The following is a 69,982-nucleotide window of genomic DNA, read 5'->3' on the forward strand; positions in this document are numbered from 1 at the left end:
CTGCTGGGCAAATCCTGTGGCCTGAATTATTGATGGATGAATTCATCAGGCGCACTGCCTTCACCCATCCACTCAGGTCATGTCCAGTTCATTGAAAAACAGAGCCTGAAACTGTACACCATCTGCCCAGAACTAAGTCACTCTGGTCCAAACTCCTTAGCCCTCTTTGTAGCTGGAATATTATAAAGAGCAGAGGCTTCAGAGCCCCACAGACCTGAGTTCAAGTTGCTCCTCTTCCTCTGCTGGACTGTGTGACCTGGCTGGCTAGTTTACCTCTGTGAGCCTGTTTCCTTATCTGCAAAATGGGACTAATCATATCTTACCAGTGTTATTGAGATCAAAGAAGACACCTATAAAGTTACCAGTACAGTGCCTGGCATGAACTAGGCAAACTCCATTATGCAAACTTTTATAGTCTGACTCCTTGGCTTTGTCTCCTCTCACTGTGAACCCTATACTCCAACCCCACCTCACCACCTGTCCAGCTTGGACCAGGCCATGTGATTTTACAGTATCAGTGTCACTTATCAACTTATTGCCTCTCTGCTCTAAAACCACTCTTTTTGCCAGCTCTGTGATAATGGAGCCAGACCTCGTAAATATTTCTTCCTTGCCAGCTGACATACTTTAAGCCTTTTCAGCAGAGTGTACTAGAGGAACACTGGAGGAGAATGGACCTTCCCTTCCTGGTTCGAGGTTGGCTCACTTCCTGGGTTCCTGGAGAACATGCTTTTTTCCCACTGCTTGGCGCAGGGTTTCTCCAGTGCTAGGTGCCTGCAGGGTACAGCTTTCCTCAATTTGTCTGCTACATACTTTCTCCAGCTCTTAACTAGAGCACCATTAGCATAGCCAGGAGCCCCAGACAGCTTGGGCCTGCACCCAAGTTCAGGTCACTCCTACCTATACCCTCTCCTCACTCCTGGACACACATACACTGGGAACCCGACAGAGCTGGCCATCTGCAGAGCAAGCCACCTGACTTTTGTCCTCTGGAACTGGCTGGAACCACCCTGGCCCAAGCCATATACAAAAGTTCACTAGGTTCCTAGAGAGGAAGGTCTCTCTAAATTACTAATCTCCCTTAAATTACTTAATTTAATTTAATTTACTTAAATTACTAATCTCCCTCTAAATTACTTAATCTGCAGTGGTTAAGAATCTGCCCGCCCATGCAAGGGACACGGGTTCGAGCCCTGGTCCGGGAAGATCACACATGCCGCGGAGCAACTAAGCCCATGCGCCACAACTACTGAGCCTGCACTCTACAGCCCATGAACCACAACTACTGAGCCGGCGTGCCACAACTACTGAAGCCCGAGCCCATGCTACGCAACAAAAGAAGCCACCGCAATGAGAGAGCCCACGCACCTCAACAAAGAATAGCCCCCGCTCGCCGCTACTAGAGAAAGCCTGCACACAGCAACGAAGACCCAATGCAGCCTAAAATAAATATTTTTTTTAGAAAAACATGCTATGTAACATATAACTACACACTAACATCCTATAGACTGATTTATTTATTTTATTCATTTTATTTATCATCCTCCCAACAACCCCCCCGCCACACTAAAAGTGCAAGCTTCATGAGGGCAGGGACGGACTTTTGCCTATATTGTTCCCTTCTGTGTCCCCAGAGCCTAGGACAGTGCCTGGATATGATGGGATACTCAAATACTTAAGGAGTGAGGGAATGATTAAATATTGGATGAATGTCTGCATGAGTAAACAAATTCTTAGTTATTAGTATCCTGGAGTTAAGGAGGTTGACTGGGACTAGAGAATGGGGCCCTCAGGTCTCCCTAGGGATGGTTATCCACCGCAGTGGTCCAGTGTTCCTCTCCCTGCTGCCAGCAAGTTGCTTAGCAACCGGCCGCCTGTCCCTCCGCCACCGCTAGAGGGCGCGCGGGCGGGGAGACGTGAACGCGCACGCGTGCGCGGCGCAGGCCGGCGAGGGAAGCGCGTCACTTCCTGTTTCTTTAGGGGAACGTGGCTTTCCACGCATAGCCCGTCTTCCCTTCTGCGTCTCTGCTGCAGCTGCCGGACCTGGAGTCGGACCGCGAGTGCAGCCTTGCCATGGACTCGGCCCTCAGCGACCCGCATAACGGCAGTGTCGAGGCAGGCGGCCCAACCAACGGCACGACGCGGCCGCCTTCCACGCCCGAGGGCATCGCGCTGGCCTATGGCAGCCTCCTGCTCATGGCGCTGCTGCCCATCTTCTTCGGCGCCCTGCGCTCCGTGCGCTGCGCCCGCGGCAAGGTAGGGTCAGCGGCAAAGCCGGGCGCTGTCCACCTCCCACCCTGACACGGCTGGCACGGACCCTTCCCCCGCCCGCCCTGGACGGGACAGACACCTCCTCTGCCCGGACACTGACCCGTCCCAGCATTGCTCACCACCGCATCCCCAACCCGGGCCCACATCCCGGGGTTGACCTTAGGTGCCCCAGGATCTGGGCACCGATCCGCGAACCAGGTACTGACACCTTTCTCAAATAGGGAGCGGTTTCCACCCCCGTTCGGACCTTGACACATCCCTCCCTCTGTGCACCATGCTGGAAGCACTGTTGGCCGACCCTGACACTGTGATTCGGATACTAATTGTTTTCAGTCTGCTGGACCCAGCCAGACCAGCCTCACGCTCTGCTCTGGCTGTTCATCCCATCTGGGACAGTCACCCCATCCCAGGCTCTGGTTCAACATCCATCTGTATCTGATGGGGCACTGGTTCTGACACCTCCTGAATAGTACAGCCTCTTGTCATTCCTCACCCTAACCCAGGGCAAATTCTGGCACCCAGGCTCATCCCTAGACTCTGACACCTGTCCAGCTGGAATCTGTGACCCGTAGAGTGCTCTCCTAGAACCCCCAGATCAAGCCTTTGCCCCACCTAAAAAAAAAAAAAAAAAAAAAAAACTAACACAGGAATATTAGCTCCTGGAACCCCCAGCTCAGCTTCTAGTTTTTTGCATCACTTTCTGGAACCAATTCCGGTCACACAACTCCTCAGGACCTGGCACTTTGGTGCCTCTCTTTTTAACCAGCCATAGACCCTTGGTTTGCTGGTTTTCTCTCCCTGACTACACCCAAGCTCGGACCTGTCTGAGCCTGAGCCCAGACCCTATTCCTAACCCCTAACCCTGACCCTCTTCCCACCCCAGACCCTACCTCAAAGTAGCTCTTCTCATGCCCCTTAAGACAGTCTTTCCACCAAACTGGGCTTACCTGCTGAGTAACTGAGCTGCTGTAGGCCTCTCTTGTGAGACTGGGCCAGAGCTCATCCCTGTCCTTCAACATCTGTCCCATTGGATACCTAAGAGGACCCCAGGGCCTTCCACCTTCTGACTTCCTCTCTGTCACCCTTCTTCCTGATATTAAGACCTCTCTAGCCCGTTGCACCAGTGACTTCTCATTTCCTGGCAGCCTCTCCCATCATCCTCCACCACCTCCTGATCTGCAGCTCCCTGCTGCTCCTCCCCCACCCAGACCTGAAGTTGAACCTTAGCGGAAGCCGTCGTACCCAAAGAGGGCAGACCCATAGAGGAGCTGCCACTTTTGAAACTGCTCAAGCCCAGGTTCTCAAAACATTACCCAACTTGAGCAGTGGCCGAGGCCTGCCACCTTCCTTTCTCAAGATCAGAGAACTTGAGGCTGGTTCCCTCTGTGGTCAGATGCAAAGGCGATTGGTCATGCTTAGGTGGCCCCATTTTCCGTACAATTCTGCCTCTTCTAAGCAGAGTTCTGGTGGCTTTCATCCTCCCTACCTTTGCTTCGGGTGAACACTTGGTACAGGGGGATGTTCTGAAATAGATCAGGACAAAGAAGGTGAAGGGCAGCAAGGAGTGAGCTGGGCACTTGATGTGAGGGGCTCCCTATACTGAGTAATTCTCCTTGGCACCATCTACACATGGATTAGTAATCTCTTCAGAAAACACCTTCCAGACAACAGAATTTCCTGAACCTCCACTGTTGTCCAGGGCAGACGGATGCTGCAAAGATGAGTGGGTCAGAGCCCTGTCACCAAGGAGTTGAGGTGTCTGGACGAGAGAGGAATAACTAGATCTGTGATTGTAGTACAGGTAGTGCCGCAGGCTTTAGGGAGAAAGATTGAACACACCTGGGGCAGGGCAGGGCGGCTTTGTGCTGGAGGTGGGCTGGAGCCTTGACATAGAGGTCGAATTTCCCCCAGAAGACATTCGAGGCAGAGGAAACCAGGAAAGCAGCTGTACGAGGCAGTTTAGGTGATGGTGGACGGTCTGGAGTGGCTGGAGCAGAGGGTAGGGATAGAAGAGAGCTTTCGATCTACTGAAGCATCTAAATACCTCTCCCCAGCATCTCCGGCAAGACAGGGGTGCTGGAAGACTGTGCATGGAATTGCAAACAGCCTGACCCTTAGTAGCCTCCCACCACCAGTAACCAGGGTATTCTAAAGTTTACAAGCCTTCGCCCTCTGATTCTCCCAGCAACTGAGTGAGACAGGCAGAGCCAGTTTTATTAACACCATTGCACAGAGAAACTAAGAGTCAAAGAAATGACTTCTCTGCCAATTAGGGGCGGAACCAGGTGTCCCTGGTCCTAGTCCGGGGCTCTCTCTTTGATGCAGGTGCCTCTAAAGACCCATACAAGTGGCATTTTGGCCTAGGGAGAGGACAGGCCAAACGACTCCCCTTTTTCTACCCTGAGTTGTTTCTCTAATCATTTGGCAAGGAGAGAAAAGTTAGCTTGGGGGCCCAGGAGTTTTGATTTCCCACTAGTGTTAGACCCCCCACAGCCAGCTGAGAGGGCATGTGAGGACAGAATTCTCCCTGGGGGCAAGTTGTCCATGACAGGCAGGGCGAGTTGTGAAATCATGGGAGGAGAAGTCCGGGAGTGTGTTGGGAAGAAGTAGCCATGGGCAGAGCCATCTGAGAGCAGTGCCCATTCCTGTCAGAGACCTCTGTTCCCAGAAGGGAGCAAATCGCAGCAACAACTACTCATCATCGCTTCAAAGGCCTTTGGCCTGTAACTCAGAGGAGCCCCTCAGCCAGCTGGACTGGGTTCCTGCTCTGGGCTGGGTACCAGGGGTGCCAAGACAAAGAAGGCCAAGCCCTCCCCTCACAGAACGCAGTCACCAAGGAGAAACAGCTGTGTGACCAGCCGACTGCTAGAGGTGGCAGCAGTGATCTTTGGCAGGGTGGATAGCTCAGCAGGCAGGACAGGAGGAGAGGGAGGCGTGGGCCCACAGGTGTTTTCCAGGAGGCAGTGAGCAGTTTGATGTGAGCCCAGTACAGGTACTCGGGTGATGTAACAGGAAGATGCTGTGGGATCCTGCGGCCATTCTGAGGTACAGAATCCTGAGGGCAACACACCAGTTAATCTTCGTAGTTACTACATGTTTGCATTTGTAAAAATTCAAGCAACGCAGAAGTATAAAGGAAAAGCCCCCCCCCAGTACCACTTCTGTGGAAGTAACCCAGTTAGCTGTTTGGTGTGCCATCTTCCAGACCTTTTTCTGTATATATACAAACAAGTATGTGCCTGTGTGTATATACATATGTAAATTTATTTTTATAGAAGTGGGATTTTGCGGTACATAATTGCCCTGAAACTTGATTCTTTTTTTTTTCCTTAACAGTATGTCTTGGTCATTTTCTTATGTCAGTACATGTAGATGTACCTTGTTTTATGGCGGGGAGGGTAGGTCACGCACGCCCAAGGTGTAGAATTCCAAAGGTACAGGGGGACAAAGTGAAATCTCCCTCCCACCCCAGCTTCCCAGTTTCCCTCCCCCGAGGCAGCCCCTGTTACATGTTTCTTGGCTATCCATCCAGAGCCTCTGTGCCTTTACAAATAAATAAGCATATGCTTCCCCCCATTTTTTGCTACATAACTGTTACATTTTGTTATAGATAAACTCTTTTTTACACCTTGCTGTTTTCACCACTTACATGTTGGAGATCTAATATGTCAGTACACATGGCACGGTTGTGTTCTTTAACAGCTGTGTGGTGTCCACCTGTACCCCCCCAGCCATGATTCTCAAAATGTAATCCCAGGACCAGCAGCATCAGTTATCACCCGGGAACTTGTTAGAAACGCAGATCTGTTCACAAGCCCTCCTGGCGATTCTGATGCGAGCCCAAGTGTGAGGGCCCCTGATTTGGAGTCCTCCACTGGTCAGTTAGGTGTGTCAATATTCTGCTATCGCAAACCATGCTGAAATTAATCTCCTTATACATTTGTTACTTTACACTTTTCTGTGTATTTGTAGGATAAATTCCTTAAAATCGATTTGCAGGGTCAAAGGCTCTGTGCATGTTTGATTTAGACGGATTTTATCCCATTATCCACCATAGAGGTTGTACCAGTTTATACTCCCACCCGCAGTGACCTCAGTTCTTGTTTGATGGCTTCTTGGTAGTCCATTCTCCAGAGGTTTCTGAGCTGTTGTGGGGTGCGATCAGGTCCTTCAGAAAGAGCTCCTGATAGGGGAGGTGACAGGCAGGAAGGGGGCTGGTGAGGTGGTGCTAGTGGAGACTGCAGTAGGGGCAAAGGGCTGGGGTGGGGGGGTAGTTCAGGAGATGCACAGGTGAGTGAGTGCACGTGGCAGTGAGGAGAGGAGACCCTGGGGTAACAGAATGGCCCACGAATTCCAGATCCTTTCTAGGGCATGGCCTGGAAGCAGAACTCCCAGAGCTCCAGCTGAGCCAACGACTTGAGTGAGCCATCTTCCCTCGCTGCTTTTGCTTCCGCCCTGATAACTGAGCATGCAGAATGTCACTGGAAGCTGAATTTATTTCTGCTCTTTGTGTCAGTTCCCAACCCCCCAGCCACCGCCCCCAAGTATGTTTTGCATTTCAGGAGCCATTGCATTTGCATAAGAACGTCTAGTTTAAAAATCCAAATTGAATCAGTGGAGAATCCTGACAACTTTTTGTATTTTTCCAACTACAAAGATTCTGTTGCCTTCAGGATTCTGTTCCTCAGAAAGGTCGCAGGCTCCCTGAGCATCTTGTCACAACTTTCCAGCAGAAATTTCCAGATAGAAAAGGTAGAGGACGTCTAGGGGGTAATAGCCAAGAGTTTGGGCTCTGGAACCAGACTGCCTCAGTGTGAATACTGGCTCTGCCACTCGTCAGCTGTGTGACCTTAAAGCAAGTTATGTCACCTCTCTGAGCCTCAGTCTCTTCATCTGTAAAGTGGAGCTATTAAAAGTACCTGCTTCCTGGGGTTACTGTGAGGATGAAATCATGTAAAGCACCTAGAACAATGCTTGGCACCTAGAAAGCTCTCAGTAAGTGTTATCCGTGTTACTGTCATCATTGGTCAGATTTCAAGTCTCCTGTTCTGACTCAACATTGCACGTGGGATATTTCCAATAGTCACCCACAGAGGAGACCAGATTCCTTGTGTGATGGAGCATCTGTCCAGCCTGGTTTGTCATCGAATAATATTAAGCCTCTTCCCGCCCAGGATCCTGGGCTGAATTGAAATGACTGTGGAAATGAGCGGTAACACTGGTTTGTAGGTGAAGCCAGAGTCCGTGAATGTTTTCATACCATGTGCCCTGCCTGCATCTACAGGTCCCTCTGCCTGGTAAGCGCTTCCCTTCCTCGTACACAAAGCAAACTCCTCAACTTAGTCAGCGTTTATCTGGCTTCGACTACATACCAGACCCTGTGGTTGGCCTTCAAGGCCTTGCTTAAGTGATATCTGCTCTAACCACCTCTGACACTCCCCTGCTTCCTTGTGAAAGTAGTGTCCTGTCTGCTTTCTCATGATTCCCTTCTACATAAGAATAATACAAGTAGTTTATACAACTTGTGGGAAGCTCAAGGCACAACACAAGTACTTCCAGTGCTGTGGGGGAAAAAAAAAAATCATCAAATCCTGGCACCCCATTTTACAGCTGAGGAAATTGAGGCTCTGAGAAGGAAGTTAACTTCCCCAAGGTCCCAAACCTGGAAAGAAGCAGAGCTGGGAGTGCAGCTGGGCCTGCTGACATCAGAGCCCTCCCTCCACCACTGGGCACTCATGCCACGTACCACCGCAGTATGCGTGTCTCTGTTCTGTCACATGTCACAGTATGCGGTGATATTCTGTTTACATGTCAAGGTCTTGGCCTACCTGCCTGTGAACTCTTTATGGTCAGGAGCTCCTGTATTTTTGTGCCCACCCTGCTGCTACACAGGAAATATAATGATTTTATGGAGGTACACAGAGAGGGCGATGAATTTGCCCAGACCCCCCAGCACAGTGCTGCCAAAAGCAGAAACCAAGGGCTGGGAGAGAAGAGGGAAGGAAGATGACCCTGCCTCTCCATGTCACTGTTGCTCACCCACCGCCACCCCACTCCCAGCAAAGCTGCCAGAGAGTGACTCACACAGAGCTACCTGGTCCCTCCACAAGGGCGGGTCTCCCTTCAGCCCTGTGCCTGGGCCGCCTCAGCCATGCATATGTTGGGGTTTGGTTAAGGGCCTCCCCACTTGACTAAAAAACATTTTTAATATAAATTTAAACCAGAATTATACTACTATGATGGATTTTCATTCGAAGGTCTTCTGTCATGAGTTCTATGGAGCTGACTTAATTTTCTATGTTGCACTGTTACTGTTTGCGATTTTTTTCCATTTTGATAATACTGAAATGACTTTGATTGCCTTCAGTTGTTTTCCATGTAAATATTTATCCTCCGTCAGCTCATTACCTAGATCACATTCTTGCCAACTATTGCATCTGCCATTGTGAATTTAAAGGTGGCTTTTACTCTGACCAGATTCAGTTTTCGCAGTCACACTTCTTGAGTTTGAGTTTTGTCCAGATTTGCTTCTCCTTGCAGTTGGTGTCTTCCCATACTCGGTTTTAGCCATTGTTAAGTTTTGTGTGTTGTTGGTTTATTTCCACTGATAATATTCACTGCCTACTGGATAAAAGACCGATCATATTTACATCTCAGCTAATCCATAAGAAAACTGGAGGTAGTCCTCGCGAGGCCCAGAAATGCTGTCTTGTCACCAGTGTCCAGGGTTTTCTCTTTCAGTTATTATGTACCCATCGACTCTGCCGCATGTGCCCTGGGTCCTCCCAGGAACTGTCCCTGTTGGAGTGCAGGTCTCCTCAATAGCAAGACGATGGGATCAGAGCGTCCTGCCCCAGGTTGGGGGGTCCGCAGCCCGGGCAGAGGGAACAGCACTTGCAAAGCCCTGAGTCAGGAGAACGTGGGGACCCCTGAGGCAACTCAGTGATGGCAGAAGGGGAAGGAGATGAACGAGCTGTTGGGGCACCAAATTCCTGCCAGCATCCAACCCTCAGAGGCCAGAAGCACTCCCAGCACTCAGCAGGGCCTTTCTTCTCTCGTCTAGAATGCCTCGGACATGCCCGAGACCATCACCAGCCGGGACGCTGCCCGGTTCCCCATCATCGCCAGCTGCACGCTCTTGGGGCTCTACCTCTTTTTCAAAGTAAGTCCTTTGTCACCTGTTGTAGCATTCGGTTTGAATAACTTCAAATATTTGATTTTGTTTTATTTTTCCCATCACAGGAGACATGCATGTTCATTTATAGAAAATAAAGAGCAGGAAAAATAACAATTTACCCTTAGGCCCACTACCCAGAGACCCCACTGTGATATCGGGGGCCCCTTCCCACCAGTCTTTATTTCCCTTCTTAGAGGAGCTTTCTGTTTTGTTTTCCTGATACCGGTTTGGTTTCATTGTACTCTTCATATTGGGGTGGGGTATAGCTATGTCTCGGACATACCTCTACCATACTAATTGCTTTTTTTTTTTTTTTTTTTTTAATTTATCGAGGTTTATTTTCCCAATAAAAGTTACACAGGCTCAGTGTTGAAAACCTGGAAAACACAGAAAAGTAAAAAGGGGAAAACAGCAGCCATCCAAAACCCCCCTGCCAGAGACAGTCACAGAGTCCCTTTGGAGGTGTGTCCTTCCTCTGCTTTTCCCTGTGCATGGTTCCTCCATAGCTGTGAACATGTGGTGTATTCAGTCCTGTAGCTGCTTTTCTCACTTCACATTAATTACATCGTGAGCATTTTCTCATGTTACTGCAAACTCTCAAACTTTTTTTTTTTAATATAACATGTACTGTTTTCTGATTATAAAAGTAACATATGCAGAAAACTTAAAGAGAGGGAAAAATACACAGAGGTAATCACTATTAACGTTTTGGCATATCTCCTTTCAGGCTTTTCATATTCGTATTTTTAACCTAATGATAATCATTTTATAACTATTTTTTTAAAATAATACATTACAAGCACTTTTTTCCTGGTCATTGAAAACTCCTCAAGGATAACTTTTCCCCCACCCCGCCCCCGGCCACGCTGCTCGGCACATGGGATCTGAGTTCCCCGACCAGGGATCGAACCCATGCCCCTTGCAGTGGAAGCTCAGAGTCCTAACCACTGGACCACCAGGGAAATCCCTCCTCAAGGATAACTTTTAATTCACATTTTAAAAATACATAAACATAGTTTAAGAAAATTTTTTTCAATCTAAGGGAAGGTGCAAATGAGCCATAATCCTCTCCCCAACGTAGTTTCTTGTGACTCATTCTGTTATGCATAGATCTACATTTATGTAACAGTTTTAAGACAAATATATGTATCGAACACATGGTTCTTATATCAGCACAGTCAGAGCTACCTCAGTTCTTGTAACAGCTGCTTGTGGTTGTGTTTCGTGGGTGTGCCCCGAGGGGCATTCAGTCCCAGCACTGCCGCCATGAGCCTCCTCATGTAAGTATCTGGCAGGTATATCTGCAGTAGCATTACCAGATCAAACAGCATCCGGAATAGTTGGTGCCAAATCCCTCCGATTGTACCAATTTACATTTCCACCAACAGTTACAAGTGTGCTGGCTTCACCGTACCCCCACCTATACTGACTCGCCTCAAAATTCTTTATTTTTACCAGTCTGTGAGTGAGTCAGAAACATAATTTTTAACGCCTGCTTCCTGTTCCATCACTCCCTCATTATTGGATCAGAACTGCTCTTCTCAATGATTTCAGGATACCCCCACAAGCAGATACACCACGACTGACTTACAGCATCCCCCTCACTTTAAACAGAAAATATCGTTCTGATTTTTACTCTTATAAGTAAGAGTGCATCAAATAACGTTAGGTATTCACTGATTTTTTTTTTTTCCTGGACCTTGGGAGAAGAGGTGAATTTATCATATGCTTTGGTTCACAGCACACTGGCATCGGCCCACGCCAGGGCCCCCTCCTTGTTTCCTTCACCACCTTCACCCTGATGCCCATCTCCATTTGCCGCCTTCATTTCCCTTCACCAGAGGCACCTGCCCTAATGCATTTGAGTTGTGTCCTTGGATGTGTGTCTTTTTATAAAATATATGGTGTTAATGTATCTGTGTGTATTTAGTGAGAGTGTGGTTTCCGTAAGTAGAACTGTGTTCCTTCTCTCCCCTGTGCTCCTGAGATCTCTCTGTGGCTCTGTACACATCTAGCTCATTGCCTGTGACTTGGCTTTTGGCAGATATTTCTCGAGTCTCTGCTGTGCTAAGCGCTAGGAATATACACCCAGGCCTTTGCCTCAGGACCATCTAACATTTTTAGTATTTAGGATTCTCCCCTTAGGCCAGAGTCCCCAGAAAGGACTTTCTGGCAGCAGAGGGCGTGAACATTTTTATTTAAGGCTCCGGACACCTGTTGCTCAGCCTGTCCTCCTCTCCAGGCAGGTAAGCGCCAGCCTGCCTTGTGCCAGAGGACACAGCATACCTCCTCCCAAGTCACCAGAGTGTCCTTGTTGAGATGTCTGAAAGGCAGCTGCCTGGATAGCACGGCCACCAGATCCCTTCCAAACTCCAGACTGACCGCTGGTTGTGGTTTGCTTAACAGTGGCTCTCACTCTGCCCCTTTCCTCCTCCTTTCCTGGTTGGGGCACTGGAGTTGGTTGCATTTCTCAAAATCATAAAATTTACCTTATCCCACCTCATTTAAACCTGATTGCTTTGAGGCAACTTATAAAAATTAAATCCAACAGCATAAGAAAAATAATAAAGGAAGAAACTGGGGTAAAGGAGAAAAAATAAAATAGGAAAAGACAGTGAAGCTCTGGGTGAGGACCATACCCAGACCCCATGCTCTAAAGTCTAAAGACTTGTACTCTTGCCAGAAGTGCCTCTGACACAGGCGTGACTCTGATTTTCTAGCAGCCAAAGCACAAAGAAAGTGAGACTTGGTGCACAATTCATAGTCCACACAGTCAAGCCGACCAGAAGCTCAAAGGTGTGGCCAGAGAGAAATTTCTCCCCAGGACCCACATTGAAAGAACACTGTGTGAGAGGACACCGTGTCTTCATGGGTAAACACGGTCCACACGCCTGTGTGGATAGGAGCATTCACACTGTAGCCACTGATGTGCTCGTCCATTCGGTCATTCTACAAACACACACCAGATCCTGTGCTGGGTGCTGGGGACGCTGCAGTGAGGAAAACAGCTGGCCCACCCCTGCCCTCGAGGAGCTTCTTGTTAAGTGGTGGAGACAGACACCGGTCAAGCAGTCACACAGATAAATGCGAAGTGACGGTCCTAGAAAGTGGTGTGAAGGCGGGGTCTGTAGCACCAGAAGAGCACGGAAGAATCTGCTCCTGCCCACGCCCCCGTCTCAGACAGCAGCACCTCACCCACCTCACTGCTCGGCCGAACTAGGAGGGTTCCTCCCTCCTCTCAGCACGCAGCCCTGGGCACAACCCACTTCGCTAGTCCAGAGCTGATCGGGGATCCGACCCCGGCTCATCACATCCCTCCTGCCCCCCAGCCCAGGGCACCATCCTCCTGGATGCAGCTCGCTCGCTGGGCTGTCGGCCTTGACTTTTGCCCTGTGGAATCTGCCTTCCACACAGCAGCAGAGGGATCCTCTCAGGCTGTCAGATCAGATCACAGCCTTGCCCTCAGCCCTGCAGTACCGGCCTGTCTTACCCAGACGAAGCTAAAGCCTTTTTCACGGTCCATCTCCCTCCTACCTTCCCAGCCTCGTCTCCTGACACTCTCCTTCCTACCTTGGCTCCTGGCCACAAGCCCTCACCGTCCCCTGCACACGTGAACGCATGCCCACCTCAGGACCTTTGCACTCACCCTTCCCTCCACCTCAAAGGCTCTTCCCCCAGGTATCCTCACAGCCGCTCCCTTACTTGGTTAAGGGCTCTACTCCTAAATGAAGTCAGTGGAGCCTTTCCCAGGCCACCTGTGTGATGCCCCACCCCCACCCCCGGCCTCCTTGCCCTGCTTTGCTTTTCTTCTCAGCGCCCGTCTCCACCGGACAGTGTATTACATTTTCATCTTGTGAGATTCTCCCTCACTGGCACATGAACTCCATGAGAGCAGGGACTTCTCTGCCTATTCCAGTGCTGAGCACGACGTACTGCACGTAGCAGACAGTTGGTAAACATGAGCTGAATTAACGGAGGTCACGTCAAGGAAAACTGCTTGGAAACCTGGGTGAGGAGAGGAGAGCGTCCTGGGCAGCAGAGAGGCATGTGCGTGGGCTACCCGCGGGTGGGAATGTGCACAACAAGGCCAGTGTGGCCGCAGCACGGAGAACGAGAAGGAGCGGCTGAGGAGGCCTGTGGTGGTCACCACGAGAGCATGAGAGGGCAGGGGGAGGATGTGGGCCTTGAGCTCGGAGCAGAGGGAAGCTGCTGAGAGGCATTAAGCAGCGGATCGGGGGGCTCAGACAGAGGTTTAAACAGGTCCCTACTTGAGAGTGGCCAGTGGCCCCAGACCCCACACCACAGCACATTATTCCCTCCCAGTTAGAAAGCCTCACGGTAACAAATTAGAAGACGATGCAGGGCTTCCCTGGTGGCGCAGCGGTTAAGAATCTGCCTGCCAATGTAGGGGACACAGGTTTGAGCCCTGGTCCAGGAAGATCCCACATGCTGTGGAGCAACTAAGCCCGTGCGCCACAACTACCGAGCCTGCGCTCTAGAGCCCGTGAGCCACAACTGCTGAGCCCGTGTGCCACAACTACTGAAGCCCACGTGCCTAGAGCCCGTCTCCGCAACAAGAGAAGCCACTGCAGTGAGAAGCCCGCGCGCCACAATGCAATGAAGAGTAGCCACCACTCGCCGCAACTAGAGAAAGCCCACATGCAGCAACAAAGACCCAACGCGGCCAAAAATAAAAATAAATTTATGAAGAAAAAGACAGTGCAGCAACCATGGAGCCATATGGCACAGCCTGCCTGAAGTCCAGAATTAACAACGTGTGGCCACTGGCTTTAGCCCTGCGAGAGACAACATTCCTTGGGTTCACCTAACAATAACAGGACCAAGAAGCAGCTGTGAGGGCCTGCCATCAGAGCTTCAGAATCACTGGGGGAGGGGTCGTCCAGAAGAGCATGGAGAATGGAACCGGGTGCAGATGACTCAACTGTGTGGCCGCTGTAGGGGGCTCCCTAGATTTTTGAGCAGAGAGAAGGAAGCTTGGAAGAGTGCATTCTGAGGTTCAGACGGCTCTCTTGGGACTCTGAACTTCAGACTCCCCTCCCCCATGCAGGACCCTCGACACGCACACAATATTGCCTGTCTGCAAATAATGGAGCCACCAAGCGCAAACCTACAGACTCCTTTGGGAGGTGCATCTGAGGGCTTGAAGTTCCTTCCCTTTTTCCTGTTGCCATAGAAACTAGAAGGCCCCTAGTACCATTTGAGAGTCTTTCTGACACCGTTCCCCAACTCCAGAAGAGAAGTGTGGACTCTGGTTTCCTCATAGCCACCGGCAACCCTGACTTCCTGTTTCTCTTTGTATTTCTGCCTCAGATATTCTCCCAGGAGTACATCAACCTCTTGCTGTCCATGTATTTCTTCGTGCTGGGAATCCTGGCCCTGTCCCACACCATCAGGTCAGAAGGCATCTCTGCGACATTTGAAGCAGCTTTCTCAAGAGCAAGTACAGGGTCTCGGATGAGAACATGACCTTTGGCGTCATTCAGAGCCAGGTTTGAATCCTGGCTGTAAAATCCAAGGGAATCTTTCCCCTGTGTTATACCGTGGGTGACGTAGAACAAGAACCATAACCTCTCTGGGCCACAGTTTCTTTACAAGGAATGGTAAGAATATCCAGTGGGTATTTCCCACCACGGTTGTTGGGAAAGTTATTTGTGAACAGTGATGTCATGGTAGTTGTCACAGTACTGAGAAGAGTGATGCCATCGCCACCAGCGAGGTGTCATAGTTGCTGTACACGCACTAAGCTGGCCTCTCACACGTGGTCTCAGCTTAGAAGAGAGCGAGGCAGTATCGAGAGAAGTTAGGAGCACAGGCTCTGGAATTTCACTATCTGACTTTGAATCCAGACTCTGCCACTTAATAGCCCTGTGACTTTGGGCAGTTTACTTAATCTCTCTGGGCTCAATTTCCTCACCTGAACGTGAAGAAACCTGATAGTACCTTCCTTATGGGTCATGTGGAAAGCTTTTAGCACAGTGTCTGGCACTCAGTGTGTTCAGTAAATGTTAGCCGTTATTATTATTATTATTATCTGTTACATTCAGAAACTGAAGCTCAGAGAGGTTAAGAAATTTGCTAGGGCAACACAGCTGATAAGCAGCAGAGCCAGGATTCAAACCTAAGTTTCTGTGGCCCCAGAGCCCATCCTCTTCACTGCCACCCTGCTCAGACTGCCACGCGTTGTGTCAGTTCAGTGGGGATGAAGGGTCTAAGCCCCTGGTCCTCGGGTGGGGCTGCTTACCAAATGGGAGTTGTGCCCCCAGCACACCCCCTCACTGTGACTACAAAAGCATCCCAGTCTATTTCCCTCTGGTCTCTTGAGGAGGTACAGCCTCGGGCTGAGAACCACAGAGGTGGTCAGCAGACCAGGAAGAGTTTCCAGAAGGCAGGAACACAACTTGGACTCAACTCCGAAGGGTAGGAAACCCGGAAGAGGGTGTAGGAGGGAGATGCCAGGCCAGGAGCTGGAAGGCCTGTGCACGTTGACAGTGCAGGCGGGATCTCCCAGAACAGGGAGAAAGAGCAGGATCCTCGCGGAAGCGTGCAGAGCCAGGGGGGGTTTAGCCTCGTTCCTCTAAGCAGGACCCTGGAAGTCAGGAGCATAGGCTCAAAAGGCACATGGCCCTGGAACCAAGGCTCTGTTATTTGTGCAAGTTACTCAAGCTTTCCCAGCATCAGTTTCTTCACCTATAAAATGGAGATGCTGCGAGTACCTCCTCGTAGGGGCGTGGGAAGGATCAAGTGAGCACGTCTGTGACCTGCCCAGAGCAGGTACCAAGCGCACTGAGAGTGAGCGGCTGGCCCGAATTCACACGGCTGGGACTGAGGTCAGCGTTGTTTCCAGCTACACCTACCTTCACCCACAAGGCCTTGTTCTAGCGCCCCGCCTCCCGCCAGCCCCGCCATCCTTTTAGGGTGGAAACCCAGAGAGCCTGACTGACCAGGACCCAGCAAGATAGTGGCAGACCCAGTCACCCTTCCTCAAAGGACAGACCTGTCCTTTCCTGGTGGACCGGTGTGGGAGCAGTCACTTCCCATGCTGGTTTGGATCCCCCCCCCCTCAATTCTAGCCCATCTCCCCCCACCCCCGAGCCTCTACAAGAGCCTTAAGAGCCCAGTCCTCCCCACAGCCCAGCCGCCACCTCAGCGTGCAAGAACCCAGTATATTTTGTTCGGCCATGTGCTGAGGAATTGATTCTTTCACTTTATCTCAACAATCCTACAATCAATACGAGCAGGGTATTTTGAGCCTGTGTCATTTTGACACCAGAGACCTTTTTTTCCCTTTTAGAATAGTAACTGAGGAACAATGTCCCAGATTTCCCGTGGATTAGCCAAGAAACAGTTGTCTGTCTTTTAACCAATTCATAATTTTTACTGTTAGAAATTATCAAAGAAAATAGAACCAAAGCAACTAAAACTGCACATGGTAAAATTTGTTAGTGACTAAAAATTAACAGAAGAATCATTTTCTTGATAAGATTTAGAGCACACGGTTTGACCTGGGAAGATTAGACCTTATGAAAATAATGGGTGGCCATGGGCATAAAGGGTACTCACCATTCAGGGTCCGAGCTATCCTCTGAAAAAAATTGATACGGGCTAAAAGCTGGGATGAAAGAACTCATTACTGTAAAACGTACATGGAAAAGAACTGAATCAGATGAAAATAATTTTAGTAGAAAAGGGGAAGGGCATAGTTTAATCATGCTATTTAGGTAGTTGATCTAAGAATTAAATTGACTTTTCTTCAATCAAATTGAATTTTCTTAAATATTTTCTCAAAGAAGTCTACAGTGTTGTTAGAATTTTGATGAATTGTTTATATGTATCCACAAACTCAGTCAGACCTGCCTCAGGATCCAAACAAGGTCTAAAGATTCAAGACAGGAAAACTGAGGCTCAGAGAGCTTCGTAGCTGCTAGGAGCAGAGTGAAGTTTTGAGCCCAGGTCTGTCTAACTCCACGGCCAGGTATTCTTTCCGGTCTGGCGAAAGTGAAGGGGAGAGGGAACTTAAAGACAGGGGCCTGGGCACCCTCTCTGGTGGGCCTGTGGTCTCCCGAGGACTGGCAGAGGAGAGGCCTGCTGAGAGGCTGTAGAAGCTGAGCCCGGAGCTGCGTAGCCCAGGCAGAGACGCTCATGGGATTCCTTCCACTTCCCCCGGCCGCCTCAAGCCTCCCTGCAAAGATAGCACAGCTTGAGGTTTTGGAGGAAGGCAAGGGCTCACAGCCTGCCTTCACCTTGTACGGTCACCAAGACTCAAGCCCATGCCAATATCCTTCCTGCCAAGGGAACCACAGCTTATTTTTATCACCTCTTGAGTTCATATCCCACCCAGATGACCTTTAGACGAAAAGGTTCATAAGACCATAATCTGCCACCCCACGGGGGCGAGGCCACATCACCTGTTTCACTGACCCTTGTCTTCACCCCCAGGGGAGAAGGGCACCAGGATGTGATTTCCCAGCAGGAAGCAGTGGCCTTTAGGCTTGGCATGAGCCATCGAGGGCCAGAAGGAGTCTCTGCCTGCTACAAAAGCCCGCATTCAGAGGTGTTCCGCATTTACTAGCTGCCTCCCAGGCCCCAAGCCTGGCATGAGTGTAGTGAAGGTGATAAGTCGGGACTCCTGCCCTCAAGGCAGGTTCACACCGGCCAGGTTGCTTGACTCTTACCATGTGTTACCCAGCAGCCCCTCTTTTCTCGAGATAACAAAGACATCAGTCTAGAGACTTCCTACTTGGAGTTGAAGCTGCAGTTAAGCTTACAGGGTGCCAAGCATTCGTATAATCCTCTTAATATCCCTATGAGAAAGATATTGTTATAGTGTTCCAAATGAGGAAACAGTTGCACAGAACAGTTAAGTAACTTTGCCAAGGTCACACAGCTCAGCGGCAGGGCCAGGCGTTGAACCCAGGAAGCCTGGCTCCAGAGTCCATACTCTTAACGACTGCATTCTGCTGGTTGAGCTCCTAAGGCAGATGCCAGGCTGGAGTGAAGGGCTTAGCGCCTCAGGCCTTCTCTCTGCCTCTGCACACACCCTCTGGCTTCAAACTCCCTAAAAGTGATTCAGCAAACTGAGCTGAAAGTAGCTTCCAGCCTCATCCATCCCAGCTGCTGCCTCCCACCTGCTCAGAGCCCATTTGTAGAAACCCACTCCCAGTTGCATCCTTGTGTTGACCATGTCTCCACATAATCACGAAGCCCTCTCATCATTCACGCCACAGCCCTGCAGACTGGGAGGGATTGGCTGTTGGACAAGTGGGGAAACTGAGGCCCAGAGATGGTTCTTAATCCATATTTTCTTCCTCCAAGCCCCAGGGTCTTGGACAGCTCCCTTTTCCCTGCCTTTACCACTGTGCCCTCGGTACCACTCGGCCTGGGTCCATTTTCCTACAGCTGGGAGCACCATTCTGGATTTGCCTACCCCATCAGTCGTTGTCGGTCTGATCTGGTGTTGCCAACTGCTTTCGAGCTCAGGCTCTGGACGAGTGCCAGCGATGATGGACACTCACAGTTCTTATGACCCCTGCTGAGGATCCAGTGCTGGGCTAAACTTCTCCCCACCTTCTCTCCTACCTTCACAGCAACCCTTTGAGTCAGGTGGTATTATCCCCACATATAACCAAGGAGACTGAGCCACTAAAGTGGCTCGCCCAGGGCCTCACATGGCAGAGCACATTTCGGGGCTGGGCCCCCCAAGCTTGTGTCCACTCCACGATGCTGCCGCACCAGGCTGAGCAGAAGCCCCTGGTTTTCTGTTCCTTCTCTGAAGGTGATCCAGAAAAGAAAGTCTCTGCTCCCTGCCTGGCCAGGAAGTGGACCGTGCTGAGTAATCAGAGAATGCTTCCAGAGACAAGGCCAAGCCCATCGTGAGCAACAGAGGCCTCACGGAAGGAGTGAATGTGAGGTTGCTCCCACCCAAGGGGCTGTGATTCATCGAGCCGATCAAGTCCGGCTGAGTTCGTAAAAATCCCAGGCCTGACAGGTCATGGAGTGGGGTGTCCATCAGGTCATCTGACTTAATAGGTCTGGAAGGGAGTCCAGGAATACGCATTCTTTTTTTTCCCATATTTAATTCCTTTTATTTGGATTACAAAGCTGACACCATGCTTATTATTGAAGTAAGAGGTGCAGGTAACAATAATTCACATTATACTGTTTATGCTTTATCTGTGTTGGCATAGTTTATATAATATTTAAGGGATCACCTAGGAGGAATTGCCTCATGTCAACATAGCTAAGTGTTCTGGGAAACTGAAAATTAAAGGAAATAGTTAAAACAAATCACCAGAATAGTGTACTTTATAGTCAACTCCGGCTGGCTCTGGGTCTGCTAACTGCTAGAGAGAGAGAGGAGTGTGCTAGACTTTTATGGGGTTTCAAAAACTTTAAAATAGTTTAACAGGCTACCTTTGAAAGAGTGATTGGATGGACTTTTTTTTTTTTTTTTTTTGCAGTACGCGGGCCTCTCACTGTTGTGGCCTCTCTCTCCCGTTGTGGAGCACAGGCTCTGGACGGGCAGTCTCAGCGGCCGTGGCTCACGGGCCCAGCCGCTCCGTGGCATGTGGGATCTTCCCAGACCGGGGCACGAACCCGTGTCCCCTGCATCGGCAGGCGGACTCTCAACCACTGCGCCACCAGGGAAGCTCTGGATGGACATTTTTTTTTTGGATGGACATTTTAATGGAAAGGCTCTAATAGCCTCAAAATGCAAAGGAATGCTGCAGCTTTGATTTGCCACATTGAACACATCTGAATGGCTTTGGGAATAAACGAGAGACTTCTGAGGAATTGGGACAAGGGGTTTATCTTTCCGTTCCTAGAGTCAAAAGCAGAATTCATGGGACTTCCCTGGTGGCGCAGTGGTTAAGAGTCCACCTCGTGCCCCGGTCCGGGAAGATCCCACATGCCGTGGAGTGGCTGGGCCCCTGAGCCATGGCCATTGAGCCTGCGCGTCCGGAGCCTGTGCTCCGCAACGGGAGAGGCCACGACAGTGAGAGGCCCGCGTACCGCAAAAAAAAAAAAAAAAAAAAAAAAAAAAGAGTCCACCTGCCAATGCAGGGGACATGGGTTTGAGCCCTGGTCCTGAAAGATCCCACATGCCGCAGAGCAACTAAGCCTGTGCGCCACAACTACTGAGCCTGCGCTCCAGAGCCCGCGAGCCACAACTGCTGAGCCTGTGTGCCACAACTACTGAAGCCTGCACGCCTAGAGCCTGTGCTCTGCAACAAGAGAAGCCACAGCAATGAGAAGCCCACGCACCGCAATGAAGAGTAGCCCCCACTTGTCGCAACTAAAGGAAAAGCCCACGCGCAGCAACGAAGACCCAACGCAGCCAAAAATAAATAAATGAATTTATTTTAAAAAAAAAGTCATGCCTCCTCACCCATCTACCTCTCTACCTCCAGCCCAGGAGAGAGGGCTGCAGATCTTCTTTCCCTCTTGGGCCTGGCCATTGTTGGCGCATCCTCTGCTTTACTCTGGACCAGGCCAGGTCAGCTGCCTCTGGCTGCGGGGGGAGCCGGCAAGGAGAAAGAAAGTGGTTTATCTAGGACCATCTGAGGTTAATGAGCCCCTCTCGGCTGCTAGCCTTCCAGCATCCTAAGCAGTATGGGGCCCAGGCATGCTCACCCTCTAAGGAGTCAGACCTCACCCCAGGCTACTGGTTGGCACCTCATTTCGGCTCTGCCATCTGCCTAGACTCAGTGGGTCTCCTTCAAGAATGAGGACTTGCCCTACTCAGGCTTGAGCCAGAATATGCATTCTTGACAAGGGACTCTGATACAGATGGTACATAAACTAGACTTTGGAATCCATTGCTCTCCTAAAAACTGCTTTATGTGAAAGTCTGCCTCTGCTTTGTGCTTCTTGGGTGAGAACTAGGAGGCAGTATGGAAGCACTAGGAGTCCAGAGACCTATGTTCAGGTCTCAGCTCAGATATTGACTTCCTGTGTGACCTGGGCAGTCACCTGCCCTCTGAGGGCCTGTTTCCACATCTGTACAATGGGCACAATAACACCTACCTCTCAGGGCAGCTGTGAGGCTGTTGGGAGATAACAGCTTGTAAACAGATGCCTGGGGAGGGCATCAGTGACTGTTGCCCATGGGGGCTCTGTTTGCCAACCTGCTTTGTCTTTCCTTCCAGCCCCTTCATGAATAAGTTTTTTCCAGCCAACTTCCCAAATCGACAGTACCAGCTGCTCTTCACCCAGGGCTCTGGGGAGAACAAGGAAGGTGAGTGCTGCCCACTTTCCCCTGCTTTGGGTGTCTTCCCCCACCCCTGCCTTTGTCTCTCCAATACTGGGACTCCCCGGTACAGCAAGTGATGGAAAAGGTGGGCTCTGGGATCACATCCCAGCTCTGCCGCTGGGTGCACACCGTTACCTCTCTGAGCCTTGAGTGGTTTGGTTGGGGTTTTTTTGTTTTTGTTTTCTTTCACCTGTAAGGTGAACATCATAATCTAGTACCTCCCTTTTAGGCATGTTGTTGGGACTGTGAGTAAGTGATGAGTAGAAGGCATTCAGCACACTGCCCGGCTCACCGTGAACGGGAAACAGCCGGCTCTCGTGGCTGTTCTTATCATGTCAGTTTTTAGTGTGATTATTCCCCACCTACGATTTGAAAGGGGAGCTCCGTGGCTTTCGAAAAACTGAAAACTGCAGGGAATTGGGGAAAGCCTGGGTCACGTGGGTTAGTTAGGTTGTGGGTTCTACTGCTGTGACGGGATTATCCACCGCTTGGCCAGATGGAAGGTATTTCTCTCGTGTCAAAGCCTGAGCTTGCGAATGTCGCACTTGTGAATGTCCCTAGCATGTTCTGCCCTGTCCCTGGAGAGCAGCGATTTTATACGCAGATCCTGGAGAGCAGGATTCCTTTGTGCATTTCTAGGCATCTGTGCCCAGTCAGTGACTGTTGAATTTTTTCACCTGTCTTGTGCTCTGCCGCACTCGGGGGCCCGCGGATCCAGAAGAGCGCACCGTTGCTCCACGGGCCCTCCCGGAGGAAGGAGAGACAACTGTATCACGGGCCCATTTAGCTAAAGGGAAGCTAGAAAATGTGGCCGAGAGCTAGTTGGCCTTGTGTCCAGGGGGAAATCATCAGGGTATTGTTAGCACAAAGGAGCAAACAACAACTGGGGCCAACCAGCAGTCTGCTACATTCTGGAATCTGAAAGGAAATGCTGTGCTCTGTGACCCTGGGCAAGCTCCACCGCCTCTCTGGGCTTCCTCAGTAGGACACTTGGAGGTGGTGGAGAAGGGGTCTAACATCAGGATGTCTGCCACAGGCTCCCCACCAGAGCACCCTGGGGTCCTCCTGCCTACTGCTTCTCCAGGCCTCCCTCTCTTACCTTCCTCCTCCTGTGCTGTTGACACAGCACTGCCTGCAAGCTTCTTGATTCCTTTGGTGGCACAGTAGAAAGATTCCTGAATGAACTGAGACCTTGCAAAAGCCTTGGGCTCGGTGCAGTCAGCCTTGATTGAGCACCCCGCTGTGTGCAGGCTCCATGCTGAGCGCTGTGTAAGGGCCCTCTCACGTGCTCCCCACAGCAGTCCTATCAGGGAGGTGCTGTGATTCCCTTTTTACAGATGAGGAAACTGAAGCTCAGAGAGGGAACTGCCTCCCCCGAGGCCGCCCAGCTACAAGCGCAGAGCCCGTGCTTCCAACACCATGAGCCATCTCCCACTGACCCTGTGTCAGGCCTGTGTGCTCTCTGGGCCTCCGTTCCCTCCTCTAGGAAATTGGAGGGGCTGGGTGGGGGGGCTCCAGTGAGCACCCCCAACCTGTGGATCTCTGACAGAGCCCACAGCCATGCCCTCCTCCGTCCAGGGGCTGACAGGTGGGAGGGGCAGCCCCGCCCCGGGGAGTGGACTTACCCGGCCTCTCTGCCCAGAGATCATCAACTATGAGTTTGACACCAAGGACCTGGTGTGCCTGGGCCTGAGCAGCATCGTTGGTGTCTGGTACCTGCTGAGGAAGGTGCGTAGCCAGGGCCCAGGGCAGTGCTGGGGGAAGCGCCTGAGGGGCAGGTTGGGGGCAGGAGAGCTGGTCTCACTTGCATCTTTCCCCAGCACTGGATTGCCAACAACCTCTTCGGCCTGGCCTTCTCCCTTAATGGGGTGGAGCTCCTGCACCTGAACAACGTCAGCACCGGCTGCATCCTCCTGGGCGGGCTCTTCATCTACGATGTCTTCTGGGTGAGTTGGGCAGGGACGCAAAGGATGTCTGGCTACCGGCCCCCTCGCCGCCTCCTCCCCTGTCTCTGGCCCAAGCAGCGGTCGTCTGATAGAGGGAAGCTGCCCTGACCTGGAAGTAAGACCCCCGAGCACGTCCTTTCTGGGCCCAGTGCCCTCAGCTGTGGAATGGATGAGAGAGCAGAGTCCTCACTTGCTGAGAGCCCCCCCTATGCCCAGGGCCTTCCAGCCGCCCTCTCTTCCTCATGGTGGCCCCAGCAGGGGTATTGCTTATCCTGTGTCTCTCCGGCAAGTGAGCTGAGGCTCAGACGTTGAGGCAAGTGTGGTTAAAGCAGATGAGTGGGCGCTGGTGAGCAAGATAGCAACTGTGAGGACGTAGGCTGCGTGCCAGCCCTGGGCTAAGAGGCCTGCCACACTCATCTGAGGGGCCTCGCTGAGGGCTCGAGGGAAGCCTGACTCAGGCACCCTTTCCGTGGCCTCAGGCAGCCTCTTCTCCCCTTAAGTACGTGGTGCTGGAGGACTTTCTCTCTTGGGAGGGGCAGACCCCTGAACTAACATAGAATGCCTGGCCGGGGGCATCAGAGGCCCTTTACCAACTCCTTGGAATTGCCCCTCGTTGCTACCTAGAACAAGGAGCCCCGTGAAGTGTCCTCATGGCCAGTGTCGGCGGCCACCTCATCTCAACTTCACATCTGCTCTGGAGCCCTTCCTGGCTCCCTGCCCCTTTCCCACCCGTCCCAAGCAGCAGCACATTGAGAAGCCCAAGCACAGCCATTCCTTCCCACCCAGCCCTCACCTCCCTCCAGACTCCTCTCTCCTCCTCCTAGGTATTTGGCACCAATGTGATGGTGACAGTGGCCAAGTCCTTTGAGGCACCAATAAAATGTAAGTGACCACCCCACCATGGGGAGCCCATCTGCCCCCACCCTGGTGGCCCATCCCCTCGTGGTCCCTGTTTTGGTCCATACCCTCCCTTAGCTCCTCCTTCTCCAAGCTCCCCTGTGTCTCCAGCCTGGTTTCCTTCTCCCCTTTGATTCATCCACTGTGTTCCTGCACAGCCATCCTCCTCCCAGGCCCTGGCCTCCGGCCATCTGGTCACAGTGCATGGCTCTGTGGGACGAGCTGGAATGGGGGTGGGCACAGAGAGGGGTGTCTGACGCAGCCTGTGTAGGGCAGGCAGGGGCCTCCAGAGGAGGACATCCCCCACGCCAAGACCTGGAGCCCTCTCCCTGGATCCCTTTGGCACATAAATCTCAGGTGCTGTCTGCCCCACACCTCTCACACTGCCCTGATTCTGTTCTTCAGTGTATCCATTGTTATAAATATTAGAAAGCCCACCTACAAGCATCTGTAAAGAACGTGGAGACTTCCTTGGCGGTCCAATGGTTAAGACTCCACCCTTCCACTGCAGGGGAAGCGGGTTCAATCCCTGGTCAGGGAACTAAGATCCTGCAGGCCGTGCTGCGTGGCAAAAAAAAAAAAAAAAAAAAAAAAGTGGAAATGTTGTTACTTCACACTGCAGCAAGCCCAGTGGCAGAGCATCTAGAGTTGGGTTTCTGACCCTCAGTGGCGTTGCCAAGAGCCAAGGTCACCTCAGCCCTCCACCCCACCATTCTCAACATGTTCAGGGGCAGAAAGGGGCAACTTTATGTCTCTCTTTCATCAGAGAGGGATGTTTTTCCCCCAAGCCCCCCTGTAGCCTCTCTCATATTTCACTGGCCAGAATTGGGTCACAGGCCCAATTCTGTCATTCATCATCAAGGGGGATGGGAAAAGCATGACGAGCTTGGAGTTTAAGCCTTAGACTGATCAAGAATCACCTGCTGGCATCACAAGACCCAAAGAGGAGGAACAGAATCAGTCAGACATGATGGAAGGAAGCAGTGGGATCCTGTCAGGAAGACATCACAGCTCCACAAGGAGTGCTGCTTGGGCAGCGGGCCGATGGGGTGGAGTCAGCCCCAAGAGTGAAGAAATGACTGTCCTCCTCACGGTCTGACTCTCCCCTGATGCACACAGGTCCTCTCTGTGAGCCGGAGAGAGGTTGGTGGCCACTCGTTGTTCCTAGCTGCTACAGTCGCAGCTCAGCGACCCTAGAGGAGAACAGGTTTCTCCCAGCTTTGGCTTGGATGGACCCATGGAGGCCGGCCTGGCCCGTGAGCTAGGCATTGCAGCTGGGAGTGGTGGAAAGGCCAGGGTCGCTGCCCTCTCCAGTGCCCGAGGGCAGAGTATTTGAATCAGCAGCCTCCCAGAACCAAGGGTGTAAGGTGAGGGCAGTTCTTCAGAGCAGGAGAACAGATGCTGGGCAAGCCAGAAAGAAGAGCGAGCAGCTGTGCCCTACGTGCTGTGATGGATGAACCCAGCCGAGGTGTCAGGAAAGCTCTCCTGGGTCACGAAGGATGAATATGTGTTTACCAAGCATGCGGGGGCAGTAGGGGCATTTGAAAGAGAGAGTACAGCTTCAGCCAAGGGCTACAATTAGGAAAATGCCTGGAGGGAGCAGAGAATCGGGGAGGGAATGTGGCTGAGTTTAGGGGAGCAGCAGAAAAGAGGCCGGATATGGGGAAGCCAAGGATGGCACGTCAAGGAGCCTGGACACTGCCCAGCAGGCAGTGGATGAGCCATTGGAAGACTCTGAGCAGGGAAATGACAGTCACCTCTGGTTTCTGCTGCTTGAAATTTGGTTTTCTGGCTTGGGGAGAAAGTCCGTTGCCCTGCACCGCTAGGAGTAGAGCTCAGAGGCAGTCTAACAGAGTGGTTAAGTGGACAGATGCTGAAGTCAGGAGGCCTGGACTTGAATCCCAGCTGTGACATTCGCTGGCTGCGTGGCCTGAGGGAAGAGACCTCACCTCCCTGGGCCCTGGTTTCCACATCTGCCACTCAGAATTGAATGGTACCAGGTTTGGGAGGATCAAACGAGGAGAGCTGTAAATCACTTGATTGTGCATTCAAGGCAGGAAGAAGCGGGCAAGGAAGGGCCTCTACAATTCATTAGGGAAGCACAAGCTTGCCCAGAACCCCCAGCTTACCTCTGCTTACGTACCATTGGCCAGAGCTGGGTCACGTGACCACCCCTAGCTGCCAGGGAAGTCAGGAATTTGGGGACCAGGTTGTCCCGATTGTCTTAGCCTTATGCCACACTTGATTCATCCCCTGGGAGGGCGGCCACACACAAAAGCAGGACTGGGTTAGTAAAGAAGGCATGACGTAGCAGTTAACAATGTGTGCAAATCACCTAATCCTCACCACAGCCCTGTGGGGTCAGTGCAGCTGTTGTACCCATTTTATAGGTGGGACAACCAAGACCCAGAGCAGTTAAGTAAACTGTGCCGTCACACAGCAGAGCCAGGATTCAGACCCACACGGTCTGACCCCGAAGCCCATACATAACTGCTCTCTGCTCCAGGCCCCTATGGATGAAATCCAGCTACAGCTGCCCCTTGCCATAACTGGACATACAGGGAGGCATTTCTCTCAATCTGTATTTATCCAAACAAGCTGGCCAGTAGGATTTCTGCGTAAGGAGCTCTAAGCAAGGGATTTATAGGTATGTGACCTCTTCACCCTCAGCAGATACAGAAACAACCTGTAACCCAAGCTCTCCCTGCTTCAGAACAAGGGTCTGTCCACACCCCAGCTGCAGTGAGATGCATAGCCTGTTAGATGCCAGCACCGTGTGGGCTGTTTCATCTTTTATATACTAGGCTTTAGGGTCATTCCCATTTAACCAGAGTTCTGGCTATAAAAGGGCATTGAAATTGTATGACATGTGAGTTACAGCTGAATAAAGCCATTCAGCCTTTAACCTCGATGATCCTAGATTCTTCCCTGCTCTAAGCTGTGATTCCAGATGGAGACATTGCCCTTCAGCCCTTCGACATCCTCTCAGCTCCCCATTCCCATCCCCCCACCCAGAAATGCAAGTGTGTGAGTTCCATACACCAGAGGTGGAGGGCTAGGAGTCAGAGTGAGCTGGGCTCTCACCACCTCCTCGCATCCCTGCCTCCCCCTGCAGTGGTGTTTCCCCAGGATCTGCTGGAGAAGGGCCTGGAAGCGGACAATTTTGCCATGCTGGGACTCGGAGACATCGTCATTCCAGGTGACCACGCTGAGGTGGGGGCCACAGTGCAAAGGGTGGAGGGGGCTTCCCTGGAGAAGGAGGAGTCCTGTGAAACACAGCCTTACCCACCAGGAGAGGGAAGGAGAAAGGATTAGGCTGGGAGGTACCCCCGCCCCCTGCCCAGGGGTCTGGTGAAGGGGTCTACCTCAGCACACGTTGTGGAGTGCCGGTCCTGGGCCAGGCCACGGGCTGCACACTGGAGGGACAGGGTGAGCAAGACTGCCCCTCATGGAGCTTCTGACTGGGTGAGCAGACGTTACTCAAGAACCACGGAAATAAATGTATATGCCAGACTGAAATGCACTCTAAACAAGCACATTCTGTGGCAGTGTTAAAGGAATCTGATCCCCTCACACACTTGCGTGTGTACACACCCCTTCCCAATGTTTTCAGGTAACACAAATGTGCTAGAACTGCCACAGGTCCTCCTCTCCCCAGTGCTGGGAGGGCTTCAGGGAGAACGTGCACTGTGTGTGGACACGGGGCACCATGCCTGTGGGCTCCTTTGTCTGCAGTGTTAGCAGAGGGACAGGTGGCACGCACCTGCTCGACTACACGAGCTGGCCTTTGAGCCCATTATCCATGTGTGGGTGGTAGCGTACCTGTGGACACAGGGACAGGTGCCCTGTGTGGAGGTCTGAGCCTGGACATCCATCCCTGGTGGCCTGCAGCCCGAACCACCTGGGGGCAAAGCTGAGCTCCCTCTCTGAGGGCAGCTGAAGTGGCTGAGGCTTGGATTCTGTGTGTCTGCGAGATCCAGGCCTGGTGATGGGCACGGAACATCCAAAGAGCATTCTTACTCCCCTAGTCCCAGAGGCTCAGTCAGAGGGTTAGAAGCACCCCTGGTGCTTGCTTAAAAGAAGAACGTTTGGAACAAATTAAAAGCCAATTTATTTTCCAGTGTAGGACATAATAGCAATTCTGCTGGTAAGCTGGGATGGCACAGGCACTGTGTTGATGGTGAAGCAGAGGCTTTCTCTCTTGTGCCAGTGAGGAAACTGAGGCTCAGAAATGAAGGGACTTAAGGTAAATTCACACACTAGGAAGCAAAAGGGCCAAGACTCAGACCCGGTCTATCTGACTGCAAAAAATGTTATATTATCAGAACTGCTTTTATGACAGTAATAACAATAATAAGATAGTCCCAGAACTATCATTTGTCAAGCACCTGTTGTTGGCCAAACACTATGCTGGGTGTTTTTTAATATGTTATCTTTGCTCCTTCTAGCAGCCCGATGAGGTAGAGGGTCTTTCCATGTTACTGATGAGGAAACTGAGGTTCAAAGAGACTTGCCTAAGGCCGTGGGGCCATGGTCTTGAAGCCAGGTGTTCCCATAGCTTGTGGTGCTGGGAGGAGGGAAGCAGCTCCATCAGACTGAAGAAACTGAGTCCCATAAAGCATTCGTCTCGCCCTGCAGGGCAGGGTCTGTCACAGGCACCCGCAGACTTCCCCACTGTCCTTGTTGGGTGGTTCTGGGCTTGAGGCCTGCATGGGACATCTCTGCATATCCCCATATTCCTGTGTATCTGAGTCTTTTCAGCAGTCGCAATCAGTGTGAGTTACTGCACCCTCACAGAGCCTCAGGGATGATCTTGAAGGAAGAATGGATTGTGGGGTGTTGCTTTGAGGATCAGTTGCACGATTATGAGTAAAAGCTCTTGGGAGCTCCGGCCCGTGGATTAGTTGAAGAACAGTTGTAGAATTCAGCTGCCAGGGGCCACTGGGTTCCCAGTTTTGTTTCCAGAACGGCAGCATTTGTCTGTTCTCACCACCCACCAGCTCCCTACTCACAGTCCTCAGTGGGGACTAACTCATTTTCCTCTTTGAAATTAATCACATGTTGCCAGTCAGTGCTTCTGATGAGCACGGAATGTTTTGGCTCCTGAGAACCTGCTGTCAACTGAATGAGGCTCAGCGCTGCTCTGTCTGAGCCCCAAGATAAGTCAGGGAGACAGACACACAGATGGACGTGTGTGCAACACGCAGAGGCCGGACTGGCTGGCTGTGTCTCAGGGACTCGGGCTTCCAGCGCGACTGGGCTCGGTTCTGCAGCGCAGACAGTGCGGTGGGTGGACAGTGCACTGTCCTTGCCTCGGCTCCTGCAGAGCCTCCCGGTGGTCTGCTCGCTCCTGCTTTTTCTCCCTCCAGCCAAGCAACTGCCATGGGGGTCTTTCTCAAAATCTTTCTAGGTTTTTCTCCCACTTAGAATTCTTCCGGTGTGTCCCCTTACTCCCACTCCTCGTACCCATGGAGCCCTGCATGGCTGGTCCATCCCCAGCATCTCCTGCTCTGGGCTGCAGCCTTACTGGCTCCTTGAGCCTTGCCACACCTCCTGAGCCCTCTTTCCTCTTTGCACACGCTGTTCCCTCTCCCTGGCAAGTGTCACTTCCTCAAAGAAGCCCTCCTTCCTCCCCACCTCCCCCCAGCCTGGGTCTCATCCCCTGATAGACCTTCGCATGACACAGGAAGCACCCTTTCACAGGCAGTCTTACACTGATTTTTTTTTTAACATCTTTATTGGAGTATAATTGCTTTACAATGGTATGTTAGTTTCTGTTGTATAACAAAGTGAATCTGCTATACATATACATATGTCCCCATATCTCCTCCCTTTTGCATCTCCCTCCCACCCTCCCTATCCCACACCTCTAGGTGGTCACAAAGCACCGAGCTGATCTCCCTGTGCTATGCGGCTGCTTCCCACTAGCTATCTGTTTTACATTTGGTAGTGTATATATGTCCATGCCACTCTCTTACTTCGTCCTAGCTTACCCTTTCCCCTCCCCGTGTCCTCAAGTCCATTCTCTACACCTACGTCTTTATTCCTGTCCTGCCCCTGCGTTCTTCAGAGCCTTTTTTTTTTTTTTTAGATTCCATATATATATGTGTTAGCATATGGTATTTGTTTTTCTCTTTCTGACTTACTTCACTCTGTATGACAGACTCTGGGTCCCTCCACCTCACTATAAATAACTCAATTTCGTTTATTCTTATGGCTGAGTAATATTCCATCGTATATATGTGCCACATCTTTATCCATTCATCTGTCGATGGACGCTTAGGTTGCTTCCATGTCCTGGCTATTGTAAATAGAGCTGCAGTGAACATTGTGGTACATGACTCTTTTTGAATTATGGTTTTCTTAGGGTATGTGCTCAGTTGTGGGATTGTTGGGTCATATGGTAGTTCTGTTTTTAGTTTTTTTGTTTTCTGGGGGTTTTTTGTTTTTGTTTTTGTTTTTTGCAGTACGCGGGCCTCTCACTGTTGTGGCCTCTCCTGTTGCGGAGCAACAGGCTGCCGACGCGCAGGCTCATTGGGAGCAGCCGCTCCGCGGCATGTGGGATCTTCCCGAACCGGGACACTAACCCTGCATCGGCAGGCGGACTCTCAACCACTGCGCCACCAGGGAAGCCCTTTTGGGGCTTTTTTTTTGTGGTACGCGGGCCTCTCACTGCTGTGGCCTCTCCCGCTGCGGAGCACAGGCTCCGGACGCACAGGCTCATTGGCCATGGCTCACGGGCCCAGCCGCTCCGCGGCATGTGGGATCTTCCCCGACCGGGGCACGAACCTGTGTCCCCCGCATCGGCAGGCGGACTCCCAACCGCTGCACCACCAGGGAAGCCCTGTTTTTAGTTTTTTAAGGAACCTCCATACTGTTCTCCATAGTGGCTGTAGCAATTTACATTCCCACCGACAGTGCAAGAGGGTTGGTTACCTTTTCTCCACACCCTCTCCAGCATTTATTGTTTGTAGATTTTTTGATGATGGCCATTCCGACTGGTGTGAGGTGATGCCTCATTGTAGTTTTGACTTGCATTTCTCTGGTGATTAGTGATGTTGAGCATCCTTTCATGTGCTTCTTGGCCATCTGTATATCTTCTTTGGAGAAATGTCTATTTAGGTCTTCTGGCCATTTTTGGATTGGGTTGTTTGTTTTTTTTGATATTGAGCTGCATGAGCTGCTTGTAAATTTTAGAGATTAATCCTTTGTCAGTTGCTTGGTTTGCAAATATTTTCTGCCATTCTGAGGGTTGTCTTTTCATCTTGTTTATGTTTTCCTTTGCTGTGCAAAAGCTTTTAAGTGTCATTAGGTCCCATTTGTTTATTTTTACTTTTATTTCCATTTTCTAGGAGGTGGGTCAAAAAGGATCTTGCTGTGATTTACGTCATAGAGTGTTCTGCCTATGTTTTCCTCTAAGAGTTTTGTAGTGTCTGGTCTTACGTTTAAGTCTTTAATCCATTTTGAGTTTATTTTTGTGTATGGTGTTAGGGAGTGTTCTGATTTCATTCTTTTACATGTAGCTGTCCAGTTTTCCCAGCACCACTTATGGAAGAGGCTGTCTTTTCTCCATTGTATATTCTTGCCTCCTTATCAAAGGTAAGGTGACCATATGTGCATGGGTTTATCTCTGGGCTTTCTATCCTGTTCCATTGATCTATATTTCTGTTTTTGTGCCAGTACCATCCTGTCTTGATTACTGTAGCTTTGTAGTATAGTCTGAAGTCCAGGAGCCTGATTCCTCCAGTTCCATTTTTCTTTCTCAAGGTTGCTTTGGCTATTCGGGGTCTTTTGTGTTTCCATACAAATTGTGAGATTTTTTTGTTCTAGTTCTGTGAAAAATGCCCTTGGTAGTTTGATAGGGATTGCACTGACTCTGTAGATTGCTTTGGGTAGTATAGTCGTTTTCACAATGTTGATTCTTCCAGTCCAGGAACATTGTATATCTCTCCATCTGTTTGTATCATCTTTAATTTCTTTCCTCAGTGTCTTATAGTTTTCTGCATACAAGTCTTTTGTCTCCTTAGGTAGGTTTATTACTAGATATTTTATTCTTTTTGTTGCAGTGGTAAATGGGAGTGTTTCCTTAATTTCTCTTGCAGATTTTTCATCGTTAGTGTATAGGAATGCAAGAGATTTCTGTGCATTAATTTTATATCCTGCTACTTTAGCAAATTCATTGGTTAGTAGTTTTCTGGTGGCATCTGTAGGATTCTCTATCTATAGTATCATGTCATCTGCAAACAGTGACAGCTTTGCTTCTTCTTTTCTGATTATTTACACTGATTTTTGTTAACATTCGATCAGCGTGCCCTGCCCCCTCGGCTGGGCTCTGAGAGGAGTGGTTTTGCTTCCCCCTGTATTGCGTATGGTGCCTAGTGCTTAGGCACCCTATAAATGTTTGGGAGGGTGGGCCCAGTGTGCCACACTGTGGTGCTCTGAGGTGCCAGGTCAACGTGGTCCCAGACCAAAGCAAAATCCTGGGCCCGTCTCATTGTTCCAGGTGGCCTGAAGGTAGAGAAACGGGATTTCTGCTGGCAGTTCGCAGTGTCAGCCACACCCTTGGCCCCTGATGATTGCTCCGTGGCTGAGAACAAGTGGGGACCCAGTTGCATATTAGCTGACTACCCTGCTCCTCTACCACTGTCTAACCTGGCTTTCTCCCCGCAGGAATCTTCATCGCCTTGCTGCTGCGTTTTGACATCAGGTAAGCCGCTTAGGCACCCTACTGCTCAGGTTCCACAAGTGAGGGGCCTCCCCTGGGCAGGGAGGTTCTCTGGGGACCACAGAGAACTCGGGACCACAACTTCCACCCCCACAGCAGCCAGGGCAATTCCGATTTTATCTGCGTTTTGCATCTTGAGGTTCTAAGTGTTCAAAGAGCCTGGAGAGGGTGGGGGAGGTGTGAATCACAGAGTGAGATTTAGACCCAGAGGGTCCTGGTGGTACCCATAGAGCTTTCTTACCGTGTGTTCTTGGCAAGTGAACTGACCTTTCTGAGGGAAGGTTTCTCATCCTCAAGTTAGTAGTAAACAGGAGCTCCTGCCTGGGGCTGACCGAGAAGATGTGGAGGGAGTGCTGAGCACAGGCTGACCTCAGCGGCTCCCAGGGAAGTCCAGCTGCAGGCACCGTCATCATCATTATCGCTTTTTATCAGCCGGGGTCAGGTCACCGTGTTCCAGCTGCTCTAGCTGTTCCACACCCTCTCCTTACTCATACATTTTCAGTCCGTTGTAGAAAGTGAGCACAAGGGCAAGGGAAGGGGGCCAAGTTGAGCCGCCCCTTAAAACTCAGAAAAGGTCACACCGAGTTAATGCACCTGGTCATCTGGGCCTGCCACCAGTAGGTGGTGCTCAGTCTTCCCAGTGGAGGGCTTGCTGTGTGTGCGCTTAATTTTGAGGTGGTTTATGAACTTTTCTTAATCTCCTCGTGCCCAGTAGTTGCCAAAACAGTAATAGTGTTGAAAGTGGTAGTGAGAAACTCAGTGCCAGTGCATGGAAATCCAAGTTGCATGTGAAACTGTAACTTACGCTCACTGACATAGATCTGGGTTATCTGGGTAGTGCCACTGTGGAGCCTTTGGAAGGGACCTGGCCAGTCTGTAAGTAGAAGCACATCTGTGCCAGCTGCTCTGCCCCCAGATGTTCAGAGGTAATACAAAGAGCAACCCACGAGAGTCTCCCAGCCATTTGCTAGAGACACAGATTCATCTGGCAGCACCCTTGGAGGAAGGAGCTCATTCCTGGCTTGGACTTGCAGGATAAGCAAGTCCTTCCGAGATGGTTCCAGAATCTGCGTGACATTCCCAAAGGGAATCCGTTACCCTCCAGGCTGCACAACAGGACAGGTCTCAGTGTACTTGCAGCTCAGGCTCAGAAGCCACCAGGGTAAGGAGGGAAGGGCATCAGAAGTACTCAGTCATTCCACAGATGTTGCTGGATACAGGCAAAGGTCCTGAGCTGCCATTGTGAAAGGGCATCAAGTGATGGCAGTGCCAGGTTGCACGGGTCAGCTCTTCTGAAGCTGATCTTGGGTGAATCGCCCAGAAAGCCACTGGCATTCTATCCATGTAATCAGCATCCATTCAGTATTCACAGCGGGTTACTGAACTATTAGCTGCACTGCGCTTAAAAGAACTTTGCTGTACAGTTTCTGTATCAGTGTTCCTCAGAGCGCGATCCACCTGTATCAGATTCAGAATGCAGATCCCCAAACCAACAAGGACCTACTGTATAGCACAGGGAACTATACTTAATATTTTGTAATAACCTGTAAGGGAAGAGAATCTGAAGAAGAATATATATATATATATTTATGTATATATCTGAATCACCATGCTTTCCACCTGAAAGTAATTATATTATATCGTATATTATACATATAATAATAATACGTATTATATATATAATACGATATATATATCGTATCATATCATATATTATATATGATATTATAAATCAACTATACTTCAATTTTTTTAAAAAGCCAAAAATAAATAAAGTTATTACAAAATTTAAAAAAAAATGCAGAGCCCCAGACCTATTAGATCCGACTCCCTGGAAATTGGACCTAGAACTCTGGGTGTTTCTTTTATTTCGTTTTTGTTTTGTTTTTTTGGCCGTGCTGCGTGGCTTGTGGAATCTCAGTTCCCCGACCAGGGATTGAACCCGGCCACAGCATTGAAAGCCCAGAATCCTAACCGCTAGGCCGCCAGGGAACTCCCATACAGCTCTATTTTTTTAACATGCTGTCCAGGTGATTTTTCTGCTGGCCTGAGCTTCCTAGCCACTGTTCTAGGTTATAGCACTTGATATTCAGCAATATCAAGTGGTTTTCCCATTTTGCAGATGAGTAAACTGAGGCTGACAGAAGGAAAGTGACTGGTCCAAAGACACTTAGCTGGGGCAGAATCAGAGTGCGTGCTCACCTCCAAGCCCCCGGCCCAGAGCTCTCAGCCACCCGACACAGCCTCCAGGGTCTTCCCCAGCTCTCCCCCCCTCACTGTTGCTCTGCAGTGCCTCAATCTCACCCTCCTCTCTCCCCACACCATCACTGAAGCTTGAAGAAGAACACCCACACCTACTTCTACACCAGCTTTGCAGCCTACATCTTCGGCCTGGGCCTGACCATCTTCATCATGCACATCTTCAAACACGCCCAGGTGAGCATGGCTGTCCCCGGTGTATCGGGAGTGCTTTCACTGCAAGTGACGGGCACGTACTTGTCCACATGCAAGCAGTCCAGTGGTGTAGAGCAAGCGTGTCTGTGCTTCTCTTGGCCTTTTCACCTGTGGTCGTTGCAAGGTGACTGCCCTGCTTCAGGCAGCACATGCACACTGGTGACGAGGAGGAGGAGGAAGGATGCCAGCATGCCTGTCGCCTTCATCAGGAAGGCGACACCTTTCTCTGAGTCCTCTCAGCAGATTTTTGCCCACATCTCCTGGGACAGATCAGTGTCCCTGGGCCCCAGCTGTAATGTGGCCATGGCTTCTCAGCCTCGGTAGTGGGAGCGGACAGAAGAACAGGATCAGGTGGGTGTTGGGGGTTTCAGCCCATTGTCCACCCACCAGGTAAGTGACAGGATGTCAGGGCCCCCCTTCCATCACTCCCCAAGCAGGCCAGCCCCTTCTCCCACCTAGATGGGTACTGAGCTGCCACAGAGTGAACCAGGCTGGGCTGGGGCTGAAAGCTGTCAGTGTGGCCTGGAGAAGAGGAGCTGGGGAGGGGAAAGCCAGCAGACAAGGTCGCTCTCTACTGGAAATGGGAACCATGTGTCAGGCTCTGCTCAGTACTTCAGGAGGACCCTGTGAACAGATGAGGGAACTGGAGTTCAGGTGCTATGTGGCAGGTGTGTGGTGGAGCCAGGATTCAAACCTGTGTCACGTGAAGACCAAGCCCAGGCTCTGAACCCCCGGCCACGGGAGAGGCAATGTGGAGCGGAGGCCGAGGGAGCCCTGGTGTGAATCCAGGCTCCACCATCTGCTTTTGCAGGACTCTGGGCAAGTTGCTGAAGTTATACTCAGGGTTCCTCACTGATTCGTGAAAATGGAAAATGAGGATAAATAATAGTAGCCACCTTGGGGTCGTCTGAGGGTGAAATGAGTTAATATAAGTAAAGTGCTCAGAATTGCCGGCCCAGTTAGCATTACTGTACCCCCTCCACCCTCCCCTCCTCCTCCTCCTCCCTTCCCGCTTCTCCAGGGCACCGGCCACAGGGAAGCCACATTTAAGTTAATCACAAGAGCTGCTGGCCAGTTACTCTGTGCCAGGCACTGTGCTAAACCCTCTCGCTCATTAACTCATTTAGTCCTTAACAATATTTTTATATCTACAATGTCTGTGAAATTGATACTTACGTTTTACAGAAGGTCCAAGGTCCCCTGGCCCATAGAGAAACCAAGAACCAGTGGGGAAGCACCTCTCATTCACTTCTGCCCCAAATGGCCTTGGAAGCTCCGCAAGCTGAGAGGGACATGCCCTTGGCAAAGAGGGCGCACAGAGTGCTTGGGCCTCCTTAGAGGTCTCTTCTCCAGCTGTCAGTCCCGTGAGAGTCCAAGCCCAGAGCTATTCCACAGAGGGCCACCAGGTGGCAGGCTTGCCTTCTGCCTGGGCTAGACTCAGAGAAGGCTCCAGTGGGAGCTCTCACACAGGCTCAGGGCCGAGGTGGGAGAGGTGGTCCTCTCTGTGGGAGAGAGAAAAGGAGCCTTCCCTGAGTGACGCAGCAAGTCAAGCTGAGACCTGGCTGGAGCCCTAGACTCCTGGTCTCAGGCCTCTGCTACTCCCCAGCAGCAGCCCAGCTGATCTCAGTCACCGACACGGGCATATCTCTCTGAAAATCTTTTTTGGGATGGGGATTGGGACACAAGGGAAACCTGTTCTTTGAGCTCCTTCTCCCTCTCCAAGACATAGGCAGTCCCAGTGCGAGCAGTTCCCTAGGTAGGGGTCACTTCTGCCTCTGTGTTCCCATTTGGCTTCTATCAAAAATGCACTCCAGGGCTTCCCTGGTGGCGCAGTGGTTGAGAGTCCACCTGCCGATGCAGGGGACACGGGTTCGTGCCCTGGTCCGGGAAGATCCCACATGCTGCAGAGCGGCTGGGCCCGTGAGCCATGGCCGCTGAGCCTGCGCGTCCGGAGCCTGTGCTCCGCAACGGGAAAGGCCACAACAGTGAGAGGCCCGCGTACCGCCAAAAAAAAAAGAGCCCCTCAATTGCTGCCAGCTCTTAAGTGAGGCAGGCCACGGTGGGGCCAGACTTCTACGCACCCTCCTCCTGGGAAGCCTTCTATTTGGCCCAGCCTGGCCTCGGTGAGGAAAATATACTGGACTTAGAGACAGAGGAACCTCGGTCTGTATCCTGACCAACTGTGTGATTTAGGGCAGATCCTTTTTTCTCCTCTGATCTTCAGTCTCTTCATCTATAAAAGTGATCTATTTTTCAGAAATTAAATTTTAATCAGTTTGTATTTGTTTTATTTTTATTTCATTAATTTTTGCTTTGCCTTTATTATTTTCTTCCTCCTTTGGGGGTGTTTATTTTATTCTTTTTCTGGCTTCCTGATTTGAAAACTGAGATTGTTTCTTTCCAGTCTTTCTAATAAATATACTTAGGATTACAGATTTTCCCCTGAGTACTGCTTAGGCTGCCTCTCACAAGTCTTGGTGCACGCCTTTGTCGTTGTGATTTCTGTCATTCTTGGCCCAAAGCCTATCTCATAGCAAAGACCTGATGCAGGAGAAGAAGCTCAGCTGCCCAAGTTCAAATCCCAACTCAGCCACTTAACACCCTGTGTGACCTCAGGCAAGTCATTTCCTTCTGAACCTTAATAGCATCATCTGTGAAACTCAGAACCAAATGATTAGGGTGTTATTAGTTTCAAGGATGACATATATGAAGTAGGGTAGTTCACAGCTCACCCATGGCAGGAGCCAGGAAATGGTCTGATGGTCAGCCTCAGGAGACTCTGGAGCCGTGTTCTCTAGCCAGGTGTTGGCTTTGCCTTTGGAACGATGTCTCCTTCACCCTCACCCTAGTTATCTCCACGACACCCCCTTAATTTTGTGAGCATCTGTGAGGAAGCCATTGGCTTAGTATTTACCAGGCCCTCTTCTGAGTACCAGGAATACAGCAGTGAACAAGACAGCTGTGGAGCCTGCCTTCATGGAGTTCACAGCGTAACAGGAGAGAAACTCCAGCCTATAATGGCACAGGGATGTTTCAGTCCAAGTTGCCAGAGAATGTTGTGAAGAATTGCAGGGGGAGTGGGGGAGCTGAGAGTATGCAGCAAGAGGGCCTGACTCCATGCAAGCAAAGGCTGCCCCACAGAAGTAACAGCTGAGCCGAGGTCTGATGGAGGAGGAACCTAGGCACAGGTGGGAGGACATCCCAGAAATGGTACATGCAGAGGTCCTGTAGCTTCAGGTGACAAGGAGGACCAAAATGAGGCCAGTGTGGCCAGAGTAGGGCAGGGCAGGTGAGGTTGGAGAAGGAAGCAGGGGTCACATCTCATAGGGACTTCAGGCTGCTGGGAGCATTGGGGGCCATGGAGGGTTGATCAGTAGAGGTCCAGCTTTCAGATGCTGCAAGGAGAAGAATGGTTTTGGAGTCTGGGGGGTGCCCAAGTTCCACCTCCAGTTTGCCATTTAGGCCTCCAAGGCCTGGGCTACCCGCTCTCCTCCCGAAGCATCAGCCTTCCTTCCATACACAAGGAGGATGGTCACAGCGGGTGTGGAGATGGACTGAAGCGCTCCCCAGAGGCTGAGCTCGGTGCACACAGTAGGTACTCTGGGAGCAGGGCCTGTTAGTGTAATTGTCCTGTCCTCCAGACCCAGCTTCACCAGGAGTTTCCTCACAGGCTCCAGGCCCAGACCACCTGGGCATGAATCCCGGTGGAGCCAATGACCAGTTGGGTGACCTCAATCCAGGCCACAGAAAGTACTCCATCCATAGCAGCTATGTCGTAATCATTGTCATTCTAACAGCATCTCCTGGAGCGTTGTTAAAAGTGCAGACTTCCAGCCCCAGACCTAGGCAAGCAGGGTCTCTGGGAATAGGAACAACTCAGGAGGTTGCAAGTTTGAACCTGATGTCCTGGGCAGTTGGGATGCTGCCATCCAGACTCATGGGCGCCCTTAAAGCCCTGCATACTTGAGTTTCTTTGGGTTTCTTGTGTTCCCTCCCAGAGAAGAACAGCCCTGGTCTGGAGTCAGGAGCCCTGGGTTTGTGCCCGGCCACTGACTTGCTCTGTGAACCTGGGCAGTCAGTGTCCCTCAGTCACACCCGGGAGAGGGTTGGGGTGATGGGCACAGCCCTGAGCGTGTGCCCTGCCCATCATTGCCTCACCAGCCTGTGTTCTCTCTCAGCCTGCGCTCCTGTATCTGGTCCCCGCCTGCATCGGCTTTCCTGTCCTGGTGGCACTGGCCAAGGGAGAAGTGACAGAGATGTTCAGGTAAGAGGCGGCAGGGGGCACAGGTGCACCTGCAGGCAGCTAGTGGAGCCTGCCAGGGCTGTTGGTACATGTCTCCAGGGGAGCACTGTTCCCACCACCGGCCTCACCCCTCGCCCTTTCCACCAGCACATGGGTGCCAGACCCGTGGGCACCAGCGGAACCCTCCTGGGGCCCAGGAGCCAGGGGAGGGTAAGGCCTTGGGGCTCTCGAGGCAGCTCCCACACCCAGATGCCAGCTGAGTCTTGAGAAGGAACTGGCTGGTGTAGATTCCCCCCCAGACGGCCCCACTGTGGGGAACCCTGCGTTCCCATTCCTGACTCTGCTGCCATGTGACTTCAGGCGTGTCCTTCCCCTCCGGCCTCAGTTTCTACATGTGAGTAATAGAGGGGACTCTAGTGTGATGGAAATGCCCTGTTAGAAGTCAGGTGTCAATCCCCATCCAGTCGCCTCTGTGGCTGTAACCCACAGCTAGCTGCTTTCTCTCTGTCTCAGTCGCACATATACCCCTTCCCCATGGCCGTCCGCACACCTGCCACACCGATGATCAGCCCCACCCTGACCCCGAGGCCTGCATGACTCCAACAGGTGTCTGCTCCCCAGCAGCACTGACCCCGCCCGCCAGGGACCCAGAGGTAGCTGCCGGCTGCAGCTGCCCACTGGGGGCCTCCCCAGCTCCACCTGCCTGGCCGAGCCTTCTGCGCACCTGGCTGCCTGCAGGGGGGCCTGTGACTCACCCCTCCCCCGTAACTGCCTCTGCCCTTCCTAGGAGCCCCAGGCTCCCAACCTGCCTGCTCGTGGCTCCCGGCCCGGCAGAGCCCTGTGGACTCTGAGGCAAGGCTGGGGGTGAACTTGGGGGCAGATCTGGGGGAGCTCTGGGGGCAGGGGTGGACCTGAGCCCTGAGCTCAGTCCTTACCCTCACCCTTGGCTCCCAGCCCCCACTTGGGGCCACCTCCCCAGCCAGGACAGAGGGTGCCTGTCTTTAACCACTTGGTGCTTTGTTTCTCTAAATGTTCGCCCACATGGGCGCCCCACCTTTCTGTCCCCCGCTCCCCAGGAGGTTCTTAGATTGAGGTGATAAAGCAAATGGTCTCTCTCTTCTCTTTCTGCCCATCTCTCTCCCTAATTCTCCACCTTATCTTTGGTTTTACTTTTCTTTTTATTGGCACTCTCCCTTTTTTTTTTAAATTCATTTACTTCTTTTTAAATAGGTAGCACATGCACATCGGTCAAAATTCCACAGCATGAAAAAAAAAATTCCATAGCATGAGAGGGACAACCCCTCAGACCTCAGCCACCCCCAGAGGCCAGCTCTGTCCCTGGACATTCAGAGACATCTCTGCACCTAAAAGCACATATGTGTGTACACATTCTTGTGTAGATGGTGGCATTCTTGGAGCATTCTACATCTTGATTTTTCACACAAGGGTGTATCTGAGAGATGTTTCCGCAGCAGCATGTATATACATCTAGGGCATCCTAGTTCTTTTGCAGAGTGTCCCCCTATGTAGGTGCATCTTTTTTTCTTTGTTCTCCAAGTAACACTGGCTTCTTTCCACAGAGCCTGAAAGTGCAGAGATAGATAAAATAAGACCCAGTTCTGCTCCCTGCTCCTTGGAAGAGAAGTCTCTGTCCTCCCTTAGTCTCTTCCTCTCCATCTCTTTTTTTCTGTCTCTCTGTCTGTCTCTCACACAGCTACGAGTCCTCAGCGGAAATCCTGCCTCATACCCCGAGGCTCACCCACTTCCCCACAGTCTCGGGCTCCCCAGCCAGCCTGGCGGACTCCATGCAGCAGAAGCTAGCTGGCCCTCGCCGCCGGCGCCCGCAGAATCCCAGCGCCATGTAATGCCCAGCGGGTGCCCACCTGCCCGCTTCCCCCCACTGCCCTGGGGCCCAAGGTAGGGCAGACACCCCAGCTCCAGTGTACAGGGCAGGGAGGTTTGCCAGGGACAGGCGGCAAGAGGCAGCTCCTCCACCACCACCAGGCAGTCACGGTGCCCAGCCGCAGGGTGGGGGAGCAGGGCCTCAGAACCCTGGTGTCTTCACCAGTACGGTGGGACTCATGTGAGAGTGGGTGTCAGCAGCCCTTGTCATACAGCAGTAGACACTGTTATCACTCTCCGTATACCGTATACGTATAGCCTTGGGCAAGTCACTTTCCTCTCTCAGAAACCTCTCTGTTCATCTGTAAGTGGGCACGTGCCTGCCTTGTGTGGCTGATCTGGTAAGGAAATGTGAGTATTGTCCTTGGCATGAGCTCACTTGCTCAATAAGTGGAGCCCATAGTAAGAGTTAAGCAGGGTGTCCGCCTGGGAGAGTGGCACCCTGCCCCTTGCCAGTAGAGCAGCCCCCTGCCTGCCCGCACCCCTGGGGCTGAGCTGTTTGACTCCTGCCGTGTGCCCTGGGAGGCAGCGCGTCTCCCGTAGCCTCATCCTGGCTGCCCCTTTTTTCCCCCATTCTCTCCAGTGGAAGGTTCAAGAAGCTTAAAATTGGCCTTCACAAGCCCAAGTCCAACCTCTCCCGTTTGCCGCTGCCCTTGCCACCTCTTGGCACCACCAGGCACAGAGAAAGCGGAGCAGGCAGCCTGTCTGAGGAGGGCGCACAGCGGGGCCGGGCCAAGTCCTGGAAGGTGCTGGGCCGAGGATGTGCGCGCCCAGGGGTTTCCCCGCGACGGTGGGAGGTGGGGCACAAAGATTCTGCTCTTCCCTCCTCTAAATGTGTCATCGTTGTTGTTTTGTTCTTTTGGTCAGTTATGAGGAGTCAAATCCAAAGGATCCAGCAGCAGTGACAGAATCCAAAGAGGGAACAGAGGCCTCGACATCGAAGGGGCTGGAGAAGAAGGAGAAATGATGCGGCTGGTGCCTGACCCTCTGAGGGCCAGACACACGGGCCCGCACGGCCGCAGTCCTGCTGAAGGGGAACGGCAGCTCCAGGAGAGGGGCAGGGGCAGCAGGCTCCCTCCAACAGGGCCTCCGGGGCCTGGTTCCCTCTCCCCCATCTCTGGCCTCGCTCTGCCTCTCCCCATCCCTGCCCGCAAAGGAAGCCCCCAACTGCCCCCACCCCCCCACTTGCCAGGTGGGAAAAGTGGGTCTGATTTTTAGACTTTTGTATTGTGGACTGACTTTGCCTCACATTAAAAACTCATCCCATTGCCCGGGCAGTCCACTGTGCTTCTGGAAGGTTCTTACCCAGTATCTTACAGTGGGTTTACTAGGTCTCACCTTCCCACCTAGGGACTTTTCTGTAAGGAAGGGGACTGTGGACCGTCGCAACCTGTGTTGAGGCCCTGACCTCTGGGCCCCTCCTTCCTGTATGCCCACCCAGCGCCTGGCCAGTATGCCAGCTCAGCACTCCCAGGATACCCTCTGGCCAGAAGAGGGGGCCCTCGAGCCCTCTCCCCTGCCATCCAGTTTTCCTGCCACGCTGCTCCCGATACTTGGGGGCAGTGAGGGTGTTGGACGGGTGCTGAATGCATTACCTACTGGCGGAAAGGTTTGCAGGGAGGAGGCCGTGGTACCAAAAGGCTGACCTGACTCAGCAAGGGGGTCATTATCTGCAAAGCCGGGGAAATGGGCAGGGCCGTGTGAGCCCCAGGAAAGAGTTTGGATTTTATTCCCAGGATGGCGGAAGTCATCCTCTGTGATCCTGGTGTCCCCGTGGCTTCAGCTGGGAGAGCCCTTGGACGCTAGGTTGCCCTAGAGATGAAGGCCCCACTGCTCCCATTCTGCCCATCCCTGAGATTCTTCCCAAAATGGCTACTATAAGGCCAGAAAGATTCTGATTCTAGGAGCCGCCCCCAGGGCCCCTGGAGAGGCTGTGGGGTGGGGGTGGAGGGACTGGGCCCAGTGCTTCCGAGAGGCCATCCAGGCCCGATAGCTGGAGATCCCATAGCTAGGGTTTCTCCAAGGTTTGCTGAAGACAGCGGCCCTGGCCTGTAGGAGAACCCCCAGTGGACCAAGCCGGGGGTGGGCACAGCCCTCATCTGCCTGCTTAGGGTGGGGTCACTGGGTGGAGAAACTGATGTGGGGGAGGGTGGCCACTGGCCCGAGACTCAGACCTTCAACACCCCACCCAGAGATCTCTCTTGCCTGAGCTTCAGGTTTAAAGGCTGAAAATGACAGGGGCTGCCAGACAGTTCGGAGCTAAAGCACAGGTAGGAGCAGAGAAGGGAAGCTGTTACATGTACCGAGCACCTCAATACAGGATTTCACTTAATTCTCACTCTCAGGCTGTGGGTGCTACTATAAGCCCCATTGCACAAGTGAGAGAGTTGAGGCAGATTACCTAATAGATATGGATTTGACCTTGAGCCATCTGAATCAAATTCCAGAGTTCCTAAGGACTTTGCAACTCCTCTGCAGACCCCTGGGCCAGATCCCTACCAGCTTCTCTGGGCCTTCTGGAAAGGAGGGGTAGGAGATCTCAAAAGCCTCTCCCAGTCCAGGGGGTCCCTTTCAGGGACTTCTCGTATCTCTGCCGCCTCCAGCCGCCTCCAGAGGGGAGGCCGTGTGGTCCTGGAACAAGGCCACTCTGAGGGCGGAAGATGGGGCAGGCAGCCCAGGCACACAGCACGGTTGGTTCCGCAGCCCGGAGCCCACAAAGGCCTCATTGAGTCACCGCCGGCCCCCGGCGGAGGCTGAGGTGGCAGTGGCGCCGGGCGCCTGCCACCTAATGACCGTCCTGGCCCGGCCAGATGTTCCACAGACCTCGGCAGTGGCCGGCCAGGGCCCGCCGGCCAGCCGGCACCGCAGAGGCCACTCTAATTCCAATTAACCAGCTTCAGCTGAGCAAACAGCGGGCAGCGGTGGCCCAGCCCGGGCGGTAGGCCCGGCCCGCAGAGCCTCCGAGTCTAGACTCCAGATGTGAACCGCCACAGCCAGAGTCCCATGGAAAAATGGCACCAGGCCGGGCACGGACTGGGTCTGCACGCCGGAGAGGTGGGGGTGGGCAGGGCCCTGGGTGGGCCTAGTGCCAGCCTCACGCTGGAGTGGGAGTGGATTCTTAGGAAACTGCTCCAAAGCCCCCATATTCTGCCCCTGATTTGTTAGGTGTCCCTCTCTGTGGCCTCAGTCTCCCTTGACTATGGTAGGTGGGAGGGGTCTAATGTAGGGGAAGGGAGAAGGCCAGCCCTGCTGAGAGCTCCAGTACGTTATTTCATTTGTATTTCACGTGTCTAGCATTATGCTACGTATTTTAGAAATATTTATGTAATCGATATAACAGCCCTGTGAGGTAGGTACTATCATTTTTACAGGTAAAGGAAATGGAAGCAGAGAGACATTTAAGTGCCCAAGGGGAGGATTTGAACCCAGGGTGCCTGGCTTCCAGAATCATATTCACCACAGGTGGTGTCGATGCAAGTCAGGATGCTAAATTCTGGGTTCCGGTCTCGTGGTGGTGTTGGAGGAGAGGGTCAGCGTCTTGACAGCAGGGCTGCCTACCACACAATGTGACGGGCAGGCCTACCCACTCTGTCCTGTTTCCTCAGCTATGAAATGGGTAAGACCCTCCTGGGTGGCTCCAAATCTGGGAGTAAAGCCCTGAGATGCCCTTTTGGGGCTTCAGCACCATCTATGAGCTGGGCATCGGTCAAGCCGCTAGACACAGCAGGGAACACAGGGCAAGCGCGGGTCCCCCAGCTGACCTTGTGATCAGGGAAACAGACTCGAAACGGCTGAACAAATGGATAATGTCAAGTCAATGATAACGTCAAGACCTCAGGCAGGAGAGGTGCCACCGGCCCCACGCCAAAAAAAGGGCAAGACTTGCCCGGGGTCTCATAAGGAGTGGAGACCAGAGGCGGGGCCTGCTGCTCCCTGCCCACCCGGCTCTCCCACCGCTAGGATTCCCTCCACGTTCCAGGCCGGGTCGTGGGAGGCGGAGGTTGGGGAGGAGGCAGCATCCTGCCCGGGTGCGTCAGGAAGGGCCGAGCGGGAAGGAAGGCACCACCCCCACCCCCGCCGCGGCCACACCTGGTCTCTCCAGGCGGGCAGCGGGGCCCGGGCCGGCGCTTGGCTCCAGCGAGTCTGGGCCGCCTCCCCGCGCCGCCCGGCGGGGGCCGCCAGATGGGCCGGCCGCCCGCCCAGCTACGCAGGCAGGAAACAGCCACCAGGGCTGCCAGGAAGGCGGACGCGAGTGGCGAGGCGGGGCCGAAGTGGCCCCGGCCCCTGAGGGGAGGGGTCAGGCGCAGGCGCGGCCAAGACCCTGTAAGCCGTGGAATGCCGGCTCAGCCGCCTACTTCTCAGGGTTTCCTTGGGCAAGTCACTTCTCTTTTCTATCCCCCAGTTTCCCCACCAGTAAAATGCGTCTGCTTATCCCAGCTCTTTTCTTATCACTGTGTGACCTCAGGTCAGTTTCTTTCCCTTCTGTTCCTTGGTTTTCTTACCCAGAAAATGGGGCAACAGCGATGGGCCATCTCCACTGAGATAAAACTCTGGGAGGGCTGAGCCTTTGCTTTCCTCCCCACCGTTGTAACCTAGCATCTGGCCCAGTGACCTAAAGAGTGGCATTCAGTATTTGTTGAATGACTTGTTGGATGTCCCAGGTCTAGGAAAATCCTAGGGGACTGGCACATAGAAAGCAGTTCATAAATGGACACACTCACATTGCCTTGGGTCTGCTGCTTACCCACAGTGTGGGCAGGCAAGCAGCTTCCGGTATCTGAGCCTCAGTTTCCTCGTCTGCCCCACGGGTGGCTGTGAGGATTTAATTGAAATAATCCATGGAAATAATCCATGGAAAGCACATACAGCAGGTCCCCAATACATTATATGTATGGAAGAGTCTACAAGATGGGTAAAAAGAGATACTAATTTGGGTAAATTTGACAAGAAAAATATGAAGGTGGCTTGGAAGGAAATTTTTACTGTACATGTAATCTTTTGTATACTTTGTATTCTTTAATTTTTGAATTTTTCAAAGACAAATACAATTGAAAATAAAAATAAATCCATCCCTGGCAAAAAGAAGTATCAGCTATTATCTCCAGCTGTCAAAGGAAGCCCCTTAAACTCAGAAAGGGTCCGAAACCTTTCTGAGTCACAAGGAGCTGGGAAATGGCAAAGATGAGATTTGAACACAAATCTGTCGGACTCGAAATTAAAAACAAAGAGGAGTGAGGAAAGGAAGCTCATTTAGCCTTCATTACTGTTTCCAAGAGAGGATCCCTGTCTGAGTAGAGGGAAGAGGCCAGCAAAGTGGAAAAGAGTGAGAGATAAGGAAAGGTGAGCAGATCTCACAAGGCCAGGCCGTGGAGCTTTGGCTTTATTCTGGAGGCGTTGGAAGCAAAGGAAGGACTCTGAGCCGGGGAGTGACATAGTCCTTTCTAAGCATTAAAATTGGGAAGTCCTGGAAGCCAAGGTTGGGGCCCCAGGTCAGTGATTGTGATGCACTGAGTGATAAAAGGGCAAGGGCCCCGGGGGCAGATGAACAAGAGAGATTGAGAAATCAGAGCAGGCCAGAGTGGACCCACGGTCATCCAGATATCCCTCAACAGCATGGCAGGGCCATGAACCCACATGTCCCAACTCTACTTACCAATTTCCTCTTCCTTGGAGGTTGTTCAACCCATACCACTCCCACCCTTAAAAATGTCCTAAGACCCCTGAAGGGGCTCTGAGTCTAGTCTGGTGCCAGGAAAGAAGTCTAAATTCCCAGCAGCCTCGAGCTGAAGGGAACTAAGGGATGAGAGCATGCTGGTGTAGATAACTGATTGAAACAGCATTTCCTCCACCCCAGCGTGTGCTCAGAGGGAAGGGCCTGTGATCTTGTTTGCAGGCACTTGTGCATATGCCTGATGCCTCCATGGGAGTGCAGTGCTCTTAGCGCAATGTGCAAGCTTTGGGTGTGCCCAAGGCACACGTAAGTGCACGGCAGACCTATATGTGTGTGAACCTGCACGTGCACCAGCCTAGGGGCCTCGTGCACACCCATCCTTGCAGGCACCCAGGAGGTGTCCAATATGTACTGGGCAGTGTGAACAGAAACCTTCATGGATGGGGCTTCCCTGGTGGCACAGTGGTTGAGAGTCCGCCTGCCGACGCAGGGGACACGGTTCGTGCCCCGGTCCGGGAGGATCCCACATGCCGCGGAGCAGCTGGGCCCTTGAGCCATGGCCGAAGAAGAACAGCAGCGCCATTATTGAGCATTTAGTGTGTGCCAAGCGCCATCCCAAGTGTTTACCTTCTCCATGTGGTGAGTCTCCATCATACAGATGAGGAAATAAAGGCACAGAGCAGGGAGCTGCCCACACAGCAATCAAGAGCTTCCCCAGCTGAGTTCACATGAGGCTACCACCCCCTTGTCATTTTTCATGTCATTCAAACTTCATTCATAAAAACCTTTTATTATCTAGAAGTTGAATCCATGCCTTGTAGAAAATTAGAATATGTGTTTAAAAAAATGGGAAAATAAAACAGCATATTCCTGCCACCCAGAGATTACTGCTGTTAACAGCTAAAACATAGATTTCAGGGGTTTTTTCTATTATGTATTTTTTAGCACAAATAATATCTATAGTGCAAACTATTTTGACATCTATTTTGTTTCCGTAGTTGACAATCTTCCCCTTCTCATTTTGGTCAGGTATCATCTTCTGTAATACCCAGACAGCATCCAACCTCTTTGTCATTTTAAGGCAGACCAGGTGAGACAAATAAGCCATCTGCATGTGAAGGCGGACGCCTGAGAGGCGGATGAGGCCCGCTGGGGTCAGTGATGGGCCCTTCCTCCCCACTGCACCCTGCCCTCCTGTGGAGGGGCCCAGACCCTTGCCCTCCGGAGACAAGCTATTGGGGAGGGTGGGAGGCAGCAGAGGGGACCAAGAGAAGGCCCAGCCCCTCGGCACTGCATTCAGGGCCTCTCCCTGTGCCCGTGCCCTGCAAGTAGGCACCCACCTTGCTGCTAAGAGCTGCGTGCCCACCCCCTCTCAGGCTACCCTAGGGTCCAGCTGGGGCCCTGAAGTGGGGAGGGGAGGTGGAGGCATACAAGACACACGTGTCAAAGGCGTGATGGGGCGGGGGGGGGTGTGTGGAGTGGGGACTGCGGCGGGGGTGGGGGTGGGGGGGGTGGAGTAGAGAAAACCCAGGGGCCAAGGCCGGAAAGCCAGCTGCCATGGTGTGGAGCTGGGGGGAGGGGCCAGGCCCCTTTCTGCTTGAGAGGTTCTCTGTGCAACTATACCTGTGTGTGAGGGTGAAAGAGTGTGTGTTCTTGTGGAATCTGTGTGAGTTTGGGGTTTGTACAAGTGTGTGGGTAAGCGTGAGGATGCGGAAAACTTACGTGGGGCAGAGCTGCAGATGTGTTGCTACCTGGTGGTGGTTGTGAACTCACGCTTATGCGTCTGGATCTAGCGTGGCGTGTTTAAGAGTGTGTGTTTGTGAGAACGCTTGTGAGCCAGGGCCTGCATTGGTGTGTGTGTGAGAGAGCAAGAGAGGACAATCCCGTGTGACTGTGGGAAGGGGTTTGCGGAAAGGCTCTGCTGGTTCGAGCTGGTGAACGTGCGCTGATCCACCTACTTTCTGCCCTCGTGTGTGAGTAGGTCTGTGTTCCAGGTCTCGTGCTATGGTCTGTGCTCCCCTCTGCCTGTGTCCTTCCAAAGCCTCAGCCCCATTTTACAGATGAGGACACCCAGTCACCGGGTGCTGTTTTGATTCTGATTACCTTATTCTCTCTCTACCGCCGGCCTTCTGTCCAAATGCTGGCCAGTCCTTACTGCTCCAGTCAAATTGATGACACCTTGCTTTTTAAGCCTAAAACCTGCTTCTCCCAATTTGCTCAGCAACTATTTGCTAATCACCCTGGATTTACCTAGGACATACTTTCCATGAATGAAAAAGCCATTCAGGGAACAGCGCTGGGAAATGCCCCCACGGAGACGCTGATTTGTGCTTTATGCTGTGAAAGTCTCCTACTCTAACTGTTCAGGCCCAGATATGCAGCACATCAGTGGGAAAGTTGCAACTGAGAGGGGGGAAAAAAAAAACAAAAAAACTTTTTGTTTTCAATCTGTGTCTCTTTTAAGCCCCACGGGATGGAGATGTCCTAAAATAAGAAATTAAACAAGAGGGGAAACCCCATTATCTTTTTTTAATGGGTCCCTCAGGATTCCACACAGACCCCCTTCCCAGCCGCTGTGTGGTCCAGGCCTGAGAACACCCAGCCCCCCAGCCCCGTGGCCCACGCCCACCCACCACCCAGCCTGGGAGGCAGTTTCCCAGGATTCACATGGTAATGAAGGCATCTGTCTTCTCCCAGACACACACTGGGCCCTCCGACCCTCCCAGGCCCCCCACACAATGGCCCCCCAGAGTGGAGGCCCCACCACCTGTTGGATTTTCCCAGGGAAGGGAGAGAGAGGGTCAAGGAGAAGAACCCCTTCCTCTCAACCCGCAGCCCACTGGCCCCTTCTACCTGGGAGTGAGACAGTGAGAAAGCCCGTGCCCTCACTCCCTCCTTAGCTGACTGCACCTTCAGTTTCCTCATCCGCAAAATGCAGGTGGTGGGACCTGAGTCATTGGTGGCTGGAAGGATTCCGCTGGGAGTGGTGCTAAGTGAACTGCAGACAAATGGGGAGTGGAGTCAATGCTAAGCTCTCAGCGATCACCACCACTTTACATGGGGCCAGGCCAGATGCAGCACGTTGCATCATTGTCACAGTGCATCTCCATCACAATCCTGCGGTTGGCACAGCTAGGATCCATTTGTAGAACAGGGCACTGAGGCCCAGGGAAGATGGACTTCGTGCCCGGAGCACCACAGTTCTCAAAGCCACAGAGCCATGAATCCAGTTTGCCTCACTCCACAGCCTGAAATCCTAACCACTGCTTTAGATCATTACCATCATCACAATTATTGAATTAGATAGTGATCCTGGAAAAGGCCACATGAAAGTCCCTAGGGAAGCCAAGAAGGGTGGCTTTACTCATCTCTGTCTCCCCAGGACTTAGCCAGAGCCTGGCACACAGTAGGTGATTAATAACTGAGGATTGCATGAGTGACATAACTGAAAAATGAAACACACATTTATTTCTGGGTCATAGAGTCTGTTTCATTATCTCTTACCTTCTATTGAGCATCTACTGCAAAATGCTTATGAATAAATGATTCCCCAAATAAATGCATAGTTCCAACTTGCAATAAGTAAACAGAGACGAAGGTGGGGGTGGGGAGGGCATTCACAGCAAGTAACCGAAAATCAAAGTCGAGGCCTCTTTAAGTGGAATCTTGGAAATCCCTGGACCACAACATCTCCACACACACACACACTGCTGCTCCCCAGTGCAGAAATTGCCTCTCCTGCGCCCTAACCCAAATCCTTAAATATTCAGAAGTTATCTCTATGCATTTATAGGTGTGGGGACAGTATGATTTTTATCTTGTTTAGAGCTGATCTATATGTCCAAACTCTCTATAATGAATATGTGTTATCATTTTAATCAGCCTTAATATAAGGAATACATTATTATGAAACAACAAGTCATGTAGAAGTACATGCCACAGAAAGGGGAAGGTCCACCTTCAATCTGAGTCCTCGACCTGATCCCACATCCCAACCCCAGAGACAACCCCTATGCAACCTGCTGGAGTAACTGGGCATTTTATTTTATTTTTTGGCCACATCGTATGGCATGCGGGACCCTGACCAGGGATCAAGCCTGTGCCCTCTGCAGTGGAAGTGCGGAGTCTTAACCATTGGACTGCCAGGGAAGTCCCTCTCTGGGCATTTTAAAAGTGTATTCTAGGGCTTCCCTGGTGGCGTAATGGTTAAGAATCTGCCTGCCGAGGCAGGGGACACGGGTTCGTGCCCCGGTCCGGGAAGATCCCACGTGCCGCAGAGTGGCTGGGCCCGTGTGCAACAACTACTGAGCCCGTGTGCTATAACTACTGAAGCCTGCATGCCTAGAGCCTGTGCTCCACAACAAGAGAAGCCACGGCAATGAGAAGCCCATGCACCGCAACGAGGAGCAGACCCCACTTGCCGCAACTAGAGAAAGCCTGCGCATGGCAACAAAGACCCAGCGCAGCCAAAAATAAATAAATAAAACAAATCTTTAAAAAAATAATAATAATAAAAAGTAAAACAATTAAAAAAAAAAACTTTTTTAAGTACATTCTAGAGAAACCCTGAAGACATTATGCTACATGAAGGAGACCAGTCCCAAAAGACCAAATATTGTATGGTTCCATTTATAGGAAAGAGTCAGGATAGGCAAACCTATAGAGACGGAAAGTGGATTAGTGGCTACCAGGGTCTGAGAGGTAGGGGTAAATGGAAAGTGATTGCGAATAGACTTCTTTTGGGGTTAATGAAGATGTTATAAAATTCATTGTGGTGATGGTATGGTATACTAAAAACCATTGAGTTGTACACTTTAAATGGATGAATTGTATAACATGATATGTGAATTATATCTCAATAAAGATGTTCAAGGGAAAAAAGTAAATTCTAGAAATGCTCCTACCTCGGAGCCCTCAGCCCACTGACAGGGTGTTTCCCACCTCCAAGCCCCGGGTCCCACCTCCAGGTGGCTGTGACTGAGTGATTCTCAGGTCCAGTCAAGGGTCCAGGTGAGTTCCTCAGACTGGTTCACAGATGTCTCCTTACCACACAATCTCAGACTGGGGGAAACCCCAGAAACAAAGCATTCTCCCTTAATCTTTTCTGGGTCCAAACCTCTCCCTTTTACATTGTAATTTTATTTCATTTTTGAATCAGTAATACACTGTCATGGTATATCATTTTAAAAGTACAGACATCTCCCTTTTCACCCCCAGAGGCAGCTACACGGTGATCAGTTTCCCAGTGAGTTACAAGTAAATGCATATATTTTCTTTTTTATTCTTTTTAAACACAAGGGGCGGCAGTCTATGCATATTACCCTGCAACTCTGCAAATGGTTTTGTTTTGTTTTTCTACTTAACAAAGTACTTGGATACCTTAGTATTTCAGGATAAAGGCAGCTTCCTCATTTTTCACAGCTGCATGTGTATATTCCGCTACATGGAGAGAACAGCCTTTATTCAACCAGTCCCCTAGTGATGGACATATGGGTTTTTTCCAGTTGGCTGCTCTTCCTGGACATACATCATTTCACACATTTGAGTATATCCTTAGTATAAATTCCTGAAAGGGAAAGTGCTGTCTCCTGATTTCCCAGAGCCACATAGTATTTCATAGTGTATTTAGCTATTCTCCTTTTGATGGATATTTAGATCGTTTCCAATTGGTTGCTCTTATGAACAAGACTGCTATGAACACTTTTTAGATTCCTCGCAATGTGTTAGAAGCTGTGGAGCTTTTCCCCCCCAAAAAAATGCATCAAATTCACCCAACATCGAAACCCATCCAGGAGCCTCAAAGTTAAGAAACTCTGTTCTAAACCGACTGCTGTCACACAAACAGAGAAACGCAAGGCCGGAGATGAGCAGGGACAACCCTCCAGTACAGCGGGGATAGCAACCCTGCAGCAGTGGGCTCAGAGTTGTCGAGATTCCGCTCAGTGAGTCGGGCCACCATCCTCCTCTGCTCAAAGCCATCCCAGGGCTCCTACCTCACCAAAGTCCTCACTGTGGCCTCTGAGATCCAGCTATGCCCCTTCCCCCACATCTCCCTGACCTTCACTTCCTAGCAGCCTTCTCCTTGCTCACTCAGCTAAAGTCACATTAGCCTCTTGAACATACCAGGCACCTTTCTGCCTCAGGACCTCTACACTGATTGTGACTTCTGCCTGAAATGTTTTGCCCCCAGTAGCTGAAGGAAGTGAGAGAAGAAGTTCTTTACTGAGATATCACCTTCTCAGAGAAGCCTTTACTGATCACCCCCACCCAAGATTGCAACCCACCCCAATCCCAGTCCTCCCTATCTCCCCGTTTCCTGACTTATTTTCCTCCATAATATTTATCACCAGAGGAGATAATATTGCACTTCCCCTGCTCATTGTGTGCCCTCCTCCCCTAAACATAAACTCCACAGGGCAGTGAGTTCTGTCTGTTCTGTTCACCATAATATCCCAGCGCGGGCCCAGAGCCAGGGGCACAGTAGGTGCTCCACAAATATTTGTTGATTGAACGAAGCAATGAGGTTTGCAAAGCACTTAGCACACAGGAAGCTAAAGGAGGCGTGATATACGGGAACCCACAGGCTTTGAGAACCCCAGACTTCAACCCTAGCCCTACACCCAATCCTTCTTTTTTTTTTTCCAGGATTTATATAGAGCTTTATTACAAATCAGTTGCCTTGATTTTTTGGTGAGTGGGGCAGAGAAGCAAAATGGTGTGATAAGTGAACATTCTATTTGGAGTCTGGAGATTCGGCTTTGAATTTTAACTGTTGTTCTCTTTTTCTTAACATCTTTATTGGAGTATAATTGCTCTACAATGGTGTGTTAGCTTCTTCTTTATAACAAAGTGAATCAGTTATACATATACAGATATCCCCATATCCCCTCCCTCTTGCGTCTCCCTCCCAGCCTCCCTATCCCACCCCTCTAGGTGGTCACAAAGCACCGAGCTGATCTCCCTGTGCTATGTGGCTGTCTCTCACTAGCTATCTATTTTACGTTTCGTAGTGTATATATGTCCATGCCACTCTCTCCTTCACCAAGTCACTTGTCATTCAGGACCTCCGTGTTCATCATCCCTTAATTGGAGGTGATGCTCAGAGCATCTCTATTCAGGGTGGCTGTGAGAATGAAACAAGATAATGATTTAAAGCCCTGATAAGTGCTTAATAAAAGTCAGCCAGCATTGCTGCTGCTATGATGATGATGGTGGTGGTGGTGGTGGTGGTGGTGGTGGTGATGCCGACAGACAGGGGTGTGTGCTGCGACCTCCACACGCAGATGCCCCTTCTCCTCCTGGGGAAGGAGGTCACGTGGGGGAGGGACATTCAGACCAGGGTCCTGAGATGTCTCACTGGTACTTTACAGCAAGAGGATGGGACTGTTGGGGTGGGGGCAGCTAGAGGTAAAATGCTTCCACCAGAGAAGCCCTTAGACCCTGACTTCGGCTCCCCGCTTCCCAGTTGCCCCTGCCGGTGGCCACACCAGCCGCACCTCGCTCGCCGACCGCCCGGAGAAGCTTTGGTGGGAGGGCGGCGGGAAGGCAAGCCGGTTTTTCCCACGCTCCCCCATCCCCTGAACATCTGGCTGCGAACATCTGCCTTTAGCCTTTGTCTCCGGGCCCCAGGCCGGCCTCGCACCCGCCTGCCGCCGCCCGCGGCCCCCGCCCACCTGTGGGCCGCTCCCGCAGGGCGGCTCCCGATACCCGCGCCCGCCCGGTCGGTTCCCACGGGGTGAGCGCGGGAAGCGGGGCGGCCCATCTGCCTGGCGCGGCGGGTCCGGCCGCCGGGCGGCCGCAAGGGGCGGAACGTCCCCTTTCAGGCGGATGCGCGCCCCAGCAAAGCCCGGGGTGCGGGGCCGCTCCCTGCGCGCTCGGCCCAAAGTCACTGCCGGGGCTGCCGGGGGCACCTGGGCTCCCAGCCTCTTCGCGAAGCGCCTCCCTGATGACCTGCCCGCCGCCCCGCTCCCACCTCTCCCGCCAACCCTGGACGCCCCGGGTTCCCCGCGCACCCCTGCACCTCTAGCCCCCAACCTTTAACTGCGCTGGCCCTTCTGCCTGGAAACGCCCCTTTCCCTCCTTGCTTGCCTAACGTTTCATTTCGTGAGGTGTAAAAATGACGCACAAATATTGCGACTTCTGTTTCCAGTACCCTATTCCCACCGCCCAGAGCTAACAACCCGGCAGTTTGATGTGTTTTCTCCCCTCCCATCTTCTTTAAAAGAAAAAAGCAGCCCCCACCACCATCTTACTTCCCCGACCCGGGATCGATCCCAAGTGCCCTGCAGTGGATGCATGGAGTCCTAAGCACTGGACCGCTAGGGAATTCCCCCCTCCCATCTTCTATAAAGAATAAAACTTTACAGGTAGTGCTAGCTTTCTGGTAACCAGTGTCCCTGCCCTTTTCTCCAAGACTACTTGCCACCCCTCCACCTCCCAGTTAACGACACGACGTGAGCATGTTTCTTCCAGGCCATGTTTTCTTATACTTTTACTACACAGAAATTTATTAACATTGTTTGTGGTTTTTTTAGACTTACCCTTTAAAAAAAATCATTTTGCGTTTCTCCCTAAGCAGCACCATATTTTTGCATGTATCCAGCAGAATACATACACGTCTAGTTCATTCCTGCTAACCGCTATCTACCACTCCACCGTCACTTCATTTCCCTGTCCTCCTGTTGTTGGACGGGTCGGTACTTTTCAATCTGCTCTGCTATCGGCACAGCCGCGGTGTTGCTGCCCGTGTCTTCGGCATCTTGAGGGCAGGACTGTCAGGGTATGTCCGTGGGAGTGAACTGCTGGGTCATAGGGCATTCCCATGATCACTTTTACTCAATATCGCCGAACTGAGCTCTCAAGTGATCACACCAGTTTACATACTCACCAACGGTGGATGAGAATTTTTGTCACCAATTTGTCACCAACATCCTCATCAATTTACATTATCGGATTTTGAAGATTTTGCAGTTTGATGTGGCAGTTGTCTCCTTTGTAGCTCTCAGATGTGCAAATGTTCAGGATCAGGAGCCTCTGCCTTGTCCTTCCTCACTTTGTTTCATCTCAGTTGGCAAATCGCCTCTTCTTACAAGAAGGCCTCCCTGATCTCCCTCAGTTGACTGGGATATCTCCCAGGCCATGCCTCCCACAGCCCCTTGTGCTTCCCCATCTCAGCTCTGGCAACTGGAGGTTGACTGCCTGCCCCACCAGACCATGAGCTCCCCAGGCAGGGACCAGGTTTGCAGGCCGTGAGGAGCCTGAAAGTGGTACAGAGAGTGCTCCTGGAAGGCTTCATCCCCTCAAAATAAGGGCCTTCTCTTTCTAGCTCCTGCAAAGTGCCCCTTGGGAGGGCAGCAGCTCACATATCGATGGCATCTGGGTCCCCAGCATGTGAACTCAGCAGCCAGGAACCAACCACCTGGTTCCCTGAAGGCACCAGCTAGCACCTTGTTCTTTCAATGCTGTGTCTAGCACAGAGTTGGTGTGAAAAAATTGTTTACAGAATGAATGGCTGACACTTTATGATTCTAAAGTTCCATAATTCAGTGGTGAAGCACGTACCGGACTATTTCAATTGGGGTCACCTCTGGGAGAGGTGGAGGAGTCACAGTAATGATAATAACTAGTGTGTATTGAATGCCGACTTTGCTAGGCGCTGTTCTAAGCTCTTTATGTGACTTAACTCATTTAATCCTCATGGAGATGGGAACTCTTACGGACCCCAGTTTCATAGATGGGGAAACTGAGACACAAGGAAATGAAGTGAATTACAGACCCACAGTTTATAAGCAGTGGACTGGGATGTGAACCCAGAGCTCTTTTCCTGAGAGACCTCACTCTGCAGTCTTCTAGGAAAAGGGCCCCTTTCTTCCTTAAGTGTCTCTGAGGTGTCGACTTCCTTTTTAACCAGAGCAGTTCTGCTTTCGCATCAGCAAAGAATAATAAGACTTTTCAAAAGACCTGAGAGGTCGACCTGAGTCACAGTATCTGAGGAGTATAGCCTCACCCATGACCTGAGGCAAGGGTGCATTTGAACGGCACTTAGAGTTGGGAGACCGGAGAGGGTGGGACTGCTTCAGGCTTTTTTGGGTGGATAGGGACCTGGGCAGGCCCTGAGAGACACACCCTCAGCCGGTTCGGGTTCCAGGCCCCAGGGCAGGAGGGGGCCCCAGGTGTACTGGGGCAAGTGAGTCAAGGGAGGGCTGGGCTGGGCACCTGGCAGGGGTGGAGATTTCTGCTTCTGGAAAGGGGAGCTGTGGGGCCTCCTGTGCACCCCTTATGGACATATGGGGAGCCCACCGAAGCCCCACACCAGAGGCCTCTTGCCCAGTCTCCCTCCTTCCACCTCCGTGGGCCTTCATGGGCCTTGCAGCAGGGGTGGTGGTCTCTGCAGAGGGCACCCTGGCTTGAGGCATGCCTGGCTGGTGGCATCAGCTTCTGTGGCTGCCAGGGTCAGACCGGCTCCCATGCCTCTGCCCTGGGCAGGGCCCAGGTCCACATTCCTGAGCATGAGCTCCTGGGGTCTGTGTGGGTGTGGTTGAGTGGTTGTGTGTCCTTAGGGCTTATACAGGATTCTGAAGTAAGTGTGTGTGTGTGTGTGTGTGTGTGTGTGTGTTGGGGGAGGTGTCTACATCTAAAAAGACTTTGGGAGACTTCCTTGGCGGTCCAGTGGTTAGGACTCCGTGCTTTCGCTGAGGAGGGTACAGGTTCAATCCCTGGTCGGGAAACTAAGATCCCTCAAGCCACACAGCGTGGCCGGTAAATAAATAAATAAAAAGACTTTGGGGGTGGTGGGAGGAATACGGGGTCTTTGAACCGGTGAAGGTGGTGTTGGCTGGGTATGTTCCTTACAGGGAGCCGGTGCACAGGGGAAGCTGGCTTCTTGATTTGTGTTCGGTTGTTTTCTCTAAGATGCGGGCACTGTGTGTCAGCATCTTGGTGTGAACAATACTGATCTGGGTGTAAGTATTTGTTGTGTTTGGTGAATGTGTGTTGCAGTGTAAGGTGTGCGTCTGGGTTGTGTTTCTTGAGGGTGTTGCTGTGGTGTGTTGCTTTAGTGTTCTGTTAGGTGTGACAGTTGGGTATTTTGATGTGTTGCCTCCTTGGTCTCTGTATGTTTGTTGATGTGTTGGTTGTGCAGATTTGGGTTTTGGTTGTGTGTTGGTTGTCCCTATCATGGAGTGCTGTGTTGTGGCTTTGGCAGGCTGCCTTGTTGGTTGTGTGTATTGAGGTGTTGCTGTCAGTTGATGTGTCAGTCATGTCAGTTTGCACATATGTGCTGTGTTGGTCGTATAGGTGTGTCACTCAGTGTGTGTGTGTAGCAGTGTGTTTGTGCAGCCCTGCAGGTTTGGCTGAGTGACCTAAAATGGGACGTCCCTGGGCCCCGACTCTGTGCCTCCCTTTGGCCCTGAGACCCCAGGGCAGCAGTGGTCCTTTGTCAGGCCACAAGAGAGCCCTCCCCGCATCTGCAGGGGACCCAGGGAGCGGCCCAGACTGGCAGGCTCCAACTTCCCTGTTCATTGCTCTGGGGTCTCTTTGGAAAACGGGATGGGAAGCTAAAGGTGCACCCAAGGCTGAACCCCTGTATTCCCTGACATGACCCAGGAGTCCAGCACAGAACCCCTAGGATGGAGGGGTGGTGACAGGCCTCATTTTACAGATGGGGAAACTGAGGTCCAGAATGGGAGAGGGACTTGGCAGAGGTTTTACAGTTGCTAAGGACAGATAGCTTGAAGTCCCCACACGCTCATGCACTCCTCCGTAGACTCCTGCTGGTTTGGGGGGATGAAAAAATGAGCCCTGGAAGGACACAAAACTGTGTTCTGGCTCCCATTTCTGAATGCTTTCCATGTGCTGAGTACTGAAGTGTCATAACCTTGTGGATTAAGTTCAAATTTTGGCTCTATTTTGCACATGAGGTAACCGAGGACCATAAGTTAACAATTCATTAATTCAACAGTTATTACTCTAAATATTACTCTATTTTAAGTACTATGCTGTGTGACCTTGAGCAAGTCACTTACCCTCTCTGGGTCAGGCCCTGTGCTCAGCTCTAGGGACATAGCAGTGACCGAAGGAGCTGTGGCCACTAGAACTCACAGCCTGGGGATGGTGCGGAGAAGACAGACAATTCCCAAGAAAACAAAGATCATTTCAGATGGTAATAGATTCTATGAATAATGAAGACTAGGAGAATGTGAAAGAAAGTGAATAGCCAAGGGAGATTCTAAGAAGGCCTCTGAGGAGGTGACACTTGACCTGAGACTTGAAGACTGAAGAGTCTTATAAAGATCTGGAAGAGCCTTCAAGGCAGAGGGAACAGCAAGGGCAAAGGCCCTGAGGTGGGACTGCACTAGTTTAGTAAAGGAGGCTGTGTGGCTGGTGAGAGAAAGGGAGGGGCAGGAGATGTGGTTGGTGTGGTTGGTGGTGCCTGCAGGGGCTGCAGGCCCGGGAGGAGTTTGGATTTTCTTCTCAGCATGATGGGCAGAGAGGAGTGTTGGCTGAGCACACAGTTCTGGGGGAAGAGTGTGGAGGGGGCGCTTCTAGTCTCCCATTATGGGGGGCGGGGACAGCCAGAGCCAAAGGTCTCCCCTGCAGCTCCAGCAGCCCCAGCCCAGAGGCGCCGGCCTGGCGGCTGGAAGACTACGCTGTGGGCACATCTGGGGAACAGCTGCTTGGCCAGGGCCAGAGCGGGTCACGTGGCACAGGCAGGACCGCCCTGGAGCCTACAAGGCCAAGACTCCCTGGAGAGGCAGTGGGGAAAGTGCCGGACATGTACCCGAATCCCCGCAGTGTAGACACACGTGCACACGAGCCCCACAGCCCCTCACAGCCACTGCCTCAGGAGCCAGACCACCTAGGTTCGACACCACATCCTAGCTGTGTGATCTATCTGAAACAAGTCACTCAACTTCTCTGGGCCTCGGTGACCTCAGCTGTAAGGGAGACATAATACTACCACCTCCGTCATGGGTGGTTTTTCTCTCAACAGCAAATGCTCATTGAGTGCCTCCTGTGTGCCAGGCACTGTACTTGGCCCTGGGTTATAGCAATGACGAGAACAGCAGTGGTCCCTGCCCTCCTGAGCTCACTGTCTTAGGTTAAACTTGGAACCAGGCCTGACCCACACTGAGCACTTAGAAAATGGGAGCCATTTGCCTTGAGTCCTGGGAGCCAGAGGAAGGATTGTAAAGGCAGAAAGGGAGCTGTGGTGACAGAGACATAATAACGAAAGGCCTTCCCATCCATCACCTCCTGGCGTAGCTTATTTCATTCTCACAACCGCTCCACAGAGACGAATAAGGGTTCGGTCCAGTTTACACATGGGGAAAGAGAGGCACAACTTGTCAGTGGCAGAGCCAGGATTTGAAGGTGTGAAGGGCTGGTCCCTTCTCCTCTCTGGCCCCCAGTATTCCCATCTGTGAAATGGTGCGTTATAATCACACAGCTGCTGCCAGCCCCAGGGAGCAGCTGTGAAACTCAGATGGTGCCAGGTGTGCGTGAAGGGCTTTCTGAGAGACAGCGGAACCCTGGGGTGGGACCATGAGGGTTCATTTAATGAGTCCTCCAAACTTCCTGGCCACCAAAAGAAGGGTCTGTTTTCCTGAGCTGACCTGGTAGTAGGGTTCAGAGGCAAACACTCTCTCAATTCCCACTACCAAGGAGAGGGCCAGAAAAAATGGCCATTTGGCAAAACTATAAACAGGCAGTCTTTATTTAAATTCCTTGTCAGGCCTTAAAAATGCTAGAGATAAAAACCAATGTCTGGAAGTACTGAAAATTTTCTGGAGTGAAATGAAGCCAGCTTTTCCCCAGAGGCTTAGGATGGGTGTGTGTATAGGGGGGTGTCATTATTTCAGTTGGGAAGTTTGAGGGGAGCAGAGTGAAGGGAACGTTTCGGGGGGTCTGAAAGCCCACCTTCCAGGGCTCACTAAAAACTCCTGGGAGCAAAATTACAACCAAATGGGTCCTGGAGGGATGGGCCTAGACTTGAACAGATGTTTTTACTGTTTAGTGAGCATCTACTCTGTGCTAAGACCACAGTAGGAGTTTTGCAAGCCTAATCTCAATGACTCCTCGAAGTAGCCTAAGGAGGTAGGAACTTCTATCGTTTTGCCAGTGAGGAAGCAGAGGCTCAGAGAGGTGAATGGTCTTGCTCCAGATCACATAGTATAACAAGGATTTAAATCCCAAGCTTTTGGACCCCAAGCCCCAGCCCTTTACACTATTCCACAGCCAACTGTCTCTCCTCAAACTGTCAAAGCTTTATGTGCCATTCACATGTCTTCATTCAGGCCTTTTGTCCTTGTGCTTTTCCCACATAAAGTGCCCAGAGGATAAGTCACCTCCTCTAGGAAGCCTCCCTGATCTCCTCCAAAGTAGAACTCATCTTTTCTTTGTGTGGCTAAGGCATCTAGCAGGCAATTTTCATAATACAGTCTTGATATGGCTAGCACAGGAGGTGGACGCTCATGAATGTGAAGTGCACTTAGCTATTGGGGGTCCTAATTGTCCCTTGACTTTATTTCTCTCCCTATTTGTCTGCAAAGTGTCTTTTTTTTTTTTTTTTTTTTTAATTTATTTTTAAATGTATTTATTTATTTTTGGCTGCGTTGGGTCTTCATTTCTGTGCAAGGGCTTTCTCCAGTTGCGGCAAGTGGGGGCCACTCTTCATCACCGTGCGCAGGCCTCTCACTATCATGGCCTCTCCTGTTGCGGAGCACAGGCTCCAGACGCGCAGGCTCAGTAGTTGTGGCTCACGGGCCTAGTTGCTCCGCGGCATGTGGGATCTTCCCAGACCAGGGCTCGAACCCGTGTCCCCTGAATTGGCAGGCAGATTCTCAACCACTGTGCCACCAGGGAAGCCCATAAAATAAAAAATTGATAAATTGGACTTCATCAAATTTAAAACTTTTTTTTTTTGGCTGCATTGCACCTTCGTTGCTGTGCACGGCTTTCTCTAGTTGTGGGGCAAGCGGGGGCTACTCTTCATTGCGGTGCGCAGGCTTCTCAACGCAGTGGCTTCTCTTGCTGCGGAGCATGGGCTCTAGGCACGCGGGCTTCAGTTGTTGCAGCAGGCAGGCCCTAGAGTGCAGGCTCAATAGTTGTGGCGCAAGGGCTTAGCTGCTCCATGGCCTGTGGGTTGTTCCTGGACCAGGGATCGAACCCATGTCCCCTGCACTGGCAGGCGGATTCTTAAGCACTGTGCCGCCAGGGAAGCCCTAAAACTTCTGTTCTTCAAAAGACATTATTAAGAGGATAAAAAGCATAGACACACACTAGAGAAACATTCATAAATCATATATCTCACAAGTGATATTTGTTCAAAATATATAAAGAACTCTCAAAACTCAATAATAAAACAAACAACCAAATTAAAAGAAATGGACAAAAGATTAAAGGGTGCACGAGGGATCCTTGTAATGGAACTGCTCTGTGTGTTCACTCTGGTGATCACACAAATCTACACATGCAATAAAATTGCACAGAACAAAATACACACTCACAAGTGCATGTAATCAGGTGAAATCCGAATTTCAGCAGAAATCGGAGGAACCTTACTGTGATATTGTACTGTAGTCATGCAAGCTGCTACCATTAGGAAAACTGGGTGAATAATACAAGGGGTCTCTATTATTTCTTACGACTGCATGTGAATCTACAATTATCTAAAAATAATTTTTTTATGAGCAAAAGAAATGAATATCTTCACCAAAGGAGATATATAGGCACATGAAAAGATGCTCGACATCTCTAGTCATTAGGAAAATACAAATTAATACCACAGTGAGACACTACAACACATCTGTTAGAGTGACTTTTAGCTTTTATTATCCATTCTCATAAATGAGCATACAACTGTTAGAGAAGATGTGGAGGAACTGGAGTCTTTTTTTTTTTTTTTGAATATTTATTTATTTATTGGGTTGCACCAGGTCTTAGTTGCAGCATATGGGATCTAGTTCCCTGACCAGGGATCGAACCTGCGCCCCCTGCATTGGGAGCGTGGAGTCTTAACCACTGTGCCACCAGGGAAGTCCTGGAACTGGAGTCTTAACACTCCTGATGGGAATGTAAAATGGTGCACTCACTGTGGAAAAGAGTTTAGCAGTTTCTTATAAAGTTAAATAAATATCTACTATGTGACCCAGTCATTTCACTTCTAAGTATCTGTCTAAAAGAAATGAAAGCATAGATTCATAGAAATTCTTGTATACAAGTGTTCATAACAGCTTTATTTGTACTAACGCCAAATTGTAAACAACCCAAATGCCCATCAACGAGTGATAAACAAATTGAAGCATATCCACATCCTCCTACTACTCAGCAATAAAAAGGAACATTCTCAAAATAATTATGCTGATTTAAAGAAACTAGGCTGAAAAACCTACCAAAAAAGAGTATATACTCTATACATTATATACTGTCTATACTGTACTCGAGTATATAAAATTCTAGAAAATGCAAACTGATCTATAGAGTGCTTGAGCACTGGGTAAGAGAGAGGGGAGGGAGGGGTTACAAGGGACAGATTAAAACTTTTAGGGGTGATGAAGTATACAGTTTTCTTAAATGTGGTGATGGTGCATGAGTAGATATGTATGTCAGAACTTATCAGGTTGGACACTTTAAATATATGCACTTTGTGCATGTCAATTATACTTCAGTAACATTCTTTTAGGGAATTCCCTGGCAGTCCAGTGGTTAGGAGTTGGTGCTGTCACTACCAAGGGCCTGGGTTCAATTCCTGGTGGGGGAACTAAGATCCCACAAATCAAGCAGCATGGCCAGAAAAAAACAAAAACACTGTTTCTTAAAAAACAGAAGAATTAAACACCCCTGTGAAGATCAAAGTGAAATTCTGATTTCATATTGCTCCCCTTCCCTTCTCAGGTAACGTTAATAATTTGTTGTTTATCCATTTTTTTTTTCTTTCTAATATTTTTTATTGAGGTGGAATTTAAATACAACAAAATGCACAAAAACATATAATTCGAAGTGTTTTGACTAAATCATACACTGTGTAACCCACACCTCATCATGATATGGACCATTTCTATCCCTCCAGAAAGGTTCCCCACACCCTACCCTGGCAATTCTCACCCTCCACTCCCAGAGGCAACCACCATTCTGATTTCTTTCCCCTAGATTAGCTGTGCCTGTTCTAGAACTTCAAATAAGAGAAATCACACAGTACTGTGTTTGAAATTTTTTTCTGTAGCATAATTTCCTCTCTTGTTTTAAATTCATTTCCAGATACACACGTACTCAGGAGCAATAAGAGGTCCTACCTTGACCCCCAGTCTAAAACTTGCTTTCTCCATCAACAGTAGGATCTAGATAACTCTCCGAGCCATGCTCACCACCTGCTGCATAGCCAGGCCACTGCATTGACTTCCATTAATAATTTATATCATGTTGATGGACATTTAGGTTATTTCAACTTCCCCTCTCTTGCAAGTAGCACCTCAGTGAAACATGCTGAACAGACATCCTTTGTGCCCCTGTGTGTAGGTTTCTCTGGAATTGATTCCAGCAAGTAGAATTGCTGGATCAATTAATAAACACTAGGTAATGAATTAATATTCTGATTTCCTCTGGTTGGTCATTGTCCTTCCAATTCCTTTGCACAGCAAAAAGTTCTCTCCAATCATTAGAGGATTGCTAAACAAGGCCTAGGGCGTTTGGAGAGTTTGGGGTAGGGGAGTGCTAAGGGGATGAGGAGTCCAGCTAATTAGTGATCTCTCTCCTTTGAAGCTGGTCTCGCTGATCAGCTTTCCTGGTTTCCAGATGTGGAGGCAGGGGGCCGGTTTATCGGCCCCTCCCCCAACCTGTGGGAAAAGGAAACTCGCTGATACCCAGTGAATTAATTGCAGGGGGAAAAGGAGCCATAATATCATCCTCTCCCATGTGAGCACAGAATTTTAGCCCCGCTAAAGCTGTGTGACCTTGGATGGCTATTCTGAGCCTCAGTTTCCCCGCCTCTAGCCTATCCAGGGCTCTGGGGGCAGACTGCCTACCCTGGCAGGAAGGAACTGCATTACAATAAAGTGCCCTTGTTATCATAATGCAGCCATTACAACAGCTCTGGCTCCTGGGAAGCTTTTTGAGCCTCGGTTTCCTCCTTTGTATAAAGAAACCAAACAACTCCCCTCTTAGAGTTGTGGCGCGGAACGCGTAAGATTGACAAAGCAAACACCAAGTAAGAATGCAATAAATCGTCGCCTTTGTCATTATCGAGATACCAGGCAGAAGTTCGGGCTCAGACAGGGCCCGAGACTCAACTAAATTCATCCTGCAGCAGAGTTGGAATCGGAACTCTTTCCCCAGGCGTGAGCTGGGAGCTTGAGGTGGGGAGGAGGCAGTGAAGAAACCTCCCAAGTGGCCGGAGCTGTGGGCCTGGTGGAGAGGTGTGGGGCGGGGAGGTAAGGTGACCCTTGCCCAGCGACCGCGCCCGCGAGGAGGGCATTCCCAGGCCTCCCACCCGAGGCCTGCAGGTGACTGGCGGAGCTGGGGGTAGCTGGGGAGCTCCGGGGCTGGGTTTGCCGTCTCCATGGTGACCGCCCGCGCGGCGCCAGCCTGACAGCCCGTCCGGGTTTTATGAATGGGTGACGTCACTGGCCTGGCGTCTAACGGTCTGAGCCGCTTGTTCAGACGCTGACACAGAGCAGCCCCGGGAGTGGGGTGGGTGGGAGGGGGGAGACTCGAGCTCCGCAGCTGCCGCGCCGTGGGAGGGAGACCCTGATCCGAGGTCTTTGCGGGGGAAGGCAAAAAGGGAGAAAAAAATTTTAATTACTTAATGATGCAGATTTGGGGAATTTTTGCAGGGGGCTGTAAATCCAGGGGAGAATCAGGGAAGGCAGTCCACTCTGGGCGCCTTCTATCTTGTTCAGGTCCCAGAGACCCAGTCCCCAATCCTGGAGGAAGATTTTCCAGAATTAATTGCTCCCATCCCAAGGGGCCTGGGTTAGCCCGCCTGGTCCCAGGAACATTAACCAGCAACATTCTCTGGGAATTGGGAAAGGACACCGCCCCGGTGGGCAGAGTGTAAAGGAGGGCCCGCTTTAAGTTTCAGCTCAAATATTTGGGAGATCAGGGTCCCAGAGATAGGTTCCAATAGGGTCCAGAAGCCCAGGCTCAAGTACTGGGCGACCCAGATCCCGCTGCTTCTCCATCGGGACCTCAGTTTCCCTCATCTGTAAAATGGGGCTGGAAAAGTGAGAAAATGAACCTGGGAAAACTGATTCTTGGAATCTTTTCGTTATTGGTAATACCGGTTTAGCCTCCTTCCCGAGGAGCCCAAGGCAGCCCTTGCCTCCACTAGCGACCTTGCACCGTGTCCTCCCACTCTCTCTGTTCTTGAGTCTCGGGTCCTTTTCCACGCCGGTGAAGGTGCACTAGTAGAGCAGGAGGCGGGACCCAGAAGCTCTCTAGGCCGCGCCTCCAGACCTCCCATTGGCTGTTTTTGAACGTCTGAGGCCGCCCCCAAGGTGGGCGGGTGGGTGCGCCGCAGCGTCTCTATAAAAGTCGGGCGGTGGGGCTCGCATCTAGCTTTCTACAGCAGTCTTTTTACCGTTTCAACTTCGTCCCGCACTCCCGTCGTCCGCCTCCTCCGTCCGCTTCACCTTCTCTCACCCAGACGCCAGAATCATGAAGGTCGCCAGTGGCAGCGCCGCGGCCGCCGCGGGCCCCAGCTGCGCGCTGAAGGCGGGCAAGTCTGCGGGCGGCGCGGGCGAGGTAGTGCGCTGCCTGTCCGAGCAGAGCGTGGCCATCTCGCGCTGCGCCGGCGGCCCCGGGGCGCGCCTGCCCGCCCTGCTAGACGAGCAGCAGGTGAACGTGCTACTCTACGACATGAACGGCTGCTACTCGCGCCTCAAGGAGCTGGTGCCCACCCTGCCCCAGAACCGCAAGGTGAGCAGGGTGGAGATCCTCCAGCACGTCATCGACTACATCTGGGACCTGGAGTTGGAGCTGAACTCGGAATCCCAAGTCGGGACCCCCGGGGGCCGGGGACTCCCCGTCCGGGCTCCGCTCAGCACCCTTAACGACGAAATCAGCGCCCTGGCGGCAGAGGTGAGGTCCGAGTTGGAGTACGAGATCATTTTCCTTCTACGGATGGGGAAACTGAGGCCCAGAGAGGGAGGGGTTACTTGACCCTATGTCCGCCCCATCCTTTCGGGCACCTAGCTGCTCAAGGATGCCCAAGGAGATTGGAAAAGGTGCTGCCTCCTCGTGTTTCCTGGGGAAGAGGGGCTTGCAGCCCTGTCCCCTCCAACCTGCCCGTCTCACTTCTCTCTCCGTTTCATCACAGGCGGCGTGCGTTCCAGCGGACGATCGCATCTTGTGTCGCTGAAGCGCCGCCCTCAGGGACCGGCGGACCCCAGCCCTTCAAGGGGCGAGAGGAATAGCTGTTCTCTGGTCCTTCCAAGCGCCTCGCCGGAGCTGGGGAGGAACAAGACAGATCGGCGGCCATTGGGCGCTTGCTGGATCCAGCCCGGGGCTGGGGGACTGACAGGGCAGGCTGACCCTCCCTCCTCGCCCACCAGCCACCAGAGACTTGGGGGAGTCCCCCCGTGTGTTTCTATTTTTTGAAAAGCAGACATTTTAAAAAATGGTCACGTTTGGTGCTTCTCAGATTTCTGAGGAAATTAATTGCTTTGTATTGTATATTACAATGATCACCGACTGAGAATATTGTTTTACAATAGTTCTGTGGGGTTTTTTGGTTTTTTTTGTTTTTGGTTGTTGTTATTAAACAAATACTTTCGATGGTGAAGTTGCAGTGACTTCTTGGATTGAGGGGAGGGGTCTGGGCTGGGGTGACCCCTGACCCTTTTCGCAGCTGCTGCTAGGGGGAGGGGACTGGAAGGCCACATCTGGACTGTCGCTTTTACTGACCTGAAATGAGTGTTTCCGGTGCCTTTAAAGTCTATTCTTTCCCCCCATCCCTGGCCATTTCCCTGCTCCCTAGTGTCATAAAATTAAATCCTTTAGACTTTTAGGGTTTCTCAAAGTGGTCATTGGGTCATGTGGGTCACCTGGGGAGGTTGTTAAATGCAGATCAACCTGCCAAGGCCTCCTCTGGGTTGAAGAGTATTCAACAAGTCAGTTACATTGGAGAACCAGGTCACCGGACCACCTGCATCTTGGCCGAAATGGGTGAAGCGAGACCCACAGGAAAGGGACTTTCCCAGAACCTCAGCTTGTCGGGGGCAGGACTTGCATCTTGCCCCATTCCCCTGTAAGAGGTGCCTCCCCCACGGGCTCCAGGCTTGTCCAAGTGGGTGAGCAAGTTGGCAGGGCCAGCCTGGGCACAGCTGCTGGGCCACCTGCTCTGGGTCTGGACTCGGCCCCCTCACCCTGGCCTGGCTATGCCAGCAGCTCACAGAACTTCTCTCTCCTCCAGGGCTCCTGTGTGGGCTCTGAGGAGGAGTGCGCGAGTCAGTCTGCAGCTCCTGAGCCGGGGAAAAAGGTGTCATTGACAAGGACCTATCTGCCTGGACATGTGTGAAAGTTTGTACTCATGGGGGAGTGCATATGAGTGTCTGGACCTGTGTGTGTGACGTGAGTGGACTGGTAGTTACCCTGTGGGGCTGGGTCATCTGTTGGTGTGCAGGCCTGGGGGTGTGGGTGAGGATACACATGGGGATGTGTGCAGAAGGGCAAACGTGAGCACACGTGTTCTGCAGGATGAGTGAGCACACTCCAGCTGTCTGGGCTGGTGTGCTCTGCTGAAATGCACTGTGCGGCCCTTGGCCTGGCTCTGGCTTGATGGATGGGTTTGTGTGTCTGGGGGCTGCAGAACTGCACTGGGTTTCTAAGTAGATGTCTGTAGATTGGCTGGCATTCCTGGGTCTCTCCTGGTCTGGGAGTGGGGGTGGGGTGGTAGGTTTATTCAGGGAAACCCTTCCTAAAATGTTCAAGTACCACCTTTCCAGGCAGTTGTTAGGACCTCGGGGACACCAACCCTTAAGTATCCCTACCAGGCAGTTGCCAGGTATCACACAGGTAGAAACTGAGCCCCAGAAAAGGTAAAGAACTTGCAAATAAATAGCACCAAGCACCACGAGCCTCACTGTACTCTAAACCCTTTACATAAAGGATTTCACGGATCTCTGTGGGGCTAAGGGCAGGATTCTGAATAATAATAATAATGAAGACTATCGACTATGAGCACTAACAATAAGCCAGATATCAACCCCCTCTCCGAGCACATTCCAGACTTTATCAAAGAGCCCAGTATTCGGAGGTAAATCGTGTCCTTCACTACTGCCCACTCAATTCCCCACCGGCTACTGTTTTGTAGCATTAACTTCACAGAACTGTTGTAGAGAATAAATGAAATAGAGCACTGAGCACGTAGTGTTTGCGAGCTATAAGTTATTATTAACTGTCCCCTGAACGTCCTTGCAGTGTCCTCAGAGG

At 51.4% G+C, this 69,982-nt stretch overlaps 2 protein-coding genes across 3 annotated transcripts; both read left to right on the top strand.

Annotated features, from left to right (window-relative positions):
• The first annotated feature begins 1,959 nt into the window (after positions 1 to 1,959).
• Positions 1,960 to 43,176, top strand: HM13 (histocompatibility minor 13). 2 transcript variants are annotated; one of them, XM_065892413.1, is made up of 13 exons: positions 2,074 to 2,256; positions 9,335 to 9,433; positions 14,780 to 14,862; positions 21,616 to 21,704; positions 23,362 to 23,447; positions 23,540 to 23,665; positions 24,490 to 24,547; positions 27,678 to 27,761; positions 33,233 to 33,269; positions 35,621 to 35,723; positions 39,920 to 40,005; positions 41,699 to 41,845; positions 42,754 to 42,853. In XM_065892413.1, exons 1-13 carry the CDS (start codon positions 2,074 to 2,076, stop codon positions 42,851 to 42,853), a joined length of 1,281 nt encoding a protein of 426 aa, XP_065748485.1. The 2 variants fall into 2 exon arrangements, with proteins under 2 accessions (XP_065748486.1, XP_065748485.1); XM_065892414.1 differs by lacking the exon at positions 41,699 to 41,845 and having other exon boundaries at positions 1,960 to 2,256; positions 42,754 to 43,176.
• Positions 43,177 to 67,114: 23,938 nt separating this feature from the next.
• ID1 (inhibitor of DNA binding 1) lies at positions 67,115 to 68,331 on the top strand. The gene is made up of 2 exons (XM_065892599.1): positions 67,115 to 67,630; positions 67,869 to 68,331. The coding sequence occupies exons 1-2, from the start codon at positions 67,208 to 67,210 to the stop codon at positions 67,908 to 67,910; spliced, it is 465 nt and encodes a 154-aa protein (XP_065748671.1). The 5' UTR covers positions 67,115 to 67,207; the 3' UTR covers positions 67,911 to 68,331.
• Positions 68,332 to 69,982: the final 1,651 nt, after the last annotated feature.

Source organism: Phocoena phocoena, chromosome 15, assembly GCF_963924675.1.
Source record: "Phocoena phocoena chromosome 15, mPhoPho1.1, whole genome shotgun sequence".
NCBI lineage: Eukaryota > Metazoa > Chordata > Mammalia > Artiodactyla > Phocoenidae > Phocoena > Phocoena phocoena.

Excerpts from the sequence above, each read along its gene's own strand:
- HM13 (XM_065892413.1), top strand. The coding sequence starts at position 2,074 with ATGGACTCGGCCCTCAGCGACCCGCATAACGGCAGTGTCGAGGCAGGC. Across the intron at positions 9,434-14,779 it reads GGCTCTACCTCTTTTTCAAA|ATATTCTCCCAGGAGTACAT; the intron begins GTAAGTCCTTTG and ends TTTCTGCCTCAG. Across the intron at positions 21,705-23,361 it reads CTCTGGGGAGAACAAGGAAG|AGATCATCAACTATGAGTTT; the intron begins GTGAGTGCTGCC and ends CTCTCTGCCCAG.
- ID1 (XM_065892599.1), top strand. The coding sequence starts at position 67,208 with ATGAAGGTCGCCAGTGGCAGCGCCGCGGCCGCCGCGGGCCCCAGCTGC. Across the intron at positions 67,631-67,868 it reads TCAGCGCCCTGGCGGCAGAG|GCGGCGTGCGTTCCAGCGGA; the intron begins GTGAGGTCCGAG and ends GTTTCATCACAG.